The 65,906-nt window shown below is 39.9% G+C and overlaps 2 protein-coding genes and 4 non-coding genes across 6 annotated transcripts; 4 read left to right on the top strand and 2 right to left on the bottom strand.

Annotated features, from left to right (window-relative positions):
* The first annotated feature begins 2,791 nt into the window (after positions 1-2,791).
* TRNAL-CAA (transfer RNA leucine (anticodon CAA)) lies at positions 2,792-2,901 on the top strand. The gene is made up of 2 exons: positions 2,792-2,829; positions 2,856-2,901. It is a non-coding gene; the product is annotated as a tRNA-Leu (tRNA).
* Positions 2,902-3,413: 512 nt separating this feature from the next.
* TRNAE-CUC (transfer RNA glutamic acid (anticodon CUC)) lies at positions 3,414-3,485 on the top strand. Its single transcript has one exon. It is a non-coding gene; the product is annotated as a tRNA-Glu (tRNA).
* A 5,067-nt stretch (positions 3,486-8,552) lies between these two features.
* On the top strand, positions 8,553-9,362 carry LOC106544366 (histone H2B-like). The gene has a single exon (XM_014060614.2). It carries the CDS (start codon positions 8,573-8,575, stop codon positions 9,020-9,022), a length of 450 nt encoding a protein of 149 aa, XP_013916089.2. The 5' UTR covers positions 8,553-8,572; the 3' UTR covers positions 9,023-9,362.
* Positions 9,363-10,129: 767 nt separating this feature from the next.
* TRNAE-CUC (transfer RNA glutamic acid (anticodon CUC)) lies at positions 10,130-10,201 on the top strand. The gene has a single exon. It is a non-coding gene; the product is annotated as a tRNA-Glu (tRNA).
* Positions 10,202-14,038: 3,837 nt separating this feature from the next.
* LOC106553926 (L-amino-acid oxidase) lies at positions 14,039-40,497 on the bottom strand. Its single transcript, XM_087708640.1, has 7 exons — positions 40,470-40,497; positions 31,104-31,318; positions 27,917-28,029; positions 26,811-27,012; positions 21,056-21,124; positions 18,589-18,725; positions 14,039-15,492 (listed from the first exon to the last, which is right to left on the bottom strand). The coding sequence occupies exons 1-7, from the start codon at positions 40,480-40,482 to the stop codon at positions 14,691-14,693; spliced, it is 1,551 nt and encodes a 516-aa protein (XP_087564766.1). The 5' UTR covers positions 40,483-40,497; the 3' UTR covers positions 14,039-14,690.
* A 14,071-nt stretch (positions 40,498-54,568) lies between these two features.
* Positions 54,569-54,680, bottom strand: TRNAL-CAA (transfer RNA leucine (anticodon CAA)). Its single transcript has 2 exons — positions 54,643-54,680; positions 54,569-54,614 (listed from the first exon to the last, which is right to left on the bottom strand). It is a non-coding gene; the product is annotated as a tRNA-Leu (tRNA).
* Between the last annotated feature and the right edge of the window lie 11,226 nt (positions 54,681-65,906).

Below are 65,906 nucleotides of genomic sequence, written 5' to 3'. Positions count from 1 at the left end.
ACTCTCATGGGGCCATGCAGGGACAACTCTCTAGGCTGTGTTTTGAATCCAGGTTTGGTTGAGTTCTCAGATACCATGTGGTCAGTTGAGTAAAGGGCCAATATTATGCTTTTAATACCATCTCCCTGCAGCTGAAGTGGAGAAGCCTTTATTATGTAAAGTAGACTAGCTTGGCCTTCTTAATGGCCCATTGACAAAATGGGGATGGGCAGGAAGCTACAGGCAGCTATTCTGTCTTTTAAAACATGTTTATTTCTTTTCACATCCAGAGAAATATTCTGCCTTTTCAATATTTCCTAGGATATTTCATTTTTCTGGGAAAGGGCTGGGTGATAACTTCCTACACTGTTTATGAATGTAAATGATTGGTGTGCCTCAGAAATACCAATATTCTCCTTCCTAGGAAACAATCAGGTCACAATCTTAGGTGGTTTCTTGAAACAAACAAATTTAGGCTTGCAAATAGAATAGAATAACAGAATTGGAAGGGACCTTGGAGGTCTTCTAGTCCAACCCCCTGCTTAAGCAGGAAACCCTACACCACTTTTTGTTTTCAAATAAATTGTTCAGTATACTGCACTGAGAATCAGGGGTGTCTGCAGGGGGTTCAAAAAAACTCAAGATAGGCCCTTGCTTTTATGTGAACATAGTACACGTGTTACAGGTAAAAACAGCTATATTCAGGGGGTTCACAGGACGGGTGGAAAATGGTTGAAGATACCTCAGTTCCAAGACAGAGGCCATCTTGATCACAATCCATTTATTAAATGGATCCTATCTACCTTAAATCCAAATTCCATGCCAGCGTGGCCTTGAACTTGTTCTGAAGCTGTAACTATATTTATCTTATATTCTCTATTACACTTACATGTGTCTACATTAGTTACCATTGTATAATCATGTCTATTCAGCCCTTGTACCCAGGCCACATTTCCAAGTTAAGTCATACACTGTGAGTTTGAAAAAAACATGACAGGAATTGGTTTGGATTGGGGCAGGACCTGGCAATATGAAGAAAACAGGAAGCTTGTTAATACTATAGTAATTTCTCAGTGTCAGAGCTAGTTCAATAATTCCTGTTTGAGAGTCAGAAAACATAAGGGTATCAACCTATTCATGAACGAATAGCAAAGTATGCTGTGACTTGGAATGTATTTTAGGATAGCTGATGAAGGGGATGAAACTGCATGGCATTATATGGTTGTATAGAAATAGCCATCAAGCTGTTGATCATAAACATTTTAATGTAACAATGACAGCTTAGCTATAACAAAGGCAAAGATAGCCAACCAATCAGGTCTCCCCGTGTAGCCCCATTTGCATGATGCTGCCTATAAGTGACATTGCCTCAAAAATCTGATGACATTTCAGGCAGAAGCTTCAAGAGAAAAGAACAATGGCTGCCAAACAGCAAGGCAAAAAGAAAGCCAGAGATGCAAAGAGAAGGAAAATCCAGAAAAAGCACCAACTAGCGAAGCGGAAGCAGAAGAAACTGCAGCCAAGGAAACAGAAGAAGCAGCAGACTCGTCCTAAGCGTCGGGTCAAGCGGTCCTCTGCCCCCAAGTCAGCGGACAGTGGTCCAGAGAGGATCTGCTCCCCAAGGCTCTTTGCCGCCAAGGTCTTTCGGCAGATGCCCAAGGTCAGGATGGAGATCAAGGCCAGGAGCCTGATGAAGACCTTGTTGACCGATGTCTATGACCATGTGGCCACAGAGGTGGAGAATTTGAGCCAGAAGAACGAGCTGTCCAATATCACGGGCACTGATGTTCAAGCTGCCTTGAAGGAAGCCATGACCAAGGAAATGGCCAAACACTCAGCCGAGCCCATCAGTACTGAATGTGCTTAGAAAAACAACCTCCCTTCTCCCTCAGGGACCCAAAGGGAGAAGACCAAAGATCTTAAAAAATATCCAAGAAACTTTATCATATTTTCCTGCCCTTCTACGCATAAGAAATCCTGTAGTCCACCTTTCAAACTAAGGCACCATCTTTCACCTCCGCAATTGTTACTCGGAAACAACAGGAAGGAAGTTAAAAGTGATGACTTGGACAATGGCCTCTTTTTTTGAGGAGAATTTCATCAGCGTCTAAGCCAGAACCTCAAGGCTAAGAAAGATGAGCCATGATTAAATAACTGTTCGAAATAATTGTTTGTGAGGTGTTTGCAAAAAAGAAAAAACATCATATTATGTACAATATGTATGTATCTCCAAATAAACCAGGATTTTAGCAACTACATTCAATGAATTTTTTTAGTGTTTCCTTCTCTCTTTAGGGGATTTGTCCCTGGGCTTTTATTTTAATCAGCTACTTAAAAATTTGACTTGCAGCAGTATCAAAAGGATAATATTAAGGACAGGATAATTCACAATAATCATGCTATGAAAATGAATTTCCATTGAGTTTGTCCTACAGCCTATCAAATTACGGCTGCGATTAACTATACATAATAAATATCAGTAAATTAGGAGGTGGCAGCACTATTTTTTAAAAAAGGAGTCAGTTAATTTTAATTAAAAAAAAAAGGAACTATTTGGCCCCAGGAACTATAAATATCGTCCAAACGTCTAGCGGCTTGACTGGATGTTTAGTTTTCCAATTGTGATGCAGTTATGCCTTGTGGCTGCCGGGAGTTCAACAATTAGATATTTACTATGGCGCATTAATTCTCCGAAGAACGTGAAGGAATCTATACGTGTCACAATGGTTTTGCAAAATCAAATTCCGGTTCGTGTGTTGGGGAACGAAATGGAAGTATAAAGGGCCTCTTTTCAGAAGCTTATTAAGCGAGTGTCAGGATGGCCGAGTGGTCTAAGGCGCCAGACTCAAGGTTTCACTCCTTCCCAGTGCTGGGTGTTCTGGTCTCCGAATGGAGGCGTGGGTTCAAATCCCACTTCTGACAACTCCCTTTTTTTTTCTCCCCAATTGGTCTTTTTTTTCTATATGTCCAATAAAAATGTATCAAACCTATATGTCTAGAAAACAACTGAATTTTAAACATTTTTTTCGATCTTTTCATTTTATGGACGCGTTCACCTTTTATTTCACTTTCACTTTCCCCTTGCTTTAGCGAAGAAGCATTTTGCGGGGTAGAGAATTTGAGGCCGGCTACACAGAAGGGAATCCCGCTTCCCATTCCCTTTTTCCTTTAAAATTCTGATCTCTGAATTTTAGAAATGAAAATCGCCAGCTCTTCCTGAATGCTTTATCGTAGCGTTTCATAGAAAAGAAACCTCAGGTTATATTTCTGCTTGCTGGGGAAAAAAAACCCCAAATTTAAAATCTCCGAATGATTATAACACTATATTTCATTGGGCCTCATTGTAATTTGTCAGAAAATAATTATATTTATCAGAAAATATAGAATGCCCCGTTTGGACTATGTCAGGACTAAAGAAAACGCTTATTGCAAGTTCCCTGGTGGTCTAGTGGTTAGGATTCGGCGCTCTCACCGCCGCGGCCCGGGTTCGATTCCCGGTCAGGGAATTTCTTTTCCTTCATAAATCAATGTTCATTAACGAAAAACCTTATTTTATTTTTTAAAAGCTCTTTTCATCGTTTACTATACATTACTAAAAAAAACCTGCTGTAGTACCTGCCTCAATTTCAGCCAAAGAAAGCAAAAACAAAAATTGATCACTCCTCCTCCTAGAAACAATACTTCGTTTATTTCTAGAATAATCAAAAGGTTTTTTTAACACCAGTGAATAACAATAATGTTTGAAGGTTCCTCAAATTTGTATTTAAAACTTTATATTGACATTTCCTAAAGCATATATTTTAAAATGAATCAAATATTAAAATTAAATATGAAGTGAGTGTGTGTTTGTGTGCATAGTAAGATGGAAATAGATGGAAATAGATGTTTTAGTAATAAAATCCTTTAGCTATTATTCAAAAAGAAAAAGCTCAGCAACCCTATTAAGAGATTTAATATAATTAAATCTAATAATATTTATTTATTTAATGTCATATTTAATTATACGCATGATATGTACTTTAATATTTAAAACATAATTAAATGCTCCATGATATTGCTGCTCAGTGACATTTGGCTCTGCTTCCAGTTTCTACCAATTATGTCAAAAGATAAGTTAGACATTTTTTTTTAAATGGTATGGAGCCCATGATTTCAAACAAGTTGACTGGTACATTATTGTGTGTTTTATTCATATGAAAGAGTTTCTATAAAATGTACTCAAATGCTTGTAAGAACCTCTGTAAAAAAAATTGCAAGGAAACTGTGCAACATTCCGATGTAGAATAAGATTATAGGCTACTGCTAGTAAGATAAACCATAAAAAGTTTGATAACATTCTGGTACCTACCTCTGATGTCTCATTAATTTAAAGTGTTTTTTTTCTAATGTAGTCATGAAAGAGACCTTATTAATCCACAACTTAGTTATTATGTTATCTAGAGTTTGTCATGTTACATAATTATATTTTGGCTAATAAGATTAAATAATAAGCTTCTCATGTTTAAGCTTTTTTATTTACTCCTGTAAATAAATGCAGTAACCTTGGCTGTGAGGTGCATTCAGAGTTTTTAAAAAAATAAGTGCTGGAACTTATTTCCTCAAAAATGTTACACCAAAAACGTAGAACTTTATGACATGATCAACAGTGCAATCTTCCACTGAATTTCTTACGTTGAAGCTGAAGTGAATCCTCCTGCTTTCCATAACTTCAGTTTATTTGTCTCCTGTGAGGGGTTACCAAAATCAGTTTCCCAAGCTTATTTTAAAATGTATGGTGGATCTAGTATTTCTAATCGCAATAATAACCACCTGTACATTCTCAAAATTGTTCCTTTTGATTGTTCTAAATTATGAAGTACAGATAGTCCTCGACTTACAATAGTTCCTTTAGTGACTGTTCAAAGTTTCAATGGCACTGGAAAAAAGTGACATGACTGTTTTCACACATGCAACCATTGCAGATCCTCATGGACACATGATCAAAATCCAGACCGGTGGCAACTGATTGGTATTTATGACAACTGCAGTATCCCTGGGTCACTTGATCATTTTTTGTGACTTTCTGACAAGCAAAATCAATGGGGAAACCAGATTCGCTTAACAATCATATTGCTAGCTTAACAACTACAGTGGTTCACTTAACAAATGTGGCATGAAAGATTGTGTCAGCACCTCTCCATTAATTAATTAGGAAAGAAAGACTACAAGACTCCATGTGTGGAAATCAAGTGTACTTTTACTAATTAAGAATGATTAAAGGCATAGCGAAGCGAAGTCTGATTATTTAGGCGCGAAAGCAATTGATATATAGAATAGCCCGTTCCCCACCCCTTGGCATCACAGTTCCAGTCCAATCATAATTCTTCCAAGTGTCAGGTGTGAGATAACTTCAAAAGGCATCACAAAGATGGAATGTCGGTGCGGTTAGTCCTGGCGGGAAACACCCATGCATGCGTAGTCCGATCAGCCGGTGAACTCCAGAACCTTCCTCCAGCACAATGAGTAACCCCTCCCAAATACCATGCCCTCCCTCCCCGTTTCATGGCAGCCGAAGCGATAGCAAAGCAGAGGCTGACAGATTGTAAAATGGAGCAAAACTAACTTAACAAATGTCTTGCATGGCAACAAAAATTTGCTATGCGAATTTCAGGAAGCTTCTCTTCAGTTCTGACTGAATGGTAGAGAATGGAAGGATTCATATTCCTTGTGGTCATCTGGTCGTTAGCACTCTCACACCTTCAAGAAAAAGTAAGTCCAGATGCTTTTTGAAAAAGCACCTTTGGGACAGCCATGTCCTGGATGACTGAGATTGTCCATAGTCACCAAATATGAATAGTATTATTCAATACTATTCAATACTTTGAATAGTATTAAAGACTTCAGTGATTTCTGAAACAGAAAACAGAGGTTCCATGAATTATCTTCTGGAGCCAACTCTGGGAACATTAATGTATTTAAATATTGATTAATTTCTAATGGTGATTTGAGAAATATATTTGGTTGGATTTATGTGGGTTTTAGTGTGTGAGTGCACATGATTGTTAAAAAAAGGAATTCTTGACTTACACCTTTAATTTTGGTGGTAATTTTACTTAGAGTTGGAACCATAATATTTATTGCTGTGAGCAGCTCAGCTGTGACATCATAAGACTTCATAACTGCCCAGATCATAACCACACTTGGAGTGATAATGGTTTCTTTATTACAGCAAAGGTTTGAGCTGTCCAATCAGCACCTTCAGTTTAATTCCTTCATTTGCATACTGTTGCCTATAAATGGCTTTGCTCACAATGGGCTGGTGACATTTGAAGGCAGGGGCTTGCTGAGAGTGGGACTAAAACAATAACATAAGAGAGTAAAAAAAAAAAAGAACAATGGCTGCTAAACAGCAAGTGAAAAGAAAGGCCAAAACCGTGAAGAGAAACCCTCTCCGGAAGAAATATCAGCACACCCGGCAAAGTCGAAGAACTCGAAATCAGAAGAAATTCCATTCTCACCTAGAACATGGGGTCAAACATGCGTATGCTACTAACACAGTCAGCAGCAAGGTGGTGAGATTCAGTTCCCCTAAGCTGTTTGCTTCCAAGATGGTCCGACAGGTGCTCAAGGCTTACATTGAAGCCAAAACCAAAGGCTTGGTCAAAACCTTACTAACAGATGTGTACAATCATGTCACCACAGAAGTTCAGGGCCTGAGCCAGAAAACTCAGCCCTTCAGCATCAGCTGCACAGATGTGCAGGCCGCTTTGAAGGAAGCCATGACGAAGGAGCTGGCCAGCCACACGGCTGAGCCCATCAGCAGTGCTTAGAAGAAATAGCCTTCCTCCCCTCCTTGGGAGGGCCCCAACATAGGGGTGAAAAGGAAGAGGATCATTTCAAGAAAGACCTAAGAAACACTAAAATATTTTGCTGCCTTATTATATCCAAGAAATCCTGTGATCTCCCATTTACTAAACTTCCGGCTTCACTTCCAACAGTATCTTAGAAAATGGAGTTTATGGGATGAGCTAAACAATATCGTGCATATTCATAATCAACTGAAACATCAACTTCAACAACGTTGAACTGCTCGATCTGTACTAGAGATATTCCATACTATATAGAAGAATCAGAACAATCAACCTGATTTCAATTATTTGCGAAGTGGTTTCTGATAAGAAAAGGAACATCATATATTATGTATCTCGTTTTTCAATAAATCAGGATTTTAGCAGCTTTAATCACTCTCGTGTGTATATTGTATCTCTTACACTATTTCTAGTTTAAAATCTTGTACACCATTTCCATTTTAAAAATCTTGTAGTCCTCACTAGAGATTAAAATATTCAACTAAAACAATAGAATCTAAGAATTGTGGGCAGGCAGATGGTGATGACAAACCTAATTATATCACAAATTGATGGTGTAGTTATCAAAAGGGTAAAATTAGGTTGAAAAATGGAATAAAAGTATGTGAAATGTCTAGGTCATGAAATACAAAAAAAAAATACATTAGCAATACTAGCTACAATAGCCACTGGTCATTCCTAGCATCAACAAAGCTTTGCTAGATATACAGATTGGGTATACAGGCCACTTCAAAATGATACAATTAGAATATTTGCCAAAATTCTCCGGAAAGCTAATGTGTAGGTAGATGGTATAATGAAAGTTGTAATTAAACTTTCATATAAATTGATGCTTTTGGAATTTCTATCAAGAATGGAATGCTTGATCAGATCTTTGATGTAGTTATTTGGAATCTCATTATAGCTATTGCTCAGCTACAAATTAGCATATTTCAAATGCTGAATTGAAGTATGGAAACTTGATCTTCATAACAATTAACAATTGGAAAGAATAGGAGGTGGTTCAGGCTTGTACTAAAGTAAATAAAGACAGCAATTCAAACTTTGGCATATTGTCTTGGAATTATTGCTTGTTATGATTATTTTAAATACGTCTGAATAATCATAGCAGCTTTTATCTCTTATTTTCAGTTCTTCACGAAGGGGGAACAAGTATCTTTCTTGGACTTTTCCCATGTGAAAAAATTGTTTTCTGTTGATTTTATCTCTAATTTCTTTCTAAGAAGATGCTTTGTCTGTTGAACAGCTCACTGAAATATAGCAGACACATTTGGTAAAATACCATTCACCCCAAATATTAGGCTACTGCATACTACATTTGTAGCCAGCCAAGAAAATGGTAAACAAATTGTAAAGACAGCCATATACTCAAAATATTATGGTATTTTGTGTTTAAAGATAAGTTGATTTTGGGAATAAGAGCAAGAGTTGAGGGTGAAGAACTGGAAACTAGGATACACAGTGAAGGTAGTAAAAATGAATTTTCATTGCAAAAATTTAAATATGGTCAGGAAATCCTTGAACCAGGAAATGGTGGCAGAGTTAAATTTCATTTCTTGAAGATTACAAAAATTAGATCACAATCCTGTCCGTTGTAACAATGCCTCCATGGATACGATGAAGGTAAGGCTACCCAATCAGCACACTCCATACAGATCTCTCATTTGCATGTTATTGTCTATAAGTGACTTTGTCTGGCAAAAGCCTGGTGACATTTCAGGCAGAGGCTTCAAGAGAAAAGAACAATGGCTGCCAAACAGCAAGGCAAAAGGAAAGTCAGAGATGCAAGGAGAAAGAAAATCCAGAAGAAGCGCCAACTAGCTAAGCGGAAGCAGAAGAAACTGCAGCCTAGGAAACAGAAGAAGCACCAGACTCGTCCTAAGCGTCGGGTCAAGCAGTCCTCTGCCCCCAAGTCAGTGGACAGTGGTCCAGAGAGGATCTGCTCCCCAAGGCTCTTTGCCGCCAAGGTCCTTCGGCAGATGCCCAAGGTGCGGATGGAGGCCAAGGCCAGGAGCCTGATGAAGACCTTGCTGACTGATGTCTATGACCACGTGGCCACAGAGGTGGAGAATTTGAGCCAGAAGAACGAGCTGTCCAACATCAGCGGCACAGATGTGCAAGCTGCCTTGAAGGAAGCCATGACAAAGGAATTGGCCAAGCACTCGGCCGAGTCCACCAGCACTGAATGTGCTTAGAGAAGCATCCTCCCTTCTCCCGCAGGGAGCCCAAGGGAGAAGACCAAAGATCTTAAAAAATATCCTAGAGACTTTAAAATATTTTGCTGCCTTAGGGAATCCACTGAAACCTGTAACCCATCACTGTCTTAAGATGCCCATCTTCAATCATCTTCCTAGACAACATAGACACCACCACTTATGGTGATGCCAGCAAATTCTCCCCTTTGTTGAATGGAGTCAGCTGAGCAGAGAGACCACTGCTCTGGACAAAACAGATGTGGAAGATGTTTTCTGGTTAACAGGATTTGAGTGGCTTTATTCATGTCTTCCAAATAAACCGGGCTTTTAGCAGCTTTAATTCATTGTGTTTGTTTGTTTTTCTTCCTTAATTACTGGAAATCTCTACTTCATGCCAAAAGGTAAAGATGACTATTTATGATTGATCATAAATAGGAGCAAGACGACTTAACATTTAATTAAAAATAAAGAGCCTGTTTCAAGTGGTCCTCGACTCCTAATGGTCACATTCAGCTAGTCTGTTTGGCAACCTCTTTGGCGTTCTCATATTGAGGCAAATACAAAAACAAACAAAAAGGAAATGAGAATAGGAAATATAGGAGAGGTATGAAACGGGAATCACAAATGAAATACTTTCAACGTGCGATACTGAGAAATAGGGGTTCTAAAAACATTTCGAAACTTATTTGGAATTTGGCTTTATCTTCAAAGATAAGCGCCATCCTCAAACGTCCCATGTCTTTCCAGATCATTTTATCCCTCAGTCGATCCGTTCGGGAATGGATGCAGCCGCCTCTGAAAAAAATAAGCAAGTATCCCCTGGATCGATGAAAAAAAGCGCGTTTCTTTCCATTAATTTGTAGGTTAAAGTGATATTCCCAGAACGAAAGATACAGTGTTAGTAGTTAAGCTGGGGAGTTTATTAAACTGGCAATGCCTTGATTAGAGATTTATTTTGTTACGTACTTATAGTATATAAAAGAACTGATTTTGAAGATAGTGAAGTTTAGAGGAAGGTTGCTATAAAAGAGGAAACTATTAAAAAGCAGCGTCAAAAAAAATGGCAATATTGCCTGATAAGTCTTTTAAGAAGCCTATTTCTCAACTTCCCTGGTGGTCTAGTGGTTAGGATTCGGCGCTCTCACCGCCGCGGCCCGGGTTCGATTCCCGGTCAGGGAACACATTTTGGAAAAAGCCTAAAGGTATATTTTTATGAAAAAGGGACTCTGAGCGCGAATCTACATTTTATAAAATGGAGTAATTCTTCGAGGTGCTGTTTTAAGAAACGTAAGAGTTGCTTTTCAATTTTCTCTTCAAGTATCAATTATAACTTCAACAGATTTCTGAAGAGTTCATTTGTTAAATGTATACATTTTATACCTATGGGTTACTTAATAGATTATATTTTCTTTACTCAGAATAATTTATTTCTTACAATTTCTATCACTCCTTCCTGCCAGAAGTCACCACACAAAGCAAGGCATCAAGGTAAAGAACCCAACATCAAAACAAGATCACTTAATAGTTGCTTGAATGAAATGAAATGAAATGCTTAATATCTTTTTAAAAAGGCAGATAAAACTATGGCCAGGTTTGCATGCAATGTGTCGCATTTTTCCTGTAGCAGGTGGTCTTACAAGAGTACACAAATAACAGTAATTCCCCTTGCTCAGTAGTTCTAGTTTTTCTGCTCCAATATAAGCATGAAAAAAGAATCAAATTGCTAAAACTTCAGCTTTTGTTACCTATAAGCATTTTAGAAGTATGTATTAGATTTTTGAGAATCATCCTTCAATTCATAATGTGTGTGTGTGCATGTATATGTGTATATCAGTGGTGGGTTTCAAAAATTGTTGGAACCTACTCTGTGTGTGTGGCCTCCTTTGTGGGAGTGGTTTGCCACCCATGTGACTCTCTCTCTCTCTCTCTCTCTCTCTCTCTCTCTCTCTCTCTCTCTCTCTCTCACTCACTCACTCACTCACTCACTCACTCTCACAATTGTGGCAAAAGAAAGCAAAGGTAATACCAATAGTGATGGGCCCCTTGGGTGCAATCCTAAAACTTCTGAAGCACCACTTGAAACACCATCAGCATTGACCAAACTCATCATCAGTCAATTGCAAAAGGCAGCTTTACTTGGAACAGCTTACATCTTGCAATCATACCTTTAACATCATGAAATAACTGCCTATCCCCAGTCTTTGGGAAGGATTAAAAATTCCAAACATAGTCTAAACATCTAGCTGACTATGCAATGAACCCTAATAAATTTATATACTGCCTCTCAGTGACTCTGACCAGTTTACAAACTGCTAAAGACAGTTTAAGCAAGAAAGCAATTCAAAGCCACAACAAAAGAACAAAAGTGGCAGAGATAGCAAATACGGAACAAAGGAAAACAGGAAAAGGGAGCATCAATCATGCTTGCCAAAGGCCTGGGGGTAGAGCCAAGTCTTCAGTGCTCTCCCCAAACTGAAAGTGGTGGGGCCTATCCAGATCTCATTATTCCAGAGAGCAGGTTCTGCTATAGTCCTGAGAGATTGCATTGTTTAATTAAAAGAACTTGGAGTATGCCAAGTTGATCAGTACTATGGGAGACTGGTGGTCTCTCAAATGGCCAGGTCCTATGCCATGTAGGACATTATAGATACCAATCACAACCTTTAACGGATTGCAAATTGGCAATTGCAGTAAATAAAATAATGAATGATCGCTATTAGATGCCCAAAGTTTGTTCACTTCTTTTTTTACCATGCGTTGATCTCAAGTCATTCAAAGACAGTAGAACATAGGGGAAGTTTTTAAAATGGAGCTGGTGTCCAGGCAATAAATTATGACTCATGATGCTGTCAGCCCCTAACCAATCTTGGCTAATCTCAGGCAGGCTAAGAAAGGTGGGACTTGGTGAGTGTTTGGATGGGAGACTACTGAAAAATCCCAGGAAAAAAGGGGTAAACTTCTTCCCATAAAGCTGCCAAAAAAAATACATGAGCTATCCATATAGTCATCAGGAGTTGAGATTGACTTGAGGGAAAACTGACTTTTTGTTAATATGAAGAACCAAAAACTGCTAATGCAGGTAATCCTCAACTTATAACAGTTCGCTTAGTGACTGTTCAAAGTTACAACAACACTAAAAAATGGGACTTACAGCTGTTTTTCACAGTTCCAGCATTCCCATGATCATGTGATCAAAATTCAGATGCTTACCAACTGGTTCATATTTATGATGATTGCTGTGTCCCAAAGTCATCTGATCACTTTTTACGACCTTCTCACAAGCAAAATCACTGGGGAAGCCAGATTTACTTAACAACCAGGTTACTAACAATTGCAGTAATTCACTTAACAAGTGTGGCAAGAAAGATCATAAAATGGGGTAAAACTCACTTAACAACAGACATTTTGAACTTAATTGTGGCCGTAGGTTGAGGACTAGGGTACCATTCACTTGTACCCTGCATTAGAATTTGTGTATGGACACGTTGGCTGCTTTTGTTCTTTTAATAGATATACTAAACTTTATGTGCCAATAAAAACAATTGTTCCAGTCACCATCATGATTCTATGGTCCTTATAGTGGCAGATAAGGACTATGGAATCATGATGATAACTGCAACAATTGTCTTTGTTAGATATTAATACAATTTGGCATATAAATACAAGTTGTTCATATTAGTATATGAACAACTGAGAAATAATTTTGTAGAATTAACCTGCAGAAACACAAAGAGCTCCTCCAAAGCAAAGGAACTGCCTTGTGAATAGTTCTTTCCCATTCTTCATGTAGGATTTCTATTAAAAACACAAAATTAGCCATTCTAATGCAGGCAATAACTTTATTAGAAATCCTCACAATTACAATAGCACGTCAGGTGGATCAAAAGATGCTCATTAGAAAAGATAACATAGTTGAAAGTTAACAAAAGGAGACAGTAGCTTCTCCTATTTTAGCTGTTCATTTCTGTTTACTCCTGGAAATTCTGACACTTGGTCTGCACAATTGGATTGTGAAAATTGACAACATGCAGTATTAGCCATATAACTTTATCTCTTTAAGGGTGTAGTCTTCATTCATTTAAGATTTCTTCCCACCCATAGACTATTTATTAGTGTTGGAACTCATTGTTAGAATATATTTTTATACAACAACAACCATAGTATTTAGCCAGTAGATGACAGCTGGTGTTTACAGATTTGGATCTATGGTATATATGCTCTATGCTTTCTTGGTCTAAGGAGAGTTTCCTGTTTCCTGTTACAGTTACATAGTTGAGCAGTAAGGCACATGTTGACTGTACATTTCGCTCTATGTGGTACTTTTATACAAAATTTCTAACAATTAGCAGTTCTAAATGCAAAAGTACGTTGCATTTTTGTTAAAGTGGTTTTAATTTTAAAAAAATAATTTTTAATTTTATTTTAAAACCAGATTAATTTAAACTGGTTTAGCCAGTTTAGAGTCCCAGGGATTTCTCCATCTCTAGCCCCAAGCTAAAGCACAAACAAACAAACACATTAAAGAGGCAGGGAAATTATAATGTATGCTTTTATTATCATTTTCTGTATTCCCGGTTTTCCAGAACTCTAGTCAGAGAAGGGTTGCAAACTGGAGAAATTACAAATTAAGGTTGTCTAGGGGCTTGCTTGATGACATAATGTGTTTTCTTCCCCATCAATGACACTGTAGTATTGGCAATTTTTGATGGCTGCAGGAAATATAGGATCAGAGTTTAGGACCAGTAGATGCTTGATGTACCAAAGAAATATGGTCATACATATGAAATCTTTTAAAATGAAGTAGTAGCATAAACTCACAAAGCCACTTGTAACAACAACTGCCTGTTTCTTTTCCATTCCTTTTTGGAAAGGACAACAGAAGGATCCTATCTTTAGATAACCCATGACTTGTTGGTCATCCCTTTAGAGATAGTTCTTTACTAGATTCCTCAATCACTTGAACAATGGCAGAGCTAATGTACTACCTTCACTAAAAAGTTGGGACACATTCACAGACACACCTGCCTTGAAATAGCACATGGTGAACTGTATTGCACAGTAAAATATCAGCACAAGAAATGTTTTACGGTATCTTGCATTATAACATAAGCGGTTTTTATGATATATTTTTTGTCAGAACAATAGAGTTGGAAGGAGCTTTGGAGCTCTTCTAATCTAACCTCCTGCTCAAGCAAGAAATTCTATACCATTTCAGACAAATGACATAAAATGTTTCATAAAATTTGCTAAATTTTAGTTCCTGGAGAATCATGGGTTCTGGATTTTGGATGCATTTTGTAACTTAACCCATTAGGTATTTTGGTTCAAAAAATTATTGCCCTCTGTTTCGCCCAGTTAAAGGTTACAGAAACGAGTGTATATATAGATTTTCCTGAGAGGACTTCCTTTCCAAATTGGAGTGGCATGTTAGTAAACCTTTCCATTCTGTGGTTTATTTTTGTTACCTCTAAGATGCTCTTAGATATAACTTGATAATTTAGTTAGGCCAAATCAGCTTACTTCCCCCAATTCCTTCTGGCTCCAAACTCCTGGGACTACATCTCCTAGAATTCCCTGTTGGAATTCTGGAAATTATCGTCTGAAACATCTGGAATGGGGGAAAAGTGGCTGTAGTTCTCTGTTTATAATTCTTCTTTTGTAGACCTTCTTAAAATTGATTGTCACTGATCAGATGGATTCTTGATGGCTTCTCAGATGCACGATTCACATCTCTTGCTGCTGTCAGCCCTGTCTTAATTGTGTTGTCCACCCAACCGTGAACTTTGGCAACATGCTCTCCTGCAAAATAGATTCTACCTACAGGTGCAGCAAGTGGTTCACTAAAATCTTGAAGCTGGTAGGGAGTGAATGTGGTTATAGAACCCATAGCATACTTATCCAGGCTCCATTTTTTAAACACTGAGGGGTAACAGAGGGCCTGGATCTCTTCCTTGGGCAGCTGATGGATGAATGAAAGGTCATTAATGACAATATCACCCATGCTCTTGATATCAAGAGCTTGAAAGAAATTGGCATCATCAGCAATGACATAGGCCAAAATAACCCCAACGCCACTAGTAAAGTTATGATTAGGGTAGTAGATGAATCGGGATGGAAGATCAGTTGTGGACTTCCCACCATGAATACCATCAGCTTCCCAAAACCTCTTAGTGCAAGTGAGGAAGATCTTGGTACCACTTCTGTAGTGGATAGACCGCAAAGCGTGTGCTTTCTTTGGTGGAAGGGGTGGTTCAAAAGAGATGCGACGGGTGGCCCTTGACGTGGAGCACACAATGACATAATCAGCTGTCACATCTGACAAGGTCTTTGCTGGGGTTTGATATTCCACTCTGACTTTCTCAGCATTCTGTTGTATCTTGGTTACTTGGGCATTGAAGTACACGTTGTTGGCAATGGCTTGATACATGCACATAGGCAACTGATCAAATCCACCAACAATTTCATCAAACCTGCAAGACCAAAATGGGAGAGAGGAAGTCAAAACCTGGTCTGCTAAAATTGGATAATGATATTACTGAATAAAAAGCCATTTAGTCTAAACTTCCTTTCATAAGTCACCATTTAAAAATTTATACCAAATTTTCTCTTGCCAAATCAATACATAGAAATTTTGTTGTGTATGAAAGCCTATAATATTGAAATTGGATTGATCATGGATATAGTTAGATAAATAATTGATAATGATATAATGTATACATATATATTGGTTCGACAAGAGGACATTTGGTATAAATTTTAAATGGTGACCATGAAAGGAAGTTATGTATGAAAGCCTATAATATTGAAATTGGATATAAATTGTAAACAGTGATTAAGAAAGGAGGCTTAGAAACTTTGTTATCAAACATAATTATTTTTTATTTAGAACGTTTCACAAAGAGAGAATGTTGTTGGATGATATTGAAAATAGACAATGGAATGCCATTATGTGGTTTTGCTTTGAATTTTGGAGTATTTGTTATAAAGGGATGTTAAAACAACTATAGTCATATGAAGGATTGGTTATGATGATAGTAATATATATAAATATATTTGATGTAAAATACATAATTTAATATGGATTATAGGTGATGACTGTGGAAGGGATGCATGAAAGTTCTTTGTAACCAATTAACACACTTTTTATAATTTGTAATGGAATATGTTTTGATGGTGTAAAAATACATACATACATACATACATACATACATACATACATACATACATACATATATATATATATATATATATATATACACACCGTATTTTCACGACTATAAGCCGCACTGAAAATCCTAAAATTTGATCCAAAATCGGCAGTGCGGCTTATAACCCGGTGCGCTTTATATGTGGAAAAAGATCTCCCAGCTGCTTTGCTCCTCGCGACTGCAATAGATGTCCAGAAGCGGCTTTTGGGGCTAATGGGGATTGGATTTCCAGCTCGATAGCCCCTGCCGCTTCTGGACGTCTATTGCAGTTGTGAGGAGCCGAGGAGAGTGTGGAGAAGAGCGCGCGACGGTTCTTGGCGCTCCGGGAAGCGGGAGAGGCGCGCGGTTTGGTTTCTCCTCCCTGGACGTCGCAGCAGCAGCCCCAAGCGCACCTGCTGCGACGTCCAGGGAGGAGAAACCAAACCGCGCGCCTCTCCCGCTTCCCGGAGCGCCAAGAACCGTCGCGCGCTCTTCTCCACTCTCTCCTCGGCTCCTCACAACTGCAATAGACGTCCAGAAGCGGCAGGGGCTATCGAGCTGGAAATCCAATCCCCATTAGCCCCAAAAGCCGCTTCTGGACATCTATTGCAGTCGCGAGGAGCGGAGAAAAGCGCGAAGGTTCTTGGCGCTCCAGGAAGCCTCGAAAGCAGCTGGGAGAGGCGCGCGGTTTGGTTTCTCCTCCCTGGATGTCGCAGTAGCAGCCCCAAACTCACCGATCTCAGTGTTTTTCGCATCGGGGTGTGCTGCAAGAGCATGCCCCGATGCGAAAAACACAGAGATCGGTGTGCTTGGGGCTGCTGCTGCGACGTCCAGGAAGGAGAAACCAAGCTGTGCGCCTCTCCCAGCTGCTTTCAGGGCTTCCTGGAGCGCCAAGAACCTTCGCGCCGCTCCTCGCAACTGCAACAGATGTCCAGAAGCGTCGGGAAACGTGCGGCTTATAACCCGGTGCGCTTTATATGTGGAAAAAGTTTGAAAAATTAACGTTAATTGATACTGCGGCTTATAATCCGGTGCGGCTTTTGGTCGTGAAAATACGGTGTGTGTGTGTGTGTATATATATATATATATATATATATATATATATATATATATATATATATATATATATATATATATATATATATATATATATATATATATATATATATTTAGAGTCACAACCCCTTGGTAAGCCCCAATTATGGGAGGAAGCTAACTGCTTCCATCATCTGTCAATCGGCTCGTCACAAGAGTCCATCACGACAGAAACCCAATATTTTTACTGTTGCCTTTGTTATATTTGTGTTTTTTATTTGTGCTGATAAATAAATAAACGAAGACTAGTATAGATCTATTTCAAGCTATTTAGCTCTCATCAGCTAGGCATACCCTTACTGGGATACAGCACAGGTTCGAATCCCAGTAAGGGTATGGCTAGCTGATGAGAGCTAAATAGCTTGAAATAGATCTATCCTAGTCTCCCTTTATTTATTTATCAGCACAAATAAAACACACACACACACACACACACACACACACACACACACACACACACACAGAGACACAAAGCCATTTAGTCAGAGGACAATGAAATGAAAACAGTTCTGGAAAGAAGTTGGCAGCGGATTTGATAGAAAGCAAAGAATATGTTTTATTCTTATTCTTTGACTTTGGTATCTATTATTTATTATTTTTGCTTATCAAATTTGTTTGCCATCCATTTCAACACGAGGTGTCTCTGAGTGGATTACAATGTTACAATATCTAGTGCAGAGGTGGTATTCAACAGGTTCTGACCAGTTCTGGAGAACCGGTAGTGGAAATTTGGAGTAGTTCGGAGAACCAGTAAATACCACCTCTGACTGGCCTCACTCCCATCTATTCTTTGCCTCCCAAGTCCCAGCTGATCGGGAGGAAATGGGGATTTTGCAGTATCCTTCCGCTGGAGTGGAGAGAGAATGGAGATTTTACAGTATGTCACACCCACCAAGCCACGCCCACCAAGCCATGCCCATATAAATGGCAGTAAATTTTTTTGAATCCTACCACTGATCTAGTGATACCATATCAGGGTTGATATAAAATTGATATAAAAATTAATATCTACTGATAATTTTAGCATTACTGATAATTGCCATTTCTTGCAACTGCAATAGTATGTTAGCTTTGATTTCAGTTGTCAGATTGTGGTTTGTGTGCATTCCCACACCAATATAGGGAGGATTTGACTGTGACTATGTGTCTGCCCTCCCACAGACTTTTTATCTCCAGTTCCTTCCAGATTCCCATGGATCCTTCAATGGATAAACAAGAATTTCATCTTTAAATTGGGACAATGATGAGGAAGTCATTTAATCCAAGTGATACAGGTTTGCTTACCTTTTTGTGTTAGAGAAGATATCATCACTTTTTAGGCTCTCAATAAAAGATACGTAATAGGCAGAATCTTCATTCAGTAAGTCTCCAATCATATCTACAGCTCCGCGGCTCAGATTTCCTTCTTTAATTAGATACTCCTGTTTGGGGAGAGAAATCCTTAAATTCGTCTGTTCAAAAACTTGATTTCAGAGCAAGGAGCTTGAAACTGGTGGGCTGCAAACAGGACAAACTCTTCTAATTCTGAGGAAATGTTGATTTAGGGATTTAAGCACAAAGCAGAATCAATCTGTTATTGTTCCACTTAATGACCTCCAGAGAAATAATCTGTCTCTTAACTAACTTCCATTTTGTTGAAAGCCATTTACGGATAATCCTTGACTGACGACCACAATCGAACCCCAAATTTCTGTTGTTAAGCAAGTCAATTGTTAAGTGGGTTTCCCCCCATTTTACGACCTTTCTTGTCACAGTTGTTAAGTGAATCACTGCAGTTGTTTAATGAATCTGGTTTCCCCATTGACTTTGATTGTCAGAAGTTCACAAAAGGTGATTTACATCTCCCTGGGACACTGTAACCATCATAAATAGGAGTCACTTGCCATGTGTCTGAATTTTGATCAAATAACCACAGAGATGCCGCGGTCATAAGTGTGAAAAACAATCATAAGTCACTTTTTCCACTGCCGTTGTAACTTCAAATGGTCACTAAACAAAGTGTTTTAAGTTGAGGACTACCTTTACATTATGTTCAATAAAGGGGATAAAGCTTGAGATGATATGACCAATGCCTGGGGAAATGTCAAGTAGGGTTATACTAGGAAGGTAGTCTATATTTTAAAATTTGTTGTTGTGCATCCATGTATATGCCTGCATTTCAGTGCTTTAAATTTGCATATATACATTTAATTTAATGATACACTTAAAAAAGTGTATATGTCTATTAAGATCTACCCACAAAAAAGAAAGTATTGGGAATTCTGACCCAGAATTTGGGATTGTTCAGTGGTAGCAAGCTGGTACCGAGCCGAGGTGGCACAGTGGTTAGTTAGGGTGCAGTACTGCAGGCCACTTCAGCTGACTGTTATCTGCAGTTCAGTGGTTCTAATCTCACCAGCTCAAGGTTGACTCAGCCTTCCATCCTTCCGAGGTGGGTGAAATGAGGACCCAGACTGTGGGGGCGATATGCTGACTCTGTAAACCGCCTAGAGAGGGCTGAAAGCCCTATGAAGCGGTATATAAGTCTAACTGCTATTGCTATTAAACTAGTTATATTCCATCTCATTCATTAAATATAACATGGCCAACCTCTCCATTACACCAAATCCTTTACAAACTGTAGTCCAAGTGTCTCAGTCCAGGCAGAATGCTTGTTCAGCCAGTTTAGAGTTAAGCCAGCATGAGCATAGAAAAGTTAAACATATACTGTAATTAATGTATGTCCTAAGACCGTGATGGCGAACCTATGGCGTGCTCAAAGTGACAACGAAGCCATGTTGCCTGGCATGCATGGCCTTGCCTATTTGTCTTCTGGGTTTCTGGCGCGCATGCACGCACTATGATCAGCTGTTCTTTGTATGCATGGCACTGCTGAAAACCGAGGTGTGCATGCATGCCGGCCAGCTGATTGTCGGGTGCACATGCACGCCAGAACCCAGAAATTTGTCTTTTCTGGAATGTGATCCCTTCATGCGTGACAGTGCCAAAATGGGGTGTGCGTATGCATGCCAGCCAGTTGATTGTTGGGCACGCATGCGCATTAGAACCCAGAAGTTCAGCATTTTCAGAGTGCAGCCCTGACAAGTGCATGTGTGCATGCAGGATGTTTCCATGCAACCTTTTTGGCACTTGGTGCCAAAAAGGCTTGCCATCTCTGTCCTAAGATGAAAATCTGGTACTTCTGTGATGCCCTTAATGCCTTTTTTTGGTTGTGGTTTACTACATTTGTCATCAACAGTGATGCTTTATGGCAAGCATGTTGTAATCAGTTCAATTAGTATTCGGGTTGATTTGGGGAGTGTCAAGTTCTCAATCACTACTTCAAGGACTAACTTCAGATAGATCCAACAGGAATTATCTCTGACTGTGTATGACTTAGGTTTGGATACTTTTTAAGAAGGCCGTTGCATGGCTTTAGGGGAGACACAATCACTTGCCATCAATCCTGCATGACAAAGAGCCCCCTCCAACCTGGGTTTTACTACAGGTGTGCTGAGTGTGCAAAATGAAAACCCTATAAAAACAGTCAGATCTTGAAATGACATCATTGTTATTGACTACCATCTTGCTCTTTGGATCACAATCCGTTTTAGTATTTGAAACTCTCAGGCTCAGTAAGTAATTTGTCTCATATTCTAATAATACTGTAAGAGGAACATGTTAATACACCTTAAAGATTGCTCCCCTCCGCAAATCCCCCACCCCCAAACTGTACTGTTTGGAGACATGGTTTCAGGCACAATCCAAATACCTTCGTTGAGTAGGTGTCATATTTATTTAGTATGTAGCTGCAGTTAGTCCTTTTCAAATCTTCTATAACCTGAGAATGATTTGGAAAGGAGAAAGGAGACGCAGGAGAAAGGAAGTAGTTAGTTAAAAATGTATTACATCAAACAAAAGAAAAAAAATACATACCGTACCTAAAAAGAACCAATGCAGAATCAATATTGATGGATTATTATACTGTTCAGGTTAGAACTAGGTTTATAATAAATGGGAAAAATTATTAAAGTCAGTATGGTATAATAAAACTAGAGCACTATAATGAAACTATGGCATTCCCACATATACAGCCAAAAGTATGGATGCAATATGAAGATAACAGCTTTGTCATAATAAAAAAAGGACAAGTAGAGAATGCACATGAAACAATCAACAGCATATTTCAAGGAATAAAATTCACACGGAGAAAAACCAAAAACATTCTACCCTTCCTAGATATCCTCAACAGCACAGGAAATGATGGCAAATTAGAAACACAAGTCTATTGAAAAACAACTAATACTAAACAAGTGATTCATTATTACAGTAACAATCTAACCTCACATAAGAAAAGGATAATGCTACCATACACCACTAACTAAATTATCTCAGAAACAACCATCAGACTTTTACAATCACATAACATTGCCACAGCACACAAGCCAACTAAAGCCCTAAAAAAAAAACCTAAATAAAACAAAAGATCCAGTAATCTAAGAATAAAAAAATAGGCATCATCTACAATATACATTGGAAGGACCGTTACCAATGTGTAGGATATACAGTCAGGAGACTAGCGGAGCACATGCATGAATACCAACTATCAGTCAAGACACATCAAAAACTCTTTAATCTCACAACACGTAGACTGACCAGTCATATTTTCAACTAGGAAACTAGTATGAGCATCCTAGACTAAATCCAAAAATGCTAGGGAATTCTTGGAAGATTGGCATTCTACAAATCATCAATCAATAGATACATAGACTTGTAAATCACATTTACACGGAAATAACAAAGCTGAAAAGGAAATAAAAAAGACCAGAACATATCGTCTCTAGCAACCAACACCCAGATAAGCAAGTGTTCACACCAGACAAATAATCAAGCAGGAAAAAAAATAACCTAATCAAGGAGAAAACCACAGTTTCGCCAACACTGACAGGGCACAGTACACTATATAAACAGGGAGCAAATCACACGCTCATTAGCACTAATGGCATTACTAGTTAGGTAATGATGTAAGCAAAAAACCAAGCTTAGAAAACACTGAAGATTCCCACATAGCTATTATAGGTAGTCCTTAGTTAACAATTTCACTGTTTAGTGACTATTCAAACTTACGGTGAAAGTTTGAATGGTCACTAAAATGCTGAAAAAGGTTTGCAATAGGTCCTTACACTGGCCACAGCATCCTTGCAGTCCCATGACCATGATTTGGGCATTTGGCAACCAGTGCACATTTATGACAGTTACAGCACATAAGCCAATGCATACAGGTGGGAAATCCAAACTTATTCCATTCTTTCCATATTTATGTAATATGAGAAGGAGAAGGAAGCTTATGCAATTCGATGGGCCCTGCTGACCTGGAGATATTTCCTCGAGGATGGTCCTGTGCCTTTTGAAGTATGGACCAATCACAACAACTTAGAGGCACTAAAGAGGTCAGGTGGGCGCAGGACTTAAAGCGATTCAATTTTGAACTAAAGTACATCCCTTTAGCCAATGCTCTGTTGCGAACCTTCTAGCCGATGCTCTGTCGCGGAAACCACAATACCACAGCAAACGGGAAGAGGTGGTTCACACACTGATATCCTCAATCAGCATCACAAGTGCTGACCCGAGGCCAGGCCACCTGAAGGAGAGCCACGGAGTGGGTGGGATGACCCAAAAGCTGGAAGATGAATTACCAGAGGACCCATGGCACAAGGACAACGCAGGAATACTAACCCTTAAGGATGGACTCATTAAGATTCTTGTTTTTTTCTCCATTGTATCAAATTGAAACCCATTCAAAAAATGGGTTAATCTAAGTTGGTTGAGAGCTGTGCAAATACTACTGATGTCTGATTGGATAACTTTATCCATGTCCCATGTCATTTAATTTGCTGAGTCTACAAATAGCAGATTGTATTGGCGTTGACTGGCTGACTCCCTAACCTTTCTCTGTGAGTCTTGGAGATTGGTATGCCCAGCAGTTGCAGGAATATTCTGATCAACAAAGGGAGATGAGTCTAGGACTGTGATGGCAAACCTACGGCACACAGGCCACAGGTGGCACACGGGGACATATCTGCCGGCACACGAGCTGTCAGCTCCAGCACGCATGCATGTACTGGCCAGCTAATTTTTGGCCTTCTGGAAGACCAGGCGAGGCCGTTTTCACTCTCCCCAGCATTCAGGAAAGCCTCCGGAGCCTGGGAGGATGGAAAATGGGCCCAATGTGCTAACCGGAAGTTCAGAAACGATCCGTTTCCGGCTTCCAGAGGCCATTTTCACTCTCCCCAGGATTCAGGAAAACTCCATTCCGAACTTCTAGTAGGCCCGTTGGACTCGTTTTTTGCCCTCCCCAGGCTCCGGAGGCTTTCTGAAGCCTGGGGAGAGTGAAAACGCCCCTCCTCCAGAGGAAATAACAAGTTCAGTTTGGAGGCAAGCAATGCGGCACATGGGGAAGTGGGGGGGGGGGGGAGTTGGGCATGCATGCGCATGAGAGGGCTCGCTTTGCATTACGGGTGCTGGCACACGCCCTCGCATTTTTGGCATCCAACAACAAAAATGTTAGCCATCACTGGTCTAGGAGTTGCTGTTTTAGTTGCTTCCAATTGCAATTAAATATTGCTCAGGATGTATTTAAGCCTTCAAAGGGTATGTGTGGTTATCTTTTCAAGAGACACCCAAGGCTAATGTTGAAAATCAGGTGGAGTCTGATACCATCATTTCAGACTAACATTTTATTAAAAGGCATAAATCCATCAGATGCATGGAGCTAGATCAGAGTTTCCCAACTTTTACAACCTTAAGAGGTATAGAAATCCCAGGTGCTAAGGCCTCAGCTTCTGAATGCCATTTTTCTTAGTCCCGCATTTGAAAGCTGGTTTTAGGGATTACTCTGAAATAAAATGGTTTATTTCTAAGCAAGGACCTTTCAGAGCTTTCCTGAGCAAGATTTATTAAAAGAATGCAGGATTGATACATGCATCCTAGCAAGTGTAGCATTTTTTAAAAATAAGAACCCATTTATTATTATTTTATTAGTAGTCATTTTATTTATTATCCTATTTATATACCACCTTTATTTTTGTACGGTTCAAGGCAATGTATTTAATACTCCCTCCTATTTTCCCACAACAACCTTGTGAAATGGGTTGGATTGAGAGAGAGGGGCTGGGCTGAAATCAAGCAGATGGGCTATTCCTTCCTTGATTTTAGTTTATGCCTTTTAAGTGAAATAAACAGCCCAGAATAATTATTTCCTAGCAATTAAGCTAGAGAAGGCAAAACAAGACCAGATAAACTTCAGCAAAGAGGAAACAATAGCATAACCAAGGAATACAGCTCGTCTGTCTGGAATCTGCACTGTATATCGGACATTAACACAAGTGAACGAGTCCAAAGGTATTTCACGGGAAGAATACTCCACTCTTCTACTCGCAGCAGAATACCGTACTTTTCGGAGTATAAAACACACTTTTTTTTCCTCAAAAAAAGAGGCTGAAAATCTGGGTGCGTCTTATACACTGAATACAGCATTTTTTTGCTTCCCGAAGCCCCGCCTAGCCTTATGGATGCTTTCAGAGAACCCCTGGAGGCTGGGGAGGGCAGAAATGAACAAAAATGGGTCGTTTTTTGTCCCCCCAGCCCCAGCAGCATTCTATAAGCCTCCATAAGGTGATGCATAATTTTTTTTTACGAAAAACGGGCCCGTTTTCACAAGAAACAGGCTCTTTTTTATGCTCGTTTTTGCCTCCCCCATCCCCCCCAGGAGCACTCTGCAAGCCCTCCCCAAGGCTATTCATTCCTTTAAAAAAAAAAAACTGGGCCTATTTTCACAAAAAATGGGCCGTTTTTGGAAGGTTTGCAGAGTGCAAAAACTTTTTTTCTCCCTTTCAGAAAGCTCTTTAACTGATTGATGAGAATTGCATTGATCAAGTGCTGTGCCAGCAGAAACAAAGTCTTCGGTGCTGCAGATTGTCAGCGATTTCCTTCTCCAGCACATGGATAAATTCACCTGGAAACATCTACCTACCTACCTACCTACTCTCTCCCTACCTATCTACTGCATTTCTCTCTCTCTCTCTCTCTCTCTCTCTCTCTCTCTCTCTCTCTCCCTCCCTCCCTCCCTCCCTCCCTCCCTCTACCTACCAACCTACCTACTCACTCTCTCTCCCCCTACCTATCTTCTATCTATCTATCTATCTATCTATCTATCTATCTATCTATCTATCTATCTATCTATCTATCTATTTATCTATCTATATCCCTCTATCTACCTACCTACCTACACACACTCTCTCTCCCCCCACCTACCTACTGTATTTCTATTTCTCTATTTTTTTCTCTCTCTCTATCCCTACTTACTGTATTTCTCTGTCTTTCTCTCCCTCTCTATCCCTACATCCACCTACCTACTTTTTTAAAATTTGCCTCTTCAAAACCTTGGTGTGTCTTATACTCCAGTGCATACTATACTCCAAAAAATAGGATACCTTACGCCGTGAGGCTCAAAATTTTGGGCTTAGACAATTTAGAACTACACCGCCTTTGATCTGACTTAAGCGTTGTACACAAAATTATCTGCTACAAGATCCTACCTGTCAATGACTACTTCAGCTTCAACCGCAATAATACATGAGCACACAATAGATACAAACTCAAGGTAAACCGTTCCAAACTCGATTGCAGAAAATACGATTTCAGCAACAGAGTGGTCAATACCTGAAATGCATTACCTAACTCAGTGGTTTTTCCCCCAAACGTCCACAATTTTAACCTTAGACTGTCTACTGTTGACCTCACCCCACTCCTAAGAGGTCAGTAGAGGTGTGCATAAGCGCACCAGTGTGCCTAACATCCCTGTCCTACTGTCCCCATTTATTTGTCCCCATTTCCTGTGTTTCTATTCATGATTATTCTTACTCCTGTTATCTTGTACATGAGTGACAAACTAAATAAATAAATAAAATAAACTATTAAGGCAGAAAACACATCCCAACCATGTTTGCTGGGGCTAACTACCATCTATTATCAGCCAACAAATCCACTCTCCCCTTGTGGTGATCAGGTTACCCAACAATCAAGACTCCAACAACTATCGTTTGGTCAAGATGGGAACCCACCCTGCACATTAAAAAACAGGCAGAATCCCAATCACCCCATTATGGCCTTCATCTGGGCTTTTTTGATCATACCCTGAGGACAGAGGTGGTATTCTACTGGTTCGGACCAGTTCATCCGAACCCACCCCGGCTCTACGGCATCCCATTTAGGCCATTTTTAACCAAAAGCACATGCATGGAAGGCTTAGCGCATGTGTGGAGATGGTGCGCATGAGGGCACACTCACATTTGTGAACTAGTAGGGAAGATAAGTAAATACCACCCCTGCCTGAGGACAGCTCTGGTTAATAGAGAAACTAGTTTTGGAGACTGCTTTTGGTACCTTTTGTCTCTATAAATCACTGCTTGAAACAAGCCATAGCATAAATTTCCTGATTAAAGATAAATTTTATGACTTATCTGAACCTTTTTGAGGGATTCTCGATATAGCTGTGAAGCAGATTTGCCTTCTTCTGAGGGATCCACGGGATATTTCAAGACGCTGGGGTCTTCCTTGACTTCCCATACTCTCTTCCTGATATTTTTAATAAAATACCAGGCATTGTCATTTTCCTGAAAAAATTCATTCAGTTTGAGACCAAACTTTCTGATATATTCACGGATAATCCTGGGGACAGGAAAGGAAAAAGAGTGAAAGGGAAAAAAATAGAATGATGTATAGTTCTGTGCAGAAGATAGAACCGAAAAGCATTGTACCTGATTATCAAGAGAATGTTGGTGCAAATGTGAAATGTAAAATAATTATTCTGCCATCATTTCTGGAGTGTCACTATCTTGCTTTCACTTTGCTTTACATATAGTACACATTTAGCCAGAATTTCCAGTTTCAACACAGCTTTTTCCCTCCGTAAAAAAAAGAAAGAGCTACCAATTGAGAAGAGGGGAGAAAAATAGCAAAGAAAAACAGCAACAACTCTCAAATTGCTTGATAAACTCTTACAAGTCATTTGTTTTGCCAAAATCATTTGGGCTTATTTTTCTCAGATGAATAGATAACTTGGAAGAAAGATAAGATCAAACGGAATGATTCCAATCCAAATTAAACTTGATTTATTCCCAATTATTTGCCCTGGTTTCTAGGATTTTTTTTTTGACTCTTCACTGGAGTCTACAGTCTTAGGATTTCCTAGTAGTCTCCCATCCAAGTACTAAGCAGCATCAGGTTAGGCGTGCTTAGCTTTTTGAAACCCAAGCTAGATGTTTCCATCTAATTTGTCCTCTTAATTCTAAAGGAAATTAGCTTAACCAACCCTGTGAAAGCTCCAGCAGCAATACTCCATTCCATGCCTCATCACGTTCGTCCTGTTCACTCAGTATAAATTGCTGTAGGCTCTGTTGTCAAGTTTTAAATGGCTACTGAACCAGCCTTACAAATATCTGGAGTTTAATGCTGGCTGGTGTTCCCAGAGTCTAAAATAGCAATGATGTTTCGGGACATACCTCCACGACCCTCCAGGCTTCTTAGTATGCAAGGAGAAGAGATAAGTAAACACGATCACCTGACATCTCACCTGTGTCCCTCAGGGATACGCATGGGTCCCAGATTGGCATACCAGCCTTCTATTTCATTTCGATACGTGGTCACTCGTCCTCCTGCACGTTCACTAGCTTCAAGAACTGTCACCTGGAGGCAAATAGGGAAGCCATTGCATCATTTTGACGATTTTCTTATTCTAACTTCTCTGCTCGGCTGCTTTGTGACTTATTTTGGGGAGACTATTTCTTCATAGCATGATTGATTTGGTTTTGAGATGTCAGTATTGTACGGCTATTGGCACCTCTTCCAGAGGTAGTATTCACTTACCTTCCTTCCTACCGGTTCGCAAATATGAGCATGTGCGCATGCGCTTAGCCTTCCGTGCATGCACTTTGGCTGAAAAAAAGTTCCTAAATGGGATGGCATAGAGCCAGGACGGGTGGGCCAACTATGATTTCCACTGCCGGTTCAGGTGAACTGGTCCGAACCAGCAGAATAGCACCATTGACCTCTTCCCTTCCCTAAGGTGTTGTGGCTTGCCAGTGGCCAGCGGATCTGGCAGCAGATTCAGACAGTGAGGAGTTTGGGGAGGAACATGGGCCAGTCCTGGAGTCTGGGGAAGGCTCTGATGAGGGCTCTGTGTCGGAGGCAGAGATGGGGCCAGGGCTGTATGCCAGTTATCAGGTGCCTTCAGAGTTGGACATCAGTGGGGAGAAGAACAGCTAGAGCCTGTTCCCAATGTGCGCATGCGCAGAGTTGCCAGACGAAGGGAACAGCTAAAGAACAGGGGTCGACTTGGGAGTAAGACCACAGGTGGACGATGAATAGCCCCTCCCAGAGGAAATAAAAGAGGAGCGAAAGAGGAGTGGAGTTTGCAGGAGACAATTAGTTTGCTTAATTGATTTGTGACTCTCCGAGACTCCTTGCATGTTTTGCAGATATGAGCCTGTCAGCTCTCCAAGCCAGATAAGGTATGTGACTATAAATCCTCCCTTGAAAGACTTTACTGGACGTGAATGAGCAGAATTCACAGTAAATTAATAAAAGCGGTTTTTGTCGGGACCAGGAGTTTGCTTCATGCTCCTGGGAAGCCTAGGTCAGAACATAAGGTTTCTTACCAGAAGCTGGCATTTTTCTATGGTATCTGCTCTTTTCAACATTTGCCATCTTTCCCTTCTGACTCCCAGAGAGCTAGTTCTCACTAGTTTGAGGTACCTTCCCCCAATAGAGTCCCAGCAGTTCAAATAGCAGAACTTCAATGTTGAAATGTGTTATGCTTGACGATTATTGGAAGTTCTATCACATGGATTTGCTTTCCACCCTTATTTTGTGCAGGGAATAGTTTGTGTGATATGGCATTTCATCTTCAGATACCTCACTTCAGATATCTCATACTGTACGTCCTAGAATCTATTCTTTGTAATCTATTCTTTGTAATCAGGAGGATTTTTTTTCTTTTCTTTGTCTTCATTGTTTTAACCTATTTAAACTTTATTTAGTAACCTTTTATTTATATTGAAAAATATTCTAAACAGCGTGATGACAGTTGCAGACGCTGTGCAATAGAAACTGAGTTTCTTCCTCCTGTGAAGTTCACAGTCCACATCAAGATGGATCTGTGCAGCCACAAAAAACAGGTTCTATGCTAAAACCTCAAATTCAGTCACAAGATTCAACGCCAGGCTGGGGAATTCTGGGAGTTGAAGTCCATAAGTCTTAAAGTTCCCAAGTTTGAACACCCCTGCTCTATGCAGTCAGATCACTTTCTGGTCAAAATGTATTATCCTGGACCTCTGCTAAGTAGGATGCCCTATTTGAATGGTCTGTGTCTACCTCAGTGTCTAATGGGTCCACTGGGGTTCCATAGGATATTTGAGGATTGTCATTTCCTGACAATCAGTTGGACAGCTGGGTCTTGCACTTTGTGAATTCCTAGAGATGGGAGAGCAAAGGATAAGATTGCCCCTTTGCAGTCTCTCTCCAGTTTCTTAGGCCAAGCAATTCTTTCATTTTCCAGGTTCCTACAGGAATGAAGCAATTACAGTGGTAGGGTTCAAAACATTTTACTACCGATTCTGTGGGTTTGGCTTGGTGGGCGTGGCTTGGTGGGTGTGGCAAGGGAAGAATACTGCAAATCCCCATTCCCTCTCCATTCCTGGGGGAAGGTTACTGCAAAATCTCCATTCCCTCCCCACCCCACTAACCTACTTTCCAGCTCCGTTCTCCTGTGCAGGGCAACAAAAGAAGGCTCAGCCAATCAGCTGGGACTCGGGAGGCAGAGAATAGATGGGGGTGTGGCCAGCCAGAGGTAGTATTTGCCTACTCAAAATTTCCACTACTGGTTCACCAGAACTGGTCAGAACCAGCTGAATACCACCTCTGACTGAAGACACTTAGAGCATAAATAGCACAAAAGTGTTATTGAACACTTGAGTCACTGCCACTAAGAACAGCAGCTCATTAATACTTCTTTGTGCTTATTGCATCTGGAATTTTCTGATTGATAACCCATTCAGAGTGACCCAACCCCTTTTTACAAAAATGTGGTTACAACAGGGCACCTGCAATGGCACATATGAGTTGGCAGGGATTTTTGCAGATAGTTGCTTGGTTTTATTCTTGGATGCTATTTGGAAAAGATCAAGGGAAGGCAGCTTTTTGCGTTATGATCTGGGATACATTTGAGCTTGTGGAACCCAAGGAAATGAACTGAGTTCTCTGTAGCATAAGTTCTTCCATTTCTCTCTGGATCCATGTCCTTCCTGGCTAAGCAGCCAGGTGGGTATAGGTGACGGGATTTAGGAGGTAGTCAATGATTTATTTGGGGAAGTTATTACGTCATTGTCTTTAAATGAGGTGGTTCATTTGCTCTCTCCTAAAATAATTCTCTTGACTTGGCTACATGTGATGACTTTTGCACTGTCTATCACTTTCTCATTGTGAGGAAGATTGTTGAAAAGGAGGAAGATATTAGTTATATAGAATCCTAGAGGAAGTGGATTATCTATATCCTTTTCAGACGAGGTCTAGGCTCAGGATTGTAATAGAAACAGACTGGATTGCTCTACAATATAATTTCTGTCACCTGGAAGGGGAGAATGCAGCTCTCATAATCCTAGTAAACCTTTCATTGGCTTTTGGTGCCATCATGTTATCCTTCTGGATTACCTAAGAGTTGGGAGTAAGAGGTGTCATTCTAAAGTAATTCTTCAATGGCTTACCTTATGTCCAGCCCCTGCAAGTACGTAGGCTGCACTAAGTCCGGCCATCCCTGCACCTACAACCACAACATGTTTTGGATTTGATGTCGGTTTCAGACCATTTTTGGCGATCTCTAGAAATTCTTCATAATCAGGTTCTCGGAAGCATTCTTCTAGGGGGCTTCTGTCATCTGCACAGCTTCCCAAGGCAGCCAAGAACAGCAGTGAGAAAACAACTGGATAAAACACATACAAAAATGGAATATGTATGAGGGTGGCATTTTCCTGGCTTTTCTTATTCTGGATTTATTGCCTCTTGCTCTGTTCATTTGTCCCATTCTTTTCTTTGTGTCATTGAACCAACTTCTAACCAGACTTCCTGAGGTCTCCTGCACTACATCTAAACTGCAATAAAACAAGCAACAATGGATGCATAGTCATTCCTTCCACTTCTCTGGTCACCCAAAGGATCTCATAACAAATATGTCCTCTTCAAACTTAACATCTTCTTTTCTTGGCAGCATTGTGAAAGGGGCAGTGGTGAAATTCAATTTTCTTTTATACTGGTTCTGTGGGCGTGGCTTGGTGGACGTGGCAGGGGAAGGATACTGCAAAATTCTCTCTCCACTCGTGGGGGAAGAATACTGCAAAATCTCCACTCCCTCCCCACTCCAGAGGAAGGATACTGCATAATCTCTATTCCCATCCCACTCCAGGGGAAGGATACTGCAAAATCTCCATTCCCATCCCACTCCTGGGGATGGATACTGCAAAATCTCCATTCCCATCCCACTCCAGAGGAAGGATATTGCAAAATCTCCATTTCCCTCCCCACTCCTAGGGGAAGGATACTGCATAATCTCCATTTCCCTTCTCACTCCAGGGGAAGGGTACCGCAAAATCTCCATTCCCATCCCACACCAGGGGAAGGATACTGCAAAATCTCCATTCCCATCCCACTCCAGGGGAAGGATACTGCAAAATCTCCATTTCCCTCCCCACTCCTGGGGAAGGATACTGCAAAATCTCCATTTCCCTCCCCACTCCTGGGGAAGGATACTGCAGAATCTCCATTTCCCTTCTCACTCCAGGGGAAGGGTACTGCAAAATCTCCATTCCCATCCCATTCCAGGGGAAGGATACTGCAAAATCTCCATTTCCCTCCCCACTCCTGGGGAAGGATACTGCAAAATCTCCATTCCAATCCCACTCCAGAGGAAGGCTATTGCAAAATCTCCATTTCCCTCCCCACTCCTGAGGAAGGATATTGCAAAATCTCCATTCCCACCTGACTTTGGGGCTAGCCAGAGGTGGTATTTGCCAGTTCTCCAAACTACTCAAAATTTATGCTAGTGTTTCTCCAGAACCTGTCAGAACTTTCTGAATTTCACCCCTGGAAAGGGGTTATAAACTGGCAGGGTTTTTGCTTTCCAATGAAGTCCACTAACCAAGGATTTTCTTGGCGGACTTCTATTCAAATTCTTTCTTGCTTAGTTTTTTTTAAGATAATCCGTTCAAGTAGCTGCTATAATACTTAAAAAGAAATGGGTTGGATGGGGTAGAATCAAAATCATGTGAAGTGTTAATAACACTTTATAATGCCTTGGTTTATAATGCAAGTGGGTAAGACCCCACTTGGAATATTGCATCCAGTTTTAGTTGCCACAAGATAAAAAGGATGTTGGGACTCTAGTAAGAGTGCAGAGAAAAGCAACAAAGATGATAAGCAGACTGGAGGCCTAAACATATGAAGAACGGGTGCAGGAATTGGATTTGTCTAGTTTAATGAAAATAAAGACTAGGGGTGATACTATAGCAGTATTCCAATATTCAAAGAGCTGCCAAAAAGAAGAGGGGGGGGGAGTTCAATATATTCTCCAAAGCACCCAGAGGCAGGACAAGAAACAATGGGTGGAAACTAATCAAGAAGAGAACCAACGTAGAACTAAAGAGAAATTTCCTGACAGAATAATTAATCTGTGGAACAGCTTGCCTTCAAAAATTGTGGGTGCTCCAAGATTGGAGGTTTTTAAAAAGAGTTTGGACAACCATTTGCTTTGGGATGTCATAAGGTTTCCTGCTTTAGCTGGGGGTTGGACTAGAACAGTGTTTTTCAACCACCGTGCCGCGGCACACTAGTGTGCCGTGACATAGTGTAAGGTGTGCTGTGGGAGAATTACTTTAGATATAGTCAATATAGGCACAGAGTTAATTTTTTTTAACATTTTCTAATGGTGGTGTGCCTCGTGATTTTTTTCATGAAAAAAGTGTGCCTTTGCACAAAAAAGGTTGAAAAACACTGGACTAGAAGACTGCCAAGGTCCCTTCCAATTCTATTATTCTGTTATATCTGGAGGTTTTTTTGATTGGCTCAGTCTCATACTGGTACACACTTGGGCGATTTCTGATTGGCTAGGTCTCATGATGTGCCATTTAGTGTATAATCTTTGAAAGTTGATTTGTGGGAGAATCCTGATTCCTAGATTCCTGCAAAGATTACAAAATTCAAAACATCATTCTATTCAATTTATTTCTTGCCAAGTGGATATTGGGCTACTCTGACACTCCTCCAGCACTATTGTTCAAATTGCCTATGTATTGATACTAATTGATTTTGAACACAACTATTTTCTAGCTCTATGCTACCAATTTTAAGGCGTGGTAGTCAGAACGGTAATATATCGTGTGTTTTCTTCATAGATATGTCCAAAAGTATTCTTATTCTGTCAGTTATATTTTAAATTCTTCTCCTAACAAATCCCATACATTAAATTCACCCGGGCTGATATTTTCATTGGCTGTTAATCAATATCCCTTTTCTGGTTCAACAAAGTTGGGAATATTTGTCTTTAAAAAATGTCCTTACACTGAACACTTACTGACATCTCTCAGAAAAGATTCAAAGGCATCTGGATTTTAGCAGACCACATTTATTTATTTAAAGCACTGATAGGGATAGTTGTCCAACTCAGAAAGCGTCAAACACAAAACACAAAAAGAAAACAACAGACATCAAAAACTGAAATGATTAAATGTAGATTGGGACTGAAATACACTACAGGTAATCCTTGTCAAAGTTATGATAGACAGCAAAAAAAGGGACTTATGAGCTGGATTCAAAGTTTCAACTTCTGCCTATTCCCATGCTTACATGCCCACATTCTGGGCACTCGGCAACAAGCCTGCATTTAGGATCATTTGCAGTGGCTGCAATTTATGACGGATTTTTTTTTTTTTTGGAAACTGGCATTTATTTCCGGTTTCTAGGGGAAAAAACAATGCATAGCAAACAATGAGTTTTCTTAATGACAGTGGCATTTGCTCAATGGCCACTGCAAAACAATCTCAAAAACCACGCTTTATGAATGTCACAATTTATGACCAAAATCGCCAGCTCAATTTCATTTGTAAGCTGAGGACCATCTATATATAGCTCCTGGAAATTGGAAACTCTGCTCATCCTGACCCAAAGGTCTGGGGAAACAGCAAAGTTTTGTCTTCCTTTTTGAAAGCCTGCAGGATTCTCAACCTATTGGCTGGGTATAAAAACAATGGCTCTGTTTTAATAAATTGCATCATTAAAGGAGCACAACTACTGATTCAGAACCTAGAACTAAGAAGAAATTTCCTGACAGTTATTTATTTTCATTTCATTTATTTATTTATTTATTTATTTATTTATTTTGTCAAGCATGTGTAAGATAATAGATATGTATAAACAGGATTATGAATACAGGAAATGGATATGAATAAGTGGGGACAGTAGGACAGGGACAGAAGGCACGTTGGTGTGCTTATGCATGCCCCTTATGGACCTCTTAGGAATGGGGTGAGGTCAGTGGTGGGTTTCAAATTTTTTTAGAACCTCTTCTGTAGGTGTGGCCTGCTTTGTGGGAGTGGCTTGCCAGTCATGTGACTGGGTGGACGTGGCCAACTTGTAAAATGTGGTGAAACTCACTTAACGCTCTTCCTTAGCAACCAAAATGTCGGCTCAGAAACTCTGGCATTGAAGCACACAAGTCTTAAAGCTGTCAAGTTACAAGACTCTTGCACCCCTAACCCTTTAGAAAAAAAAACCCAGGGGTGTTCAAACTTGACAGCTTTAAGACTTGTGGACTTCAACTCCCCGAATTCCTCCTCTCGCTCTTCATCTTGATGATGTGCGGATGGGTGGGGGGAGGGAGATGGAACCGGTTCAAAAAAGACACTGTAGATTTGTGGAACCTCTTCTATAGACGAGGTTAGAACTGGCAGGAACCCACCCCTGGGTGAGGTCCACAGTAGACAGTTTGAGGTTGAAGCTGTGGAAGTTTGAGGATGTAACAACGGAGTTAGGTAGAGCATTCCAGGCGTTGGCCATTCTGTTGTTGAAGTCGTATTTTCTGCAATCGAGTTTGGAGCAGTTTGCCTTAAGTTTGTATCTATTCAGTGGTGGGTTCCTACCAGTTTGGACTGGTTTGACCGAAGCAGTAATGGTTTGGTGGCCTGGGTCACTGGAACTTGCAGTGACCCAGGCTGCCACGCCCCCGAACCAGTTCTCCATGCGGCACCAAAGGTGCCACCATCTTGTTTTTTGCTTTTGCAGATGTGCAGAACAATTTTTATTGCATTGCACATGCACACGCAGCATACCCACGAGCGAACCAGCAGTAGTGTCTGCTGGAACCCACTCCTCTATCTATTGTGTGCTCGTGTATTGTTGCAGTTGAAGCTGAAGTAGTCATTGACAGGTAGGACATTGTAGCAAATAATTTTGTGCACTACACTCAGGTCAGACCGAAGGCGGTGTAGTTCTAAGTTGTCCAAGGCCAAAATTTCAAGTCTGGTGGCATAAGGTATTCTGTTGCTAGCAGAGGAGTGGAGGACTCTTCTCGTGAAATATCTCTGGACTCGCTCAATTGTATTAATGTCTGATATGCAGTGTGGGTTCCAGACAACTGTATTCAAGAATCGGTCTAGTGAAGGTTTTATATGCCCTAGTTTGCAATACAATATTACTGGAGAAGAAGCTACACAAAATTAGGTTAACAACTCTTAATGGCTTTTTGGCAATGCTGTTACAGTGTGTGCTGGCACTTAGATCATTAGAAATTAGTTCTGCAAGGTGTTTTGTGTTCTGATTGTTTTTGCCAATGTTAGAACAATTTGCCTCCAGAAGTTCTGAATGCTCAAGCATTGAAAGTTTTTAAGAAGACATTGGACAATCATTTGTATGAAATGGAAGGGGGTTCGACTAGAAGACCTCCAAGGTCCCTTCCAACTCATTCTATTCTATTCTGTTCTTTCCTGTTCTGTTCTGTTCTGCTCCGTTCTGCTCTGCTTTGCTTCGCTCCGTTATGATCCATTCCATTCCATTCTGTTCCATTCCATTCTAAACTAAACATGCAGCTTAAAACGTTTTGCTACTTATGCAATTAGCTTCTTCAATCACATACTCACTCCCTTTATAAGCAAAGTCAGATGGCATTTGGCCACAAATGCAAAGGTCTTCAACTTTTCCAGAAAATCGCTGCAGGTTCCAACCGGTGACCTGACAGTGAACTGAAATGATGACTGTTCCTTCTTGCTGCTGATGCCGATTAACTCAACTGCTTTCGTAAAAGAATTTCATTAGAGGTGCCTGGAATATGCCAGACCTTGGAAAGTTACCTCAAAAGCCCTGGGGAAGTTATGAGGGTGGTTATGACTTCTGTTTTCTTCAGTTTACAGACTTTATAATCTGTAATTCTAAATTGCACTCCCCTCCCTGTCTCCTCATGTTCTGCTGTCTAAATTCTTTTCCTTTCTGTTGGCTCTTATCATCACCCATGTCTGGATGAAGTGTCCCTCAACAAAGCACAAAAACATTGTCAGAAAGTAACTAAAAGGTAAAGATCTTTGGGATTTGAGGTTACCGTATTTAATTTTTGGGATTATATCAATTAAGTAGTGCTTAATTGTAAATACGTATTTTTTTTATTATGTAGCTTATTGTCCTTTTGTTGCATTGACTGCAAGAGTTTGCTTTTGTATAACAATTGGAATTGCCTAGCTGAACCAGTTTCGACATTCATAAATAAAAATTAATAGAAGGGGAGATTCCAATTACACAAAGCCAAATTGTGATATAACAAAATAACTTTTAAAAATCCCATTTAAAACGAGATCTTAATTCAATTCGGTGTTAGAAAAGGGTCTGCTGCAGGGTTAGCGTGGTTCCAGCTTTTATGCAGAAAGAACAGAAGGCAAAAGGCTGAGTGCGAAGAAAAAAGAAAAGTTAAGAGAAAAGAAATAATAAAGCAGAATTCCCACTAAAATCGCTGTCCCTTAGAGTTAATAGCATCCAGTCATGAAGCTTAGTGGATGTTTTAGGTTTGTCTTTCATTGAATAATCTACTTAACAGAAAAATCAGTTCCTTAACTTTAGAATAGAGTAGAGTAGAGTAGAGTAGAGTAGAGTAGAGTAGAGTAGAGTAGAGTAGAGTAGAGTAGAGTAGAGTAGAGTAGAGTAGAGTAGAGTAGAGTAGAGTAGAGTAGAATAGAATTCTTTATTGGCCAAATGTGACTGGACACACAAGGAATTTGTCTTTGGTACATATGTTCTCAGTGTACATAAAAAGACAAGATACATTCGTCACGAATCATAAGATACAACACAATGATAGTCATAGGGTACAATTAATTAATCAATATAAATGATAAGGATACAAACAACAAGTTACAGTCATGCAGCATAAGTGGGAGGAGATGGGTGATAGGAACTATAGTAATAGTAATGCAGCCTTAGTGAATAGTTTGACAGTGTTGGGGGGATTATTTGTTTAGCAGAGTGATGGCGTTCGGGGAAAAACTCTTCTTGTGTCTAGTTCTGTTGGTGCACAATGCGCTATAAAGTCGTTTTGAGGGTAGGAGTTGAAATAATTTATGTCCAGGATGTGAGGGGTCTAAAAATATTTTCACAGCCTTCTTTTTGACTCGTGCAGTATACAGGTCCTTAATGGAACTTTAAAATGTGTGGGCATGCTGGCTGGGGTATTCTGGAAGTTGAAGTCCACACTTTTTAAAGTTGCAAAGCTTGAGAAATACTGGAATAGATGCATGGCCAAACTGGAGGATGGATATGTCAATGGCTATGAGTGACTTCAAATGACTATGAATGGGGAAAAAAATAACACCCTTTAAGCTCTATTTACCCTATTAATAGAATTGTAACACTATGGGTGCATTAAAAGACTTCCTGCAAGACTGGTTTGATTCTTTTTATGATTTCAGCATGAAACTGGAAATGTGGGAAACAGAATCTGAAAACAGCAGGTACAACACTTTGCAGATGATTAAGTGTTTTCTCTGTCGATTGTTTTTCTAGCTCAGCTTGAAGCACTACTCTAAAATTTTGATTTAATTGTCTGAAATGTAATTTGTGAACAGGTTGCTAAGCTGTTTTACTTTTAAGCTCTCCCTTGTTCAGTTGATGCTCATCAAAGAAGGGCTTTTTAATTGTTTACAGGTAGTCCTCAATTTACAACCACTACTGGATCGCCTGATTTTGGGTGAACCGGCAGAAACCCACCTCTAGCCTAGAGACCCCTGAATATTATTGAATATATATAAGTGACTTGAGGAGTAGATAATCCCCTGATGTATTTAAATTGATTTGATTGAATATTGATGAGGCATTAAAATTGTGACTTGGAAGCTCTGTTTTTGAATCAATGATTCCTGCACAATTGACTAAAAAAAGAGACTTATTAAATAAAGATGCAACACAAGGTGAAAGTGAGTGGAGATTTAAACAGAAAGGAGCTAATGTCTCAAAATATTAATGACCTTATACAGGAACATCATAAGGAGATAGTGGAAATATTTGATCACATAGTCCAAAGACTGGAAAATATTATACAAAGGACAATGAGCAACGACCAGGACAACGAGGAAAGAATGGAGCCATCAGAAGAACTGAGAAACCAGAAAAAAGAAGATAACAAGGAGGAATTATTACCAAAATTAATAAAGATTAAGGAATTGAAACAGGGGGAAAACACTTTAAAAGACCTATAAAAGAAATGGGAGGAACAGGAGGATGCTTGGGGCGGAGGGAGATAGGGGTTAGAACACATAGCCTTAAAACTAGACAAGAAAGGCATTGGCCAAGGGCCCAGAATTGGGTACTAAGCTGATGTCTCTGAAGGTATAAAAGGAGGACATACCTTCCTCCAAGGTGTCGCCTTCCTTACATGCACCTTGTCTGTATGTTCATGGAATGGTCTACCCAGCCTTTTGCTTTGATCAAAAATAAAGGTGATATTTTTTCCAAGTCTCTTCTTGTCTCTCTCTCTTTGGTTTTCTGGTTACTCAAGTACATTTTGGGACCTTTCACCAGTGGTGGCTTCCTACCTGTTTGGACCGGTAGCGGTTTGGCAGCCTGGGTCACTGGAACTGGCAGCAACCCAGGCCTGCCAGGCCCCCAAACCAGTTCTCTGGGTGTTGCCATAGGTGTCGCCATCTTGTTTTTTGCTTCTGCGCGTGCAAAGAACAATTTTTATTGCACTGCGCATGCACATGCATGCACACATGGCACGTCCACAAGCAAACCAGCAGTAGTGCCTGCCGGAACCCACCCTGCCTTACACTATAACATTTCAGACAAATGGTTGTCCAATCTCGTCTTAAAAACTCCATCGTTGGAACATCCACAACTTCTGGACCAAGTCATTCCACCGATTAATTATTCTAACTGTTAGGAAATTTCTCCTTAGTTCTAAGTAATTCTAGGCAGCATGAATCATAACTCCCTTTGATCATCACCTTCATAATTTTAAATAGTTATTGAGTAAGTGGTGGTTAAGGGAGGTTATATGTATATCATGTGTAATAGTCATATGTAAGACTTTGTAACAAACTTAACTTACTAGTTTTTAGTTTGCTCTTCTCTTATTACTACAAATATTAGAAATGTATCAAGGCAAATTGACTATAACCCATCTCATTAATTTGAATTTGACTACTTAATTAAATGGCAACTGATTTTTAAATGATAAAAGGTTATGAAATCTTGAAATCTAACCATGGAATAATAATACCTGTGATTTCACATTGAGGTGAACAAAGAATTATAATAATTGACAAATTCACCATCAACCAATTGCAGCTTTTGTCGGAACAGTTGGAAATTCTGTGATGATACCTCTTAACATCACAAAACATCAGTATCTGCCTATCCCCGATAAGTGGGCAAAAATGCCAAATCCAGTCTGAACATCTGGCTAACTATGCGATGAACCAGTAATAAAAAATGTCTAATCCGGCCTAAACATTCACCAGACTATGTTTCAAGCCACAATTTATTAAATAATACATTCCACTCAAGCCATAATTCAGTTAGTAAGTCTTAGGCAAAAAGGTACTTACAGAAGACATTCATCTTGTTGGCTTGTAGACAGTCAATGGCAATGCTTGGAAGAAGAGTTACTGATGCTACGTAAAGTGCTCAAAACACTTAGATTCGCATGTTGAGAAGATGCATTGGAGAATGCTTTTATATCCTAACCTTCTCGCCTACACTTTTATCCTCCCCTCCCCTCCCATTCTAATTATACGTAAAACAAGGAACAAGGAAATCAACTCTTTTGGATTTACACCCAAGAGGAAAACACATGAAAGGAACACATCAGTTCTGAGAGTAATTCAGGAATTTTAGATGCTGCTGATACATCTGGACCTAATGGTAAAATGAAAATAAGTTTCAGTTGACTATCCTGTCATTTCACATCCAAAATCCTCTTTCAATAATCTAAGTATTTTAAAAAACTTGAGCAAACTGGCGAGAAATTCTGGGAATTACTGTAAAAATCCACACTTTTTAAAGTTGCCAAGGTTGAAAAACACTGATCTACAGGAACCTTTCTCAACCTTTTTATCCTGGAGGAGCCCTTATAATAAATTTCAAGTCTTATGGAACCCTTGCACAAAGATCACAAAAATATAAAAACATTGCAATACAGTTAACTTCTAACCTAGATAATACATGTTTTACAAGAGCGTAGCAACAGGCTAGTAGCTAAGTTACAGCACTTAAAAATGTCCATCAGGATGAGCAATAGCATAGTGCAATGTGCAAAGTTAAGAAAAAAAATCAAATTTACAGTATTTTTTTTCTGTCAATCTCTTGTAGAATCTCTGAGTTTGAGGAATCCCAGTTGAGAAAGGCTGCCGTATTAATATCCCATTAATTCCCTCCAAACTTCCCCTTCAATTTTCAGATTGGGATTATTCGAAAGTAAATTTAGTATAATGATAAGGATCAAAATTATACATCTGTTCCAATGTACTCCAAATATGCTTTGCAAACTTTAATATAGGAAATACAGAACAATTTTGATTAAATTCTGACTAGATTTTAACCATTTATTTATATTTAAATTACTCTGAGACAATTTATAATAAAGGCAACTTAAAACACCAAATAAAGCCCCAATTTTTAGTTTTGCATAGATATGTTAGAGACTAGGGGAATTGTATGTAACTAATTATCTGAGTAACCTAATAATATGCCAAAGCTGTATCAATGTATTTTGGTATGGAGCATTTATACTGTAACAGTGAATAAGACTTAATGTATTATTCGCATAGAGAACAATCTGTGATCAGCTTTATTTATGCTCGGGGGGGGGGGCTTTGATACACTGATCAGACAAAACCAGTCAATATTCCATTACACATAATGTTGATAAATATTGCTATAGTGAACATTTATTTGTTTATACATATCGTGCCTTTAGTATTTTTATGAATAACTTGAATCAGAGAACATACCTAATGTTCTAACACAGTGAGGTGGGTTAGTGACAGGCCCAAAGTTACCCAGCTGGCTTTCATGCCTAAGGCAGTCCTAGTACTCCAGTAGACTAAGCTGACTTTCAAACATAAGCATCTTAAACATAAGAGGAGATTAAGGATTTCCTTGATAAATTTCATGAGACATCTTAATTTGTGAGTAAATTCTTTTGGTTGAAGAATTAGAATAATATGTTTTCATCCAATTAACAACAAAAAAAAGCTGTCTGTATTTTGTTCAGAAATATGCTTTGTATCTAGCAAGGCCACTAATAAATTCATTTTTTCTGAATGAAGATCAAAATTATCAGTTTGCACTCTATCATTACTCAAAGCTGGTTTCATTTTTTTTAAACTAGACTGGATAGAATGGATAAAGAAAGCTTTGCCAAAATTTTGGCATTTACATTTAGAAGAAAACCAGGCAGCTAAAACTCTACAGTATGATTTTTCCAAACCATTTATTTAATGCATGTCAAGAACAGAGAAGTCTGGCTTAGTTCTTAAATTCTTAAGACATCAGGTTAGAAAGTGGGAAACTGGGAGTCCCAATCTCACGTTAGGCACAAAGACAGCTGGATGACTTTGGGTCAGACCGCTTCAGCCCTAGGAAGAAGGCAATGGAAAACAATTTCTGAAAAGCCTTGCCAAAAAACCGCAGGGACTAGTCCAGATAGGGGCTATGAATACTAAATGAATAGGAATAGTATAGGAATACTAGGAATACTAAATGAATTGAAGGCACACAGACACACACACAAAGGAAACTAGAAACTTTCATTCAAAGGAGCATCATTATGAAATTCCAACAATACTGGAACAAAACTTCGCCATTTGATTTATGGCACTTAAGAGATCAGCAGTCAAAATCAGGCCAAGAATGATTTCTGCTTTAATAGATAGAAGATGGTCAGGTGTAATTCTTTTTTTTAAAAAAATAATGGAAAATGATTGCCTTCTCCAGTAACTGTCTGTGAAGATTCTCAGTCATCTAGATCATAGTGGTCCCAAAGGTGCTTTTTCAAGAGGCAACTGGACTTTCTTGTTTTTTCTTTGAAGATATTTAACTTCTCATTGAAGAAGCTTTTTCAGTTCTGACTGGGTGGAGGGGAATGGAAGGATTTATATGCCTTGCAGACAGCTGGTCGTTTGCATGGGGCAGAAAACATCCTGCAGAAAGCACAGTTCCAACTTCTCAATGAAAGAATGTGTATTCCTTGTGGACAGCTGGTCATTTTCCTTCTTTTTAGAGAGTCATTGAGGCCACTTGGAGGTTTATCTGTGTCCTCAGGGTCACCTGAGTGGTGCAAATGTTTGTGGAGCCGTCTTGGAACTGCTGAGAGGACTGTGCTATGGTATGTCTTGTTCTTTCATTGAGAAGTTGCAGCTGTGCTTTCGACAGGATGTTTTCTGCTCCATTCAAATGACTAGCTGTTTGCAAGGAATATAAATCCTTTCATTGCCCACCACCCCGGTTAGAGCTGAAGAAGCTTCTTGGATGAGAAGTGAAATGTCTTCAAAGAAAAAGCCATTGAGTCCAGTTGCCTCTTGAAAAAGCATCTTTGGGACTTCTCCAGTAACCTTTGACTCAGTATTATAAAGTAAAGAATGACAATTAAAGAATGACAACGCATCAGATCAGAATCATTCTACTATTCCCTGTGGGTATTTGCTTATCACCACAGCATTGCTAAAGATGCTAACTCATAGGATTGCCTGGAAATTTCCCATCAAATACTCATCCGGCCTATTGTTGCTTAGTTGTTTGAAGAAAAGCCAAGATCAACTCAGTGAACTATCTAAATCATACATCTCTCAATGCGTAACACCTTGATCATTTGCAAAAAAAGCGTCGGGTTGTGGCAATCATTCCTATGATAAACTCTAGTCCTTTGTGTATTATTATGATAAAACCAGGTCCAGTCATTTGGTGATCCTCTTTTTTTTAAATTTGGTTTGTCAAACATGTACAAGATAACATATGTAAGTATAAACATGGACATGAACAAAGGGGATGAGTACAAATAAATGGGAAGAGTAGGACAGGGACGGTAGACATACTGGAGCGCTTATGCACGCTCCCTTATGGACCTCTTGGGAATGAGGTGAGGTCCATGGTAAACAGTTTGAGATTGAAGGTCTGAGGGTTTGAGGATATAACAACAGAGTCAGGTAGAGCATTCTAGGCGTTTACCACTCTGTTGCTGAAATTGTATTTTTTGCAATCAGGTTTGGAGCGGTTATACTTGAGTTTGTATCTATTGTTTGCTCGTGTATTATTGAGGTTGAAGCTGAAGTAGTCATTGACAGGTAGGACGTTGTAGCATATTTATTTATTTATTTATTTATTTATTTATTTATTTATTTCATTTGTTTTCTTTGTCAACAAGTACAAGGAAACAAGAATGAAAACATATAGCACAAATAAATGGATATAAATAAGCAAAACATAGCCATAAACACATAAAAGGAGTACATATAAATGGGACGGTAGGACAGGGGCGTAGGCATGCTGGTGCGCTTATGCACACCCCCTTAGGGACCTCTTAAGAAAGGCGTAAGGTCCACAGTAGACAGATTAAAGTAAAAGGTATGGGGGTTAGAGGAACTAACAACAGGATCAGATAGCGTGTTCCACACATTTACTAGTCTAGTGCTGAAATCGTTTTTCCTGCAATCAAGATTAGAACGGATTACATTTAGTTTGTATCTATTTTTTTTTAATTGAACATTTTTGGAAAAAAAAACTTTTACAAATGTTTAGTTCTCACCCCTCCCCCTCCCCCCCAAACCCTCCCCAAACCTTCCCCCTCCCCCCGACTTCCCAGAACCAATGCAGTGTATAAATCTTTAACAAAGAGAATCTAAGGTACAGTTAAAAAAAACAACAACCAAAAAAGATAGTTAATAACGTATTTCCATTGAACTCTAGCTCCTCCTTGCTGGACTAACTCTAGATAATTTATAATTCCTGATCTCTAATCATAAGCTAGCTGGAATTTCTTAGTCCCATACTCGTTTTGAGTATAGTCAATCCATCTTTTCCACTCCAGTTTGTATCTCTCGTTTGAGTGGTCCTTAAGATATGCAGATATTTTGGCCATCTCTGTTAGGTTTGTTAATTTTAATGTCCATTCTTGAATAGTAGGCAAATCTTCCTTCTTCCAGTATTGCACCACCAACAGTCTAGCTGCAGTTATTAAATGCAAAATCAAGTTAGTCTCTACCGCTCTAAAGTCAGTACATATACCTAGTAAAAATAACTGAGGGGCAAACTTTATCCTTTTTTTAAAGAACATTTTGTATAATCCACCATATTTTTATCCAAAATGCTTTAACCTTTTTGCAAGTCCACCATATATGAAAATATGTAGCGTCCACACAATCACATCTCCAGCATTTAGGCTGTAAGTTCAAATACATAGAAGCCATTTTTTAAGGATCTAAATGCCATCTATAAAACATCTTATAAAATTTTTCTCTCAAGTTTTGGGCTTGTGTAAATTTTACATTTCTCACCCAAATCTTTTCCTAGTTTGTATCTATTGATAGCCCTTGTGTTATTGCAGTTGAAGTAAAAATAGTCATTAACCGGTAGGATGTTATCGCAGATTATCTTGTGCACTAAGCTCAGGTCAGACCGTAGGCGGCGTAGTTCCAGGTTTTCCAAGCCCAAAATTTCAACCCTGGTGGCCTAAGGGATTCTGTTGTGAGCAGAGGAGTAATGTACTCTTCTCGTGAAATACCTCTGGACTCATTCAATTATGTCCGATATACAGTGTGGATTCCAGGAAGACGAGCTGTATTCGAGAATTGGTCTGGCTAAGGTTTTGTATGTTTGAAGTACAATGTTACCAGAGAAAAAGTTTCGCAAAGTTAGATTAACAACTCTCAATGTCTTTTTGGCAATGCTGTTACAGTGAGCTCTGGAGCTTAGCTCGAGTATTCCTAGGTCCGTGACAGAATGAGGGTCATCTATGAGGTCATATTCATCGAATTTGTATTTGGTGTTCAGACTTTTGTTGCCAATGTGTAAGGCAGAGCATTTGTTAGTTGAGATTTGGAGTTGCCAATTGCACAACCATCCTGACACATGATCAAGGTCATTTTATAGGGCATCAGCATTGTCAGTGTTGTTAAATAGCTTTATGTCATCGGCGAAGAGGACACAGCTGCTTATAATATGATCGCAAAGATCGTTTATGTAAAATATGTCCCTTTGGAACGAACTCCCCGTGGAGATTCGGACCCTCACCTCTCTCCTGGCTTTCCGAAAAGCCGTTAAGACCTGGCTGTGCCGGCAGGCCTGGGGTTGATGAGCTCCCTTCCCTTCTCGACAGGTGTGGTTTGTTGGTTATTTTAAATGCCTATTTTGTATTGCATGTTCCCCTTCCCGTTGGAGTTGTTCGCCGCCCTGAGTCCCTTTTAGGGAATAGGGTGGCATATAAATAAAATATAGCAGTAGACTTATATACCGCTTCATAGGCCTTTCAGGCCTCTCTAAGCGGTTTACAAAGAGTCAGCATATTGCCCCCAACAATCTGGGTCCTCATTTTACCCACCTCGGAAGGATGGAAGGCTGAGTCAACCCTGAGCCGGTGAGATTTGAACCGCTGACCTGCTGATCTAGCAGTAGCCTGCAGTGCTGCATTTAACCACTGCGCCACCTTGGCTCTTCAAATGAAACTTCAAACTTCAAACTTCAAATAGAAAGTGTGTGGATTTTAAAATCCTGCCTTGGGAGACACAGCTGTTAAATGGTGCTGGATTTGATAGGGATTTTGACTACTTATTGCCAATTTGACAGGAACACGGCTATCCACTCGTACAAGGATCCAGAAAGGCCATAGGAGATTAGCTTTAACAGTAGTTTGTTGTGTACCACTAAATCGAATGCTTTGCAGAAGACTATGTAAATTGTATCTATTACTTTACCCTGGTCAAGTTGTGTGGTTCAAATGTTTCTACAGTATAGGAGTTGCAAATTACAGGACAATTTTTTCCTGAAACCAAACTGCTTGTTAGAAAGCAGGTTGTTTGTCTCTAAGTAGAGGGTGATGAATTGGTTTATAATTGATTCCATGACTTTACAAGTGATCTGAAAGTGTTTAGGGGTTCAGTGGAAAGCTTTATTAAGAAGTAGGGACATAATCTGTCAGGGCCAATAGATAGAGGTGGCTTAAGGTTGCGTAGTGACGTTTCAATGTTACCTACTGTAAAATCAATATGTAGTACATCGTTGCAATTAGTTGTGGTTTGACTAGGAAATGTGCGGCAGAAACCATTGCAGTTGACGAAGACTAAACTGTTAAGAACAAAGAACGTGTTAAAGAGGTTGGCCTTAATGGCTTCATCATTACAGCCTTCCCTGTTAGGCTCTTTTAGGGGAGGGATAGTTTTCGAGTCTATAAATTTGGCATTTACGAAATTATAGAAGGCTCAGGTGGATTTCGAGAGTATAGCTCTTCCTCTTGTTTGCAATGGTAATTGGTGCTTTCAGCCTTTATCTGGCAGCATAAGGCTTTGTAGCTTTAAAATTAGCTACATAACCAGTTTTGTGTTTTCGCCAGAGGGACTTTTTTTGGATTGAACCTTTCCTATTGTTATGGGTAATTTGTTTTTTGGCTTTGGGGGGTATTAATGGTACATGTAGTTTAATGACTGTATTGATTTAAAGCAAATAATAATCTTCTGCAGTATTGCAGCCGGTGAACAGAAGGTGCCAATCAAGAGATGTGAGGTCGGCAGTTATGAGATCTTAGTTAGCTTGTTTAAAGTTATAATTTGGTGTCCCATTGTTATGACCCTCTTTGCAAGGATGTAAATTGAGACAAAATCAATCATGCTGTGGTCACTGTTGGAAAAAGGTCCTTTAACTTGTAGACCATACATTGAGTTTAAACTATTGTAGAAGATAAGATCTAGGCAGTTGTTGAACTTGGTGTTGTTTGTTATCAATTGATCTAGCCTCAGAGTTGTAACAACATTGTACAGGGTTGCATATATAGGTTCGGTTGTACATTAGTTTAGGGTCCAATTAATAAGAGGTAAATTAAAGTCATGAAGAAATCAGATCTAGCACAATTTGGCTTTCAGGACAGGGACCAGGAATTGGATAAAATTTTAATAGGACCAGACGAGAAATTAATCTCGAAAATATATAACTGTTTGCTAATTGGAAAAATGGAAACAGAAAGAGTGAAAGAAGTTATGGTAACCTGGGCCCAGAATATTGGCCACACAATTAAGTTAGATGATTGGGAAAGGGTATGGGAGTGGAACCTGAAATTAACGATGTCGACGGCCTACAAAGAAAATGTATATAAAATGTTCTACCGCTGGCATCTCTCTCCGACAAGACTGGCAAAAATTTCCACAAAATCATCGGCCAAATGCTGGAAATGCAAAATAACACTGGGCACTTACTACCACATGTGGTGGACGTGTCCGGTGGCTAAGACATATTGGAAGCGAATACTAAAGTGGCTAAATGAAATTATGTCAACTAAATTAAACCTCAATCCGGAAATGTTTCTATTAAGGATAATAGATCCAAAAATAATTAAAACTAATCAATATTTACTCATCCATATCTTGACGGCGACAAGAATTGCATATGCGCAGTGCTGGAAGAAAGAAAATGCCCCCACTAGTACAATGGTTATGAATAAAATTTTAGAAATAGCGGAAATGAATAGATTGACAATGCTGATTAACGAAAAAGAAGACACAGACTTCTACAAAGTCTGGGAGAAATTATACAAATGGTTTGATAAGAAAGACAATGAGAATTAAGATATAAAATGAGATATTTGATTAACTTAAAATGACTTAAGTAACAATTTAAATATACAATATACAAAGACTAAGTAACAAATGAGATAAGAAATGTATTAGAGGTGAGAATTCACCTACAAGTAATATCAATAGACTACAGTGTTGAAAAAACTTTGATGATCTGATAGGAAAAATCCGTTATAAATACCTGCATAGAATTAGTAACCTAGTTTTATACTAGGCAAGGTGAGATGAACTATGTATACATATGTATGAATCTTTGCCGTTTGCGCTGTAAATATGTAATGAGTTCTACTTCTTTTTTTTGTATTTTGTAAATCTTGCCTTTTTTTATAACCTTCAATAAAAAATTTTTAAAAAATAAAAAAAAATAAAGTCACCAAGAAAGATAAGGAGGTGCGGGCAGGAGTCTGCCCACATTACCAATGCAATTAGCTTGTTCATATGACCAAGATCATAATCAACCTGTAACATAATAAGAAGCAAACTGTGATATTTAGGAACTTAATGACGTTCACCACTCATAACTATAATTGCAGGGTTCAATTAACGTCCTAATTTAAGGGCTACCTGTGCTTCCTAAAGAATCCTCAGAATAACTGGGAATCGGGCAGCATATACATTTAATAAATTATGATTGCCTTTACCTGGGAAAATAGGCTACTTGGCTTTGGGAATTCTTGGTTGTTGACTTGCAGACCAAGTTTGCATTTCCCAACTAGAAAACACCAATTCTTTTGTAAAAGGCCTTTCCATGATTGCTTTCCAAATCTTACTGGTCAAGGGTGTTCCTAGAAACTTTGTGGCTGAAGCAATCAGCACTGGTTGATTTGGTACTTCTCTCTCTCTTCTACTTTCCCCAATATACAAAAACTTCCTCCATGTTAATAGTCCAACTCCCACCTTAAATACTATGTCCGGTTTGGCATCATTTTTTAAGAAGGATTCAGATGATTGGAAAACATTACAAAAAGGGCAATAGGGACAATCAGGAGATTAGAAAGTAGATCTCAGCCCCTCCACCCTCCGCTAAGTGCAGTCAAAAAAGTCAAGATGGTGGCTGTGGAGGTTCTAGCGAGACTGTTTTTATTTGCAGAGCTTCAGTCGCACCATTGAGGACACCATCTTTTTAAAAACATATATTTTTTTATTATTTTTACATTTAAAACAATGCAGTACCGCGAAGTCGAAGTGACCATACATTCACATTATATACAGCTAGTCTCAACCATTAACAATTAGCTTACTTAATACATTGTCTATCCTTCTGTCCAATCATAATATATACAGTTTGTTCCAGTCTTGTCTCCTTGTCTTATACCAATCATAAAATCTGTTCCAGACTTCAAAATATTTTGATTCCCCTTTATTTTTAAGTTCAAGAGTGAGCCTATCTGCTTCCGCATTTCCGCTGGCAGTCCATCCGGCCCTGCAGCTTTATTATTCTTTTGTCTTTGTATTGCCTCAATTATCTCTGATGTTTTAATTTCTTCATTGAGCATATCTTTTATTTCCTCTGGTATCTTTGGCAGATCTGACTTTTCCAGATATTGTAGTATTCCTTCCTTTGTATAGTCTCGGTTTTCTCTACATAATTGTTCATAGAACTCTTGGGTAATCCTTTTCTTTTCCTCTAGTTGATAGCAGATCTCAGCTTTTTCATCTTGTAATTTATTGATCCAATTCTCTTGCTTCTGCTTCCTCAGCCTATAGGATAGCCACCGCCCCGGTTTATTTGCATTCTCAAAGAAATTTTGTTTTGGTTTTTTAATAGACTGTGCCAATTTTGATTTTTCAAATATAGCCAATTCATGTTTAATCAATTCCATACTTCCTTTTATATTTCTATTTTGTGGTTTCTTTTGAAGTTCACTCTCTAAATTTCTATACCTTTCTTTCAACGCTCTTATTTTTTGATTCTCAATTTTTTTCTTCCTAGCTGTAGCCGATATTGTGATCCTTCTTATAAATGCCTTAGTTGTATCCCATAGGTTTTGTATGGATGTGTCTCCTGGCCAGTTGAGGACACCATCTTGACGTTCTGACTACACCTTGCAGACATCCTTGCAGTGTGGGATTTAAAGGGTTATTTGGAAGAATAAAGTTGGGAACGCTTTACAGTAAACTAAATTTCCTGAGAAGATTGGTGGTGGCTGCTTTAAAGAGAGCTGAGTAGTGCTCTGTGACATGATCACAATTGAGCCCAACTCTTCCATTGCTAAACAAGACAGTTGTTAAGTGAGTTTTGCCGTATTTTACAACCTGTCTTGCCACAGTTATTAAATTAATCACTGGGGTTGTTAATAACATGATTGTTAAGTGAATCTGGCTTCCCCATTGACTCTGGCTCCTCTGAAGGTCACAAAAGGTGATCACATGATCTCAGAACACTGCAACTGTCATAAATACATGCCAGGTGTCAAGCATCTGAATTCTGATCAGATGGCCATGGGGATGCTGCAATGGTCGTACACGTGTGTCATCCCCCGGCATATAATTTGTGTATGTCTTGTTGTTGCTCAGAACAGCATGAAAAATGGTCTTTAGTTCCCTTTTTTCAGTGCCACTTTGAATGGTTAATAAATGAACGCTTATAAATGGCTAGCTGTAATCCAGAGCACAATTTTCCTTCCAATCTGTAGCATCCCAAACTACAAGATACTAAATCCTGGGAAGAGAGATTGCAATTACTGCAAATATACACTTACAACACTTCACCAATCTCTGCAAGATTTTAGACCATGGAATTATGAATTTGAAATGCAGGGAAGCAAATTTTGTTGTTGTTCTGTCACTACATTGTGCCCGACTCTGCAACGCCATGGACCATAGCACAACCCCACCCCATGCCATCTTCTAGTCCCCCCAAAGCAATCTTAAATTCATATTCATTGCCTCAATGATACTGTCTAACCATCTCATCCTCTGTTGTTCCCCTTCTCCTTTTGCTTTTGTTTTGCATTTGAGCTTCAGCTTCAGTATTTGTCCTTCCAAAGGACTGTCAGGGTTGATTTTTCTTTAGGAAAGGAGGCAAATTAAGGAAGGGAAAACAAAAAACCCAAAAGTAAAATCAATTCCCATGTTCGGGGTGGGCTTGGTTCATTCCAGGAGAGGCTAGAGAGCCATTGGTTGCCATGCACTGGATAACTGATTCGTTATTTTATTTTGTTTCAAAAATATCCTAAATCCTAAGTTGTTCCAACCTCCCGATGAATCTGCATACAGATGGGAGGTTGCTTTGTGGTGCAACCAGAAACAATCTTGAACTAAATTTACTCAAAATCGTAGAAATTGTGGTGGATTTCAGAAGAAACTCTCTTATACTACCACCTCTTACAATACTAGATAACAGTATCAACAGTAGAGTCCTTCAAGTTTCTAGGTTCTATCATACTGTAGGAAGTTATCACCCAGCCCTCTCCCAGAAAAATGAAATGTCCTACGAAATATTGAAAAGGCAGAATATTTCTCTGGATGTGAAAAGAAAGAAACATGTTTTAAAAGACAGAATAGCTGCCTGTAGCTTCTTGCTTTGTCAATGGGCCATTAAGAAGGCCAAGTTAGTCCCTTTACATAATAAAGACTTCTCCACTGCAGCCCCAGGGGGGATGGGAGTAAAAGCATGATAATATTGGCCCTTTACTCAACTGACCACACGGCATCTGAGAACTCAACCAAACCTGAATTCAAAACACAGCCCAGAGAGTTGCCCCTGCATGGCCCCATGGGAGTCTGACAACCAATCAGAATACATTTCTTACACAGGAACAGGAAACAGAGAGGTGGGACTGAACAGGTTATAAAAAGCCTAGCAAGCCCCTCCCTCAGCCCTTCTCTTCTTCTCCACCAACATTGAAGCATGGGATCACCTTTTCTGTTCAGGGCTCAAGCCATGTGGCCCTGTCCAACAATAAACCATCTTTCCAAGCAGCCTCCATGTCTCCAGTGTCTTCTTCCCCACTTGGAGCCGAACCCAGAAGGATATTTCTTTTATCAATTCCTCAAGACCTAAAATGGACACCTAACGTCAAAAACATCATCAAAAAAGCACAACGAAGAATGTTCTTTCTGCGCCAACTCAGGAAGCTCAAACTGCCCAAAGAGCTGCTGATTCAGTTCTACAGAGGAATTATTGAGTCTGTCATCTGCACCTCCATAACTGTCTGGATTGGCTCTGCAACCCAACAAGACAGACACAGACTTCAAAGGATGATCAGAACTGCAGAAAAAACAATTACTGTCAACCTGCCTTCCATTGAGGACCAGTACACTGCACGGGTCAAAAAGAGGGCTGTGAAAATATTTAAGACCCCTCACATCCTGGACATAAACTGTTTTAATTGCACCAGAACAACCAGACACAAGGAGTCTCCCCCCACCCAATGCCATCACTGCTTAATAACTAATTCCCATAACACTGTCAAATAATTTGCTAAGCCTGTATTACTATTATTCTTCTCTTCCTAACTAGCATCTATCTCTTCAAACTTATTACTATAACTATATTGCTTGTATCTTTCAATTTATATTGTTTTATTTGCTTCCTAATACAATTTGATAGCTTATTACTAACCTTGACTATCACTGTTTATCTTTTTATTGTTGATGAATGTATCTTATTCTCCTTATGTACACTTAGAGCATATACATCAAATTCCTTGTGTGTCAATAAAGAATTCTGTTTCTATTCCTTATTCTATTCTAATGATTCTCACTCAACCATCCATGTTAGGGAACCAATGACCGATAGAATTGCCTCCAGATCACCTGCCCCCTCCCCCCCAGTTGAGTCTGGGAGGGAGACATTTGTTGTTTGAATGTTAAAAATTTCCGCTGCGAAGGGGGGAAATGGGTCAGATCGTTTCTGGAGCTTGCTGCCGAAATTTATAGCGAAGCCTGAAGGGAGATTTGCTCCCTTTCTCCCGCAAAAGGATTATTGTCATAATGAATTTGAAATGTAGGGAAGCAAATTTTGTTGTTCCATCACTACATTCAGTCTTTGCGACCCCATGGACCATAGCACAACCCTCCCATCCTCCACTGTGCCCCAAAGCAATCTTAAATTCATACTCATTGCCTCAATGATACTATCTAACCATCTCATCCTCTGCTGTCCCCTTCTCCTTTTGCTTTCGTTTTGCATTTGAGCTTCAGCTTCAGTATTTGTCCTTTCAAAGGACTGTGAGGCTTGATCTTTTCTTTAGGAAAGGAGGCAAATTAAGGAAGGGGAAAAACACAAAAACCGCTAACAGTGAAATCATTTCCCATGTGGAATGAATTCAGGGCAGGGTGTGTTCCAGGGGAGGCTAGAGAGCCTTTGGTTGCCATGCACTGGATAACTGGTTTGTTATCTTATTTTGTTTCAAAAATATCCTAAATCCACCTTTTCGCTCTCTTTGGAAAAGAAAGTAATGAAGTTCACAAAACCATCCATGTTAGGGGACCAAATGGCCGATAGAATTGCCTTCGGATCACCTCCCCCCCTCCCCCGGGTTTGGATACTTGAGCGAATTTACAGCTTGTTAAGTCAACCCTGGCCGGAACGAGAGGTTCAGCTGGGATATCTGCAGGGCTGTTGGTTTTCTTTAGCTCCGTCTTTCCTAAGTCGAGAGACGTTTCTCCTTCGAGCTTTTTTGCTAAATAAAAGAGAGCAACAGCTCGTGAAGTAGAAATCCTGTAGCTTTCTTTGGAAACGGAAGCTGCGCAATGGCGTTTGGGAGGAAGTTGATTCTGGGACGAGACATTTGAGATTTGAATGTTAAAAATTTCGGCTGGGAAGAGGGGAAATGGGTGAGATCGTTACTGGCATTTGCTGCCGAAGTTTATAGCGAAGCCTGAATGGGAGATTTGTCCCCTCTTCCCCGCAAAAGGATTATTGTCAGAAGTGGGATTTGAACCCACGCCTCCATTCGGAGACCAGAACACCCAACAACACTGGGAAGGAGCGAGCCTTGAGTCTGGCGCCTTAGACCACTCGGCCATCCTGACACCTGGGGAAAATGAATTTCTGGAAGTAGTTACCTAATTGTTCCTATGCTAATTCATTTGTGTACGTGCTCCGGATCTCCCGCAATTTGGAGGCGCTCCCCTTCCTTGTTACAAGGCGTCGCCTTTTGGATATTAACGGGGGGAAAAAGGCAGCGTCTATGTTTCAGAAACCCAACCCAGTCATTTCCTTGTGAAGAAAAAGAGGAAACGTGCAGCCCGGCTAACTGCTCTTTCCTCTTACTCAACGATATATAATTGCAAAATCAAAATTATTTGTCAGATATTAAGATATTTGCAAAAATGTAAAAAAACAAAGCCACTCTTTTTATGATTAATAATGTTTAAAAACACAGGGTGCACGGTCTTATTTAAGTTAATAACTAATGATTGGTTTTATTTAAGTTAATAACTAATGATTTAATATTATTGTTTTTACACAATGCAATTTCTCCAACTCTGTCAATTTTAATTTTTAAAACAGTAAATATAGCTAAACACAACACATGAACACAGAGGTTCTTTTGGGATCCTCCATTATTTTTAAAAGTGGGGTTTCTGAAAAATAAACAAATAAATGCTGTTCTACATAAATACTTGTAACTTACATTGAACTGTGCACTTGTGCACAAAGCGAACCAGTAGTAAAATGGCCAGCAACCCATCTCTGGTACCCACTGAATTTGATTGCCAGGCTTTTTCCTGATAGAGTTCTTTTGTCGGAAGTTAAATCCCATTCTTCTCCTAGAAAAATGAAATATCCTGGGAAATATTGAAAAGGCAGAACATTATATTTCCCTGGATCAGAAATGGAGAAACATGTTTTTAGGCAGGAAGCAGACTCACTCTTAATAGCCTCCACCTTTGTCAATGGGCCACTAAAATGCCTGATCCACTCTATTCTATATAACAAAGATCCCCCTTCAGCTCCAGGGTGATGGGATTAAGGCATGATAGTATTAGCCCTTTATCCATCTCACCACAGGGCATTGGGAAGAAGCAAGGCAACAAAACGTGGACTCAAAAGACACAACCTATAAAGTTAGCTAAGCCCCTGGGAGTCTGATGACCAATCAGAATACATTTCATACACAGGAACAGGAAACAGAGTTGGGGATCAAACAGAGAGTATAAAAAACTCAGGAACTCTCAGCAAGCCCCTTTCTCCTCTTTTTCTTCTTCACCCAACATCTAGAAACATGTGATCCTCCTTTTCTGTTCAGGAACTCAAGCTATGTGATCCTGTCCTCCATTAAACCATCTTTCCAAGCAGCTTCCATGTTTCCAGTGTCTTTTTCCCAACTTGGAACTGAACCTAGAAGAACATTTCTTCCAACACTTTTTTAAAAAAGTGATGGCAATCTCTGTTTTCCAAGGAAATTGGTAAGGAAATGTAGCACTGTTTTCCATCTTCCTTGAGATGGGAGATAAGCAGAAAAGGCTATGTCAGCACTAGTACAGCTGTGGATGGCTTGAGGATGTCCCTCTCATGGGTTAGAGAGGGGAAGGTCATGTCATGGGGACTTACAGAAGATAATATTTGTAGCTCGGGGTTGAACTGTGGGGTCTTTGATGCTCTTTAAGTTTGATTGTTTCCTTGCAAATGTTCCATTACTCAAGTAGTTAACATCATCCTCTACAAGTAGTAGCAATGATGATGTTACCTATGTGGGTAATGAAATGTCTGCAAGAAAACAACCAAGCTCATAAACCATCTAGGACTCCATATGGGGATTTAGCAGGGAAAAAAAACATCGACAGAGAAGGTTGTGTCTGGATTAAGTACAAGTAGGGTAATTAACCCTACAAAGACCAATCCTTCTCTCCATCAAACACCAGAACTAGACAGTGGACCTATTGATTAAATTATTTTAAAAAGATGAAATGGTCCGTTTTGTTTTTGTAAAAATTTTAATTCCAGTGGAATGTTTAAAAAATTGTGGCTATAATTATATTGGTCCAAGATTGGCTTTAATGGTTTGTCAATATGCTTAGTAAAAACAACCATGAAGACTCTGAAAGTAAAGATGAAAGCATATGTTTTTAGCATACAGTTTCAATAACTTCTGCAACAATGAGGAAAATGCAGAAAGTTCAGGACCTTGCTTCTTTTCCACCAATGTTGCATTTCCTGAGTGGTGTACCATTTGAAGTAAGAAAGCCCATGCTGGAGAACAATAATGGGTCATTTAGTTCAGCAAACTGCAGCATATAGTAGGCAACTAGATGCAATCAGGACACTCACTAAGGTGCTCGCTAAGAAAGGATTTTTCGAAATGACCATCAGATCATCAGTATTTCTTATATAGTTTTTATATATACCCTGTTTTCCCCAAAATAAGACCTCCCTGGATAATAAGCCAAATCGGGCTTTTGAGCACATGCGCTAAAAAAAGCCCTCCCCCCAAAATAAGCCCTCCATGAAAACATTGCAACACAGCAGCAGCCATGAGGTGACGACGCTCGCCTCCTCCTGCACCTCAACAATAATAAGACCTCCCCGAAAATAAGGTTAACTGCTTATTTCAGGGGTCAAAAAAAATAAGACCCTGTCTTATTTTTGAGGAAATATGGTATATAGATTAACACGCTCTGATGCTAAGGAGTTAAACATTCTACTCCCCCTCCCCACCTGAAAAACACTCTGATGCTAAGGAGTTAGACTGAAGTAGAGAAGGGGAAAGGGTAGGAGAGGCCTCTGTGGGCAAGCCTGAGGGAGAGAAGGGGATAGGATAGGATCAATGGGGCCAACCTGAGGAAGAGAAGGGGATAAGATAGGATAGGTTTCTGTGGGGCAATGCTGAGGGAGAGAAGGGGAGAGGAGAGGCCGATCATAACTACTCATTAATTTTCAAGCTGTAAGTGTTGATTTATCAAGCCCGATCACATAGTTTCGTAGCGGAGCACAGGTATCCAGCTAGTAGTTAATATAAGCTTTCCCCCTACTTTTTAGAGGTAATAAATAGCCACTGTCTGGTAACAATTGATAAAAATCTCCTTGATGAAGGTATGGATTTGCCCACAGGGATGGGTTCCTACCGATTTGGACGGATTCAGCCGAGTAGGTAGTAACTTGGCTGGCTACGCCCCTGAACCAGTTCTATTGGAGGCGACGCATGCACAGAAACATTTTTTTTACTACTGTGCATGCGCGTGTGCGTGCAAAGCGTGTCCTGAGCTAACCGGCAGTAACAGAAGCCGGAACCCACCCCTGTTTGCCCAGTCTCTTTATAGGATAAAGTTAGAGGCTTCATCAATTCAGTTCAATTGTATATTCCTATGTTGTTTACCTGGCTGAAATAAGGACTTTGTCACTGTCATCTTTCAAAAACCATTTCTTTTTTGCTTTTAGCTTTTTCTGACAATCTTCCATTCAAGCACTACAGGTAGTCCGCATTGCTTGCTTAGCTTAATCCCAAAAAATCTTGTTACATGATGATGGCTAAAGTGGTGGACTACTTGTAATTAAATTCTTGGCTGCTTAGCTTTGAGGAATCAGTCATGTTTAGCTAGATGTTGGCACCTGTTGTGGTAGTCCCTTTCAAAATGACTAAACTGTTGGGCACCCTTACCCATAATGCAATTAATTTCACAACTGCATTGATTGGGTGGAGAGAAAAGAGTGTTTAAATGTTTATTCTTTCCACTGAAAACTTCCACACTATCTTTGTTGCTACCCTGGTTCTCTAGAATATTTGGGCAGGGCATTAGGTGCTAGAAGGGGTATTATGGTTGTTATAGAACTCTTCCTTTTAGACTCTTGGCTGCATCTAAAGGATTAAAGCCCTTCATGGTATTGGACCTGGGTACTTGAGAGACCGCCTGCTGCCAATTACCTCCACTAGACCGATTAGATCCCACAGATTAGGCCTCCTCTGAATTCCATCCGCCGGCCAGTGTCGACTGGCGACTACCCGGAGGAGAGCCTTCTCTGTGGCTGCTCCGACCCTCTGGAACGAACTCCCCGTGGAGATTCGAACCCTCACCACACTCCAGGCCTTCCGCAAAGCCCTTAAAACCTGGCTGTTCCGACAGGCCTGGGGCTAAAGAGCTGTTGCCCCCATCTCGAATGGTATGACTGTCGTATGTTTTAAATTATGCATTGTTATGTGTCATTTTTTAATTTTTTGTCTGTATCCCCCTTCCCTGATTTGAGTTGTGAGCCACCCTGAGTCCCCTTCGGGGGAAAAGGGCGGCATATAAATATAATAAACAAACAAACAAACAAACAAACAAACAATTGCATTCTGCAGAGGGAAGCAGCTTTTTCATTGCAAGGAAACTTATGCTGGATCTCAGCTGTGACAAATATGTAAAAATATATGACGTAGTTACACAATTATCTTTTTTCGTAATTATTGTTGCACATGGATAAAATGCGGAACAATTACCCAAGAACAATAGTTTAAGGAATAGATTATAAACCCTTTATTTATCAACATGTACAAGGAGAATAATTGAGGGATGCGGTGCCTCAGTGACTAAGACACTTGTCCCAGCTTCTGCCAACTTAGCAGTTCAAAAGCATGTAAAAAATGCAAATAGAAAAATAGGAATCAACTTTGGTGGGAAGGTAACAGCGTTCCATGCACCTTGGCGTTTAGTCATGCCGCCTACATGACCATGGAGATGTCTCTGGACAGCGCTGGTTTTTGGGTTGTGAAACAAAGATGAGCATCGCCCCCTAGAGTTGGGAATGACTAGCACATATGTGCAAGGGGAACCTTTACCTTTTACAAGGAGAACAGGACTACTACTTGCTAAAATATATTATCCTATCAGTAAGAATTATCCGGTTCTTAGAACTTTAGAGCCAACTTTTAGATGTATTTAGCAGAAAGTGCCTTAGCTGAGACAGAGGATTGGGATTGGGGGAAAAAGCCTTTTCAAATTTTAGAGAATATAATAGCAATGTTAATTGTATATATAAACGTTGGTTCTTTATAATTGTTAGCTATCTTATGTTTTGTGCGTAAGCAGGTAGGAAATAAAGTATCAAAATTCTAACGCTTTTCAATCTGCAGTACAAATATTGTACTATCTTGGTCTAACCCTGTTTTTTTCAATCTTGGCAATTTAAAGATGTCTGGATGTCAACTCCCAAAATTCCTCAGCCAATATGCAGGGAATTCTGGGAGTTGAAGTCCAAACATCTAAAGTTGTCAAGATTAAAATTTTGGTCTAGCCTGCTGAAAGACCTGACATCCACCCCTCTTTTTATGGGCATGAAACCAGTGGTGGGATCCAGCTGGTTCGGGACGGTTCGGGCGAACCTGTAGTAAAAATTCTGTCTGACCCTGCCCAGTCACTCCTCATCTTGCCCAGTTGCCTGGCACAGCTGCTGCTTCTCTGTCTGGCTCCCTCGCTTGCCTCGACCCACACGGTCTCTGCGGGCCAGACTAGCCAGCTTGCCTGCTTTTCCTATCCTATCCTGCAGTGGTTAGGGTGCAGTACTGCAGGCCACTTCAGCTGACTGTTATCTGCAGTTCAGTGGTTCTAATCTCACTGGCTCAAGATTGACTCAGCCTTCCATCCTTCCGAGGTGGGTGAAATGAGGACCCAGACTGTGGGGGCGATATGCTGACTCTGTAAACCGCTTAGAGAGGGCTGAAAGCCCTATGAAGCAGTATATAAGTCTAACTGCTATTGCTATTGGTATTCTCTCTCTCAGGCTGGCCCCACAGACTCCTCTCCTTTCCCCGGCCTCCTACGCAGCCCAGATCCCTGCCGAGCCTTCTTTTGCCATTTTCCGCTGCCTCTGATGTGGCCCAGCTACCTGCCTGCCTGGTGAGCCTTCCTTTGCCTCTTTGCCAGTGCGAATGGCCTGTTACAGGGCATTCCTAGGGCTCCCCTGGCTTATTACACTCCAAAATGGGGAGTTCCTGGGCCTGATCTACCTGTCCAGGCCCCATTTCCCTTGGCTTTAATATACTTATTTTTCAAACAGATGCAGAAGAGGCTGAGCCACGTGGCAGAGAAGCCAAAGTCTTTTATTGAGAAACTGGTGAAGCTGTAAAAATGTGAGATGTAAGGAAAACAGTTTTCCCCATCTGAATAAAAGACGTCAGCTTCTCTGCCATGACAGCCTCTAGGCTTAGTTTTTACCCAGTCTAGTCAGGCTAAGTTTGGGCCCAGTCTGCTTGCTGCTGACTGGTTTGTTCGAATGAGCAGCTTCAGGGATTGGGCAGCCAATCAACAAGGGTCTTGCAGTTCAGCCCGAGGAGACAAAGGAAGCTACCTCCCCTTTCATTGGCTGCTGCTGTTGCTGCCTCAATCCCTGAAACAGGAAGTTGCTGCTTTCAGGTGCTGAAAGAAATGTCTTTCTGGGTTCAACTCCAAGCGGAGAAAAAGACACTGGAGACATGGAGGCTGCTTGGAAAGATGGTTTATTGTTGGACAGGGCCACATGGCTTGAGTCCTGAACAGAAAAGGTGATCAAATGCTTCAATGTTGGTGGAGAAGAAGAGAAGGGCTGAGGGAGGAGCTTGCTAGCCTTTTTATAACCTGTTCAGTCCCACCTCTCTGTTTCCTGTTCCTGTGTAAGAAATGTATTCTGATTGGTTGTCAGACTCCCATGGGGCCATGCAGGGGCAACTCTCTGGGCTGTGTTTTGAATTCAGGTTTGGTTGAGTTCTCAGATGCCATGTGGTCAGTTGGGGCCAATATTATCATGCTTTCCTGTAGCTTAAGTGGAGAAGTCTTTATTATGTAAAGTGGACTAGCTTGGCCTTCTTAATGGTCCATTAACAAAGTGGGGATGGGCAGGAAGCTACAGGCAGCTATTCTGTCTTTTAAAACATGTTTCTTTCTTTTCGCATCCAGAGAAATATTCTGCCTTTTCAATATTTCCTAGGATATTTCATTTTTCTGGGAGAGGGCCAGGTGATAACTTCCTACACAGGCCTATGCCTGCTGGCCACATGGCCCCAGTCGAAGTGTTTTACTCAGAAACTGGTGAAAATATTTTCTTTAGATTTCACATTCACCATCATCTGAAGAAAACACTTTGGCTTCTCTGCCAGGGGGTCAGCCGCACGATTAACATTTCCATTATTTTCAGTGGGGAGTAAAGGTAATCAGGTTAGCATGAATGTAACCTATTAAGATTATGTTTAAAAATAGAAAAGAGCTATATGTTAAAAATGTTCCTGATTTGCAACTAAATCATTTATGCCTATTCTTTTATTTTTGTTTTGATAAAAGAAAAGTGAATATTCATTGAGAATCAATCTGTTTCTTCAGAGTAGTTCCTCTCTCACCATCCTCTAAAGCTCTACTCCTTAACTGATTTTTCTTAATAATTTGTCTATTTAGAACAACATAAAGGAAGCAGAAAAAAATGGCAACAGAATTCCTAAGGGAGCAAAATCCCTACAGCTACAGGCCCTACAGTGGTCTCTAAAGTGGTCTTATTACCACAGTAAAAAGCTAGTACAATGACTTTAAAATACAGCTATTACTGTTTCCAAAAATGTATATACCGGTAGTTGCTAAAATTTTAGAAGGTACCTATGTTAAGAGCTGCTTCCATTAGCAGAAGAACAGCTTCCAATATAGAGGGGAACAATCACAAATCCAGCAAGTTTTTATATTTGCTTGAGATGTTGGAAGAAATGTCCTTCTGGTTCAGTTCCAAGTGAGGAAAAAGACCCTGGAAAGATGGAGGCTGCTTGGAAAGATGGTTTAATGGTGAACAGGATCACATGGCTCAAGTTTCTGAACAGAAAAGGCGGATCACATACTTCAAGATGTAGGGTGGAGAAGAAAAGAAGGTCGAAATGCTGAGTTTTATGCTCTCTGTTGGGCTTTGATCTTGATCTTGTATTCTGATTGGTTGTCAGACTCCCATGGGGCCATGCAGGGGCAACTCTGTAGGCTGTGCTTTGAGTCCAAATTTAGTTGCCTTGCTGGGTGATGTAATTTTCCCAGGTGCCTTGTGAGTTTTTATAGAGCAGTGGTTCTCAACCTGTGGGTCGGGACCCCTTTGAGGGTCGAACGACGCTTTCACAGGGATCGCCTAAGACCATCGGAAAACACATTTTCAAAAAAATACAAAAAACATAAAATAATTTTATGGTTGGGGGTCACCACAACATGAGGAACTGTATTAAAGGGTCGCTGCATTAGGAAAGTTGAGACCCACTGCTATAGAGGGTTAATCCTACCTTTGCTATGTAAAATAGACTAGCTCAGGCTTTAATGGCTCATTGACAAAGGGAAGGGGGCAGGAAGCTGCAGGGAACTACTTTGTCTTTGAAAAATGTTTCTCCCTTTTCACATCCATATAATATTCTGCCTTTTTAATATTTCCTAGGATATTTCATTTTCTAGGAGAGAGGTGGGTGCTAACTTCTTACAAGAGTCTGTGAGAAAACTTGCTAATTTTAGAATGAGATGTCACTGAACAACTAATGTAATTTTGATTTCTTGTACTTCTTGAAATACATGTCACCTGTCTGTTTTGTGACCAGCCTATCACAATCTTGGGCAAAGCATGTGAGCCATTTCCTCCTTTCAGTGGTCCCTGAAAGTTCATCTATAGCTGTGATGGGGAATCTATGGCATGCGTGCTACAGGTGGCACATGGAGCCATATCTGTCGGCACGCGAGCTGTCAGCTCCAGCACGCATGCATGTACTGGCCAGCTAATTTTCGGCCTTCTGGAGGGCCAGGGAGACCATTTTCACTCTCCCCAGGCTTCAGGAAAGCCTCCGGAGCCTGGGGAGGTCGAAAAATGGGCCCAATATGCTAACCGGAAGTTCAGAAAAGATCTGTTTCCGGCTTCCGGGGGCAATTTTCACTCTCCCCGGGATTCAGGAAAACTCAGTTCTGAACTTCTAGTAGGCCTGTTGGACTTTTCCCCCCCCCTCCCCAGGCTCCGAAGGCTTTCTGAAGCCTGGGGAGAGTGAAAACGATCTTCCTGCTCCCCCCCCTCCCAAGTTCAGTTTGGAAGCAAGCAGTGTGGCATATGGGGGTGGGGAGTGTGGGGGGGTGGGGAGTTGTGCATGCATGCGCATGTGAGGATGCGCTTTACATTATGGGTGCCAGTGCACACCCTCGCATTTTTGGCACCCAACAACAAAAAGGTTAGCCATCAGTGATCTATAGTATATAGATGCAAATAATCAAGTCGAACAACATTTTTACAGAACTATACCTATGTTGAGGCTGGGCGTGACAAGGAGTGGCTGGGAGGGGAGGGGAGGGACCTGACAAGTTGCCCTCAACGTGAGTGATGTCAAGTTGACCACACCCACCCAGTCACACAGTCATGTAGCCATGCCCACCAAGACACATCCACAGAACCGGTACTAAAAAAAATTTGAATCCTACCACTGCATATATGAGAACCCGGATTGTTGTTGGGGGCAATATGCTGACTCTGTAAACCACTTAGAGAGGGCTGAAAGCCCTATGAAGCGGTATATAAGTCTAACTGCTATTGCTGTTGCTATTGCTATATAACCCTTCTTTCATATCCTGCTGAAACACTGTCAATTGTAGCTGACCAAAAACATCTCGGTGAATAAGTGATGACAATCGCTGTGTAGATAGAAGTGAGACTATGGGGAGAGACTATTCCTGAGATTATTTCTTGAGTCACTTCAGAAACATTTGCAGCCATCATAAAACATTCTCTTAATGTGAACCTTGGTTTCATTTCGTCTTTTCCATCACGCTTCAAAAGGTGTTCATCCATCATTCCACCCTTACATCTTCCAGTGTCTTTCTTCATTTTAAACAAGGATGTCTGCAGAGAATTCTTTTATAAAAAATCAAGATGGTAGTCGCCTAAGTATGATCAAAGATCAGTTTGTTATGTGTGTTATACACTATTATGGCCACCATTTTGGGTTTTTGACCTTTTCTGTGGAAATCTCTGTGTGCTTTATCAATTATCTCCTTGATCCTATTTGCCTCTCTTGCTTATGCTTTTCATCTTATGTTAATCTATGGTAAGCAAAAATCAGAAGGAATCACATTTTAGTATAAGGCACAAACTTTCCCGAGGGTACAATCTAAGTAATGTAACTCTTCTTCAGAATAAAGCGTTTATCGTGAGTGATATAGTCTATTTCTTAATTTAAAAAGTCACATGCAATTTAGTTTAGGAATTTCTCTATGTAGATAGTAAAGTCTTCTGCCATTGCTGTAAAGTGATTGGGAGATGTATCAACCATCTAATAGATATTTTAATCAAACTTTGTTTCTGAATGGGGATGGCACTATCACTTGTGAAGAAATTATGATAATCTGATTTAGTGTTTCATCATCCATTTCTTTATTCGCTCACTCCATTGATATATTCATGTTTCTTCCTCTGGCTATTACTTTATTCAATTGTCTATTATCCATAACTTTGTATGCCATTCTTTCATTTTGTTAAAAGACAGATTTTTATTTTTAAGGCTTATCCGTCTTATCCAATCCTCCTGAAAAATCATTCATGTAGTCATTTTCTATCTTTTTAAACATTGCTATGTGTGACTTTTAATGGAGGTGGTTCCAGTACATAGTTGCTAAGGGAAAAACTTTGAAAAGCCCAACTCTTAATGCTATGAATTTCTGCTTACCCTAACCCTACCTTTCCAAACTAGGACACATGCATGTTTTTACAACATATGAGAAAATACCTCTAATTAAATGGATCATGTCCTAATTTAAGATTCCTGCCTTAACTGGTTTATCCATACCAGGATATATTAAATTAATTTTGATTGCAATACCTAGATTATCAGACATTTCCATTTATTAGATTTAAGGAGGTCAGCCCTATGAAAAAAGATATGTGTGTCAGACCTGGAAGCCATCTTTTACCTTTTAGCCTTCAGGCCTGCCACAAATTCTACTGTGGGAAAATGGGAGGGGGGAATTGTATGGAGTGTGGCTGATATGTAATCAAAATAACATTCTTTCCAGAGAGTCAAACCTACTTTGTCCTGCAGCTATTATGAGGTGACTGGGAGACATCTCCAGTTGGAATGGTGCTTGATTGGACCATGTGATGGACATGCGAGTGCTGGGCAGGGACTTGAACTTTCTTTTGGTTGGGGAAAACGTGGAAACTCTCAATTTGGGTTTCCCCAGTTGTACCAATATGACGTCTCTCATAAAAAGTAACTTTGAGGAAATCCAAGCCTCAGTGTTTTCTTTTGTTAGGGCTGATACTTGGAACCCTGATAATGTGAGTCATTAGGTTATAGCAACATTTGGCAGAATTCCTGTTTC

The sequence above is a fragment of the Thamnophis sirtalis genome, unplaced genomic scaffold (assembly GCF_051295495.1).
Source record: "Thamnophis sirtalis isolate CommonGarterSnake01/CBP01778 unplaced genomic scaffold, rThaSir2_p1.2 scaffold_3, whole genome shotgun sequence".
Lineage (NCBI taxonomy): Eukaryota > Metazoa > Chordata > Lepidosauria > Squamata > Natricidae > Thamnophis > Thamnophis sirtalis.
The sequence above is the reverse complement of the archived record's forward strand: the minus strand, read 5'-3'. Positions and strand labels throughout refer to the sequence as shown.

Excerpts from the sequence above, each read along its gene's own strand:
- LOC106544366 (XM_014060614.2), top strand. The coding sequence starts at position 8,573 with ATGGCTGCCAAACAGCAAGGCAAAAGGAAAGTCAGAGATGCAAGGAGA.
- LOC106553926 (XM_087708640.1), bottom strand. Across the intron at positions 27,013-27,916 it reads CGTATCCCTGAGGGACACAG|GATTATCCGTGAATATATCA; the intron begins GTGAGATGTCAG and ends TCCTGTCCCCAG. Across the intron at positions 21,125-26,810 it reads ATCGAGAATCCCTCAAAAAG|GTTATAGAAGATTTGAAAAG; the intron begins GTTCAGATAAGT and ends AATCATTCTCAG.